Below are 72,089 nucleotides of genomic sequence, written 5' to 3'. Positions count from 1 at the left end.
GACACAGTATCAGTTTTACCACATTCTATTGAAGCAAAGTGTTAGGGCTATCCCAAATTCAAGGGCCTACTAAAGGGCATGAACACCTAGAGGTGTTGTTCAACTGGAGAGCTATATTTGTAGACCAGTTACCATATGAGGCACTGTTCATCACTGAATTCAGAATAGTGGTTCCCTTTGGAGAAGGTAGTGGGAAATGGATAGAGGGGGAAATATAATTGCAGAAAAATTTTCTGATTATTATGTATTTTGTAGTATATGGCTATATGTAACTTTTTTTTATACTTTTGGTGCTTTTTAAAACATTTTTAAAACTGTTTTATTTATTTTTGAGAGAAAGGGAGAGAGACAGAGTACAAGTGGGGGAGAGGTAGAGAGAGGGACACACAGAATCTGAAGCAGGCTCCAGGCTCTGAGCTGTCTGCACAGAGCCCGGCATGGCGCTTGAACCCCCGAACCTTGATATCATGACCTGAGCCGAAGTCGGATGCGTAACCCAACTGAGTCACCCAAGTGCCCCCATATACTTTTGGTACTTTAAAAATATTTCATAATAAAATCATATACTTTTTTAAAAAAGATTCCATAGTATCATAGTTTTGAAGAAGATCTCATAACTAGAAAATGTTCATCAACAATAAATGTGCACTCAACCTTAACAAACACAGTCTCTTGGCTAATCTGATTTCATTTATACCCCACCCATTTATTTTGAAGCAAATTGAAGACACCATAATATTTCAGCTCTACATATTTCACTTGTATCTCTGAGAGATAATAATTAAAAAAAAAAAACAAAAAAACAACTAATCCCAACCTAATCATAGTGTCTAAATCTTAAATAATACCTAAAACTTCTATCATATCTAAAACTTCGATAGTAATTCCTTAAATATTATCAGATAATCAGGAAGTTTATATTTCTAATTATCTATTAAATATCATAATTTTTGTTTGTTTGTTTTTTTAAAGATCCACACATTGTAATTGGTTGACCTGTCTGTTGAATCTCTTTAAAAAAAAATTTGTTTTTAATGTTTTCATTTATTTATTTTGGGGGTGGGAAGGGGCAGAGCAGAGAGCTAGGGAGAGAGAGAATCCCAAGCAGGCTCTGCACTGTCAGCACAGAGCCCAGTGTGGAGCTCAATCCCATGAACTGTGAGATCATGACCTCAGCTGAAATCAAGAGTTGGATGGTCAACCAACGGAGCCAGGTGCTTGGAATCTCTTTTGATCTGTTGGTTTCTCCTTCTCTGTTTTTTTAAATTTTTTTTCTTTTTCAATTTATTTGCTAAAGAAACTAGGTCTTTGTTTGCTGACTACATCCCCCTGGTTACAATGCATTTAGTAGTATCATTGAGTATGTTCCTTTATTCCCTGTAAATTGGCAGTGAAATTTAAAAGCTCTATCAGATTTAGATTTTCTTTTGGATAGAACTTCATAGGTTGTGTGGTATGTTCTTCCATGTGGATGCAGAATAATGAATGCTTGTTTGTTTATTGAGGAGAAATACATGATCCACTAATTTTAGGAAGTACAAAATGGTGATATTTTGATTATAGAATTCATTCTCCTTTCATAAATTTATGGTTTTATTTTATTGGTGGTATTTGCACCAATACTGCTATGAAGAGAAAAGTCCTTAAATCCTTTATTTGCTCATCTTTTGGTACAGTTCACATAGGAGGTTTTCAAAATAATGAGTTAGTCCATTTGTCTCTGTCTTATGTCTGTCTCTCTTTTTTTTTGCTCACCAAGATTCCATTTTCTAGGCCCCCAGGAGTGATAGGACTAGAATATCAAATAGTTACTTTTTTTCATTTATTCCACAATAAGCACTGAGTCTCAAAATAATATCAATACTGTGACCAACAATGTGATTACTGTCAAGTATGTTTTCTTCTCCAATTCTTTTTGTCTTTGTGTATATTTCATGTGGGATATACAAACTACATTTTAAAAAAAAAATTTTTTTTTTAACGTTTATTTATTTTTGAGACAGAGAGACAGAGCATGAACGGGGGAGGGTCAGAGAGAGAGAGGGAGACACACAATCTGAAACAGGCTCCAGGCTCTGAGCTATCAGCACAGAGCCCGACGCGGGGCTCGAACTCATGGACCGTGAGATCATGACCTGAGCCGAAGTCGGCCGCTTAACCGACTGAGCCACCCAGGTGCCCCCAAACTACATGTTTTAAATCATTTGGTGTAGTCTCTGTCTGTTTAGTTAGGCCTCCAACTGGCCACACATTTATTTTAGGAATTTGTTTTTAGGAATTCCTGCATTAGAATTTAATTTTATAATTATGGGAATTATTTATCTTCTTTCTCTACCATATACTTTCTCTTCCCCCTTTAATAATTTTTAAGTTTATGGTTTAAATTTTTCATTGGTTTTCACATTATAGGCCATTTGGGGTATATATTTATAAATATATTTCCAACCCCATTTATCAGATAAATGATAGCATACTATACACATTTTCCCTATCTTGCTTTTTTTTTACTTAAGATATTCTTGCGATTTCTTCAGAGCGGCAGGGAACTCCATTATGCGAATGTACCATAATTTTATTCAGTTTGCTACTTCTTGATGAATATTTGGATTGTTCACAGTTTTTTTGCTGTTATAGTCCGGCCATGCATTGCCTTGTCTTCTTATGGCCTTTTGGTTTTGTTTTGTTTTGTTTTTTTAACCAATGTATGTCTTTTCATGTTTTTCTTAGTGTATCCCTGATGATTACAGCTTTGTAAAAAAGCTTGAAGTCCAGGATTGTGATTCCTCCTGTTTTAGTTTTCTTTTTCAAGATTGCTTTGGCTATTCGGGGTCTTTTCTGGTTCCATACAAATTTTAGGGTTGTTTGTTCTAGCTCTGTGAAGAATGCTGGTGATAGGGCCTAGTGTATCCTTGAAATAAATATCTAAAGGCAGGTTGATGGGTCAAAGGGCAAATGAATATGTAATTTTGTGAAATGTTGCCAAATTCCTTTTCATAGAGGCTGCTGTATTTTGCATTTTCATCAACATATGAGAATGACGATTTTCACCTATAGAATATGACATCAAACATATATTTTTTTTTACCAGTATAATGAGTAAAAACATGACATGTCTACATGGTTTTAATTTCATTTTTCTTATGAAGACTATTGTGGTTTTTTTTTTTACATGATTAAGAGCCATCTTCACTTATTTTTCTGTCAGCTGTTTAGCTCTGTAGTCCATTCCTCTATATCATCATTGGTTCTTTCTCTATTTTTTAGAAATTCTTTACATGTAACTGATATCCCCCTCATTTGTGTTAAAAATTGTAAATATTTTGTCATTTTACTTGTGATTTTTTTTTTTGCCATTTGGGTTTTTTTCTTTTTGTTTTAGTAATCAAATTTATCTTTTTGTTTCATTGCTTATAGTGTTTGGTCATAATTAGAAAAGTTTTCTCTTGGCTACAGAGGAAGTTACTTAGGTTTTCTTCTGCTGTTTATATGATTTCACATTTTTACATTTAAATTTCTGATCCATTTGGAATTTATCTTAGTGTATGGTATGAGCAATGGATCTAATTTTGTATTTTTTTAATCCAGTTATTAAAATGCCTCCCAAGTAAGAGTGTCTTTATGAAATATTACTTTTGCATTTGTAATTAGAAGTAATAATGGATTTTATTTTGCATTATTTATTTGCATTACTCATATGTCAATACTAACAATTTTTTTTTTTTTTGAGAGGGAGGGGCAGAGAGAGAGTGGGAGAGAGAATCTTAAGCAGACTCCATGCCTGGTACAGATCTTGATGCAGGACTCAATCCCACAAACTGTGAAATCATGACCTGAGCTGATACCAAGAGTCAGACACTTAACCTACTGAGCCACTCAAAGTGTCCCACAATTCATGTTTTTGGTTTTGTTTTTAAAATTTTTAAGTTTATCCATCTATTTTTGAGGGGGATGCACACAAGTGGGGAAGGGGCAGAGAGAGAGAGGGAGACACCGAATCCAAAGCAGGCTCCAGGCTCTGAACTGTCAGCACAGAGCCTGACGTAGGCTCGAACCCACTTTGGCTTGACCTGAGCCAAAGCTGACACTTAACCAACGATCCACCCAGATACCCCAGCAATTCATGTTTTGATATTAGCAACTTTATAATGTATTACACTAGTCACCCACTGCATGTTGTTTTGCAGAATTTTCCTGGTTTTGTTGTATGTTTGTTCTTTCAGATGAAATTCAGAATTGACTTGTCTAATTCCAAGAAAAAACCAAAATGACATTTTTATGTAGATTGTTTTCAGTTAATAAGTTAACTTAGAACTGACATCTCTGTGATGTTGAATCTTCTACAAAGGCATGTTTTTTCATTTCTAGTTCAAGTTTGCTTTCATGACTTTCAAGTGTGTTTTGTATTATTTTCTCATTTAAGTTTAGTATGTTTTAAATTATGCAAAAACTTTAAGTCATAACATACCTCAAAAAACAGAAAAATTGAGGATTATTGCTGTAGTGACCTGCATTTTCACTGTACTGGAATTATTAATGTCATTGATACTCCCCATAGTAGATCTTTTATATCTGTATTTAGTTTCTTTACTTCAAGTCATTAAAAAACATTTTTTTAAACGTTTATTTATTATTGAAAGAGAGAGAATGTGAGCAGGGGAGGGGCAGACACAGAGTCTGAAGTAGGCTCTAGGCTCTGAGCTGTCAGCACACAGCCCAACACGGGGCTCGAACTCACAAACTGCAAGATCATAACCTGAGCCAAAGTTGGACACTTAACCGACTGAGCCACCCAGGCACCCCATACTTCAAGTCATTTTTAATGCACCTGTCTTTAGGAAGCAGAAAACTCTATCCCTTGGTCCAAAGAAGAAGAAAAACAAAAAGAAAAAAAACAAAGGCTGCCTGGGAAAGGCAGTGGGGATGGGAAAGAGCTGTACAAAAACCTAGGCTGTAGAAGTTCAATATTTATATAAACTCTTAAGCCTGTAGTCTGTTTTTTCTCCAAAAGAATTTTGAAAAACTATTTGCCTCTGCACATTTTTTAGTTGACATCTAACATTTTTACCATAAATTTAAACCGTTGCAAATAATGTGATTTCCTGTTTATGATAAACAGTGTCACTTAAAAATGATACCATTACATCATTCTTTTAAATGTAGCCAATGAAATTGGAATAACAGCATTTTTAAGACCTCTGGTCATGCATTAAAGAAATATAAGCAAGATCTTTAGCAGCTCAATTTGACATTATATTTCTCCTTAAATGTGTATTTCCTTCCCCTTCCTGCAGAGAATTACATTGTATTGAAACATATTTTTGTGCCAATTTGTTGTCGTTGACCACTGTATCATACTTCTTGACAATAAAAATGCATATAAATTTAAAATAATTATTTAAAAATTTTCCATGACCATAAGGCTTTAAGTGCTAAGACATTTTTTACTGAATTGTTACCATTGCAGTATAAAATTTATCCAAATAGCTCAATGTATTAAAATATTTGAGAATCATTGCATTTTTTTAAAAGTAAAATTTTATTGGAAATGCTATTTCTTAGATGGATGAGACTTATTTTAGTTCTTGTGTTTTAAAAAAAAAATTTTTTTAATGTTTATTTTGGAGACAGTGTGAGTGGGGGAGGGGCAGAGAGAAAGCAGGACAGAGGATTGGAAGTGGGCTCTGTGCTGGCAGTAGAGAGCCCGATGTAGGGTTTGAACTCAATGAATCGTGAGATCATGACCTGAACTGAAGTCAGATGCCCAACTGACTGAGCCACCCAGGTGCCCCTAGCTCTTCTTATTTGAATAATAGATATTAGTAGGATAAAACAGGGTTCAGTAACAATTCCATTTCTACTGTTGTTTTTATAGCTCTAATCTTGAGAAACCTGGTTCACATGAATAATAAATGATAATAAAAAGAAGTTTTATTATAACAGGTCAGGGGCACCTGCGTGGTAGTCGGTTAGGTATCCAGCTCTTGGTTCCAGCACAGGTCATGATCTCACAGTTTAGGAGTTTGAGACCCACACTGGGCTTCTGCTGACAGTACGGAGCCTGCTTGGGATTCTTTCTCTGCCCCTCCTCTTTTCTCTCTGTCTCTCCAAATAAATAAATAAACTTAGAAAATACTTTATTATAACAGGTCATTCAGTTCTTTGATTGGCTTCCATGTCACATGCCAAACACATGTAGCAAATTATTACCAAAATTGCTTTTAAGGAGCAGCTGATAACTGGATTATACCCTTCTTTGGTTTTGTTCAAAGTAAAGCATCAGAAATCACTTCAATTGCCAAAGAATTTGTTAATCAAACAATAAGGTCATTTAGTTTCTCAAACTGACAGCAGTAAAATTTGAACTGTGCATATACTTGGCACCCCAGTGATTATTATACTCTGATAGCATGTGCCCTAGAAAGATGCAGTATGAAAGTGGTTTGCCTTTTTTTTTTTTTTTTTTTTTTAAATTTGGAGGGGAGAGATGTTTATAAGGAAGGAGGAGGAGGAGCAGATCAGCTTTAGCAGATCAGCTTTAGGAAAAGTAGAAGTGTAAATTGAGAATCTGCAAATTGATATATAAAAGTATCCATGCTCCACTTTGTTATCCTGAACCTTGTGGAATACATATGGCCCCAGTGTGAAGAACCCCAATCCCACCCCCCCATCCCCCAAATTCTAGGCAGCCCAGGACAGAAGGGACAGTACCTGGGGCTCATCTAACAAAAAGAAACACAACAGCTGGAGGGCAGCAGAAGTGGTGCTACTATGCTCACGATAACTTAACACATACAGGGACAGCGCCTAGTGTAATGATATTGTCTTCACAAGATGTTTTCTGTGTGGTCAGTCAAAACAGAACAAAACAAAACAAAAATATTTGACATTAATAGACACCTCACCAAAGAAGATACACAGATGGCAAGTAAGCATGTGAAAAGATGCCCCACTTCGTATGTCATCAGGGAAATGCAAATTAAAACAATAATGCAAAGCAACAGCGAGATACCATTATATACCTATCGGAATGGTCAAAATCCAGAACACTGGCAACACCATGTGCTGATAAGGATGTGGAGCAGGGGAACTTTCATATAGTGCTAGTGAGAGTGCAGATGGTTACAGCCACTTTGGAAGGCAGTTTGGTGGTTTCCTATAAGACCAATACTTAAACACATAATCCATCAGTTGTGCTCTGTGGTATTTACCTAAAGGAGTTGAAAACCTACACAAAAACCTGCACAAGGTTGCCCAAACTTGGAAGCAACCCAGATGTTCTTCAGTAGGTGAATAGATAAGTAAACTGTAGGACATCCAGACAGCAAAATATTATTCTGTGCTAAGAAGAAATGAACTTTCAAGCTGTCAAAAGGCATGGAGGAAGCCTAGATGCCTATCACTAAGTAAAATAAGCCAATCGGGAAAGGCTACATACTCTAGGTTTCCTACTATTTGGCATTAAGGAAGAGGTAAGACAATGGAGACAGTAAAAAGATCAGTGGCTGCCAGGAGTTGGGGGTGGGGAGCGGGTAACGGATGAAAAGGCAGAGCACAGAGGATTTTTAGGGCAGTGAAGACACACTGTATGATACTATAATGATGGATGCATGTCACCACGCAACTGTTCAAACCCACAAAATTGGTGGGAACTGAGAGGGAACCGCTAATGTAAACTATGAACTTTAGGTGATTATGATGTGTCAATGTAGGTTCATCAGTTATAACAAATGTTGGGAGATATTAAGAAGGTGGGAAATTATGCGTGTGTGTGTGGGGGGACAGGAAGCAATGGGAAATCTCTGTCCTTTCTTCAATTTGTTCTGACACTAAAGCTGAAACTGCTCAAAAAATTAAAATCTTTTTTTAAAATTAATTTATTTTTTAATTTACATCCAAGTTAGTTAGCATATAGTGCAACAATGATTTCAGGGGTAGATTCCTTAATGCCCCTTACCCATTTAGCCCATCCCCCCTCCCACAACCCCTCCAGTAACCCTCTGTTTGTTCTCCACATTTAAGAGTCTCTTATGTTTTGTCTCCCTCCCTGTTTTTATAATCTTTTTGCTTCCCTTTCCTTATGTTTATTGGTTTAGTATCTTAAGTTCTTAGAGTGAAGTAATCTTAAGAGTGAAGTAATATGATATTTGTCTTTGTCTGGCTGATTAATTTTGCTTAGCATAATGCCCTCCAGTTCCATGCATATAGTTGCAAATGGCACAAAAAAATTAAAGTCTTGTGGGGCGCCTGGGTGGCTCAGTCAGTTAAGTGTCTGACTTTGGCCTAGGTCATTATCTCGCAATTTGTGAGTTTGGGCCCTGCATCGGGCTCTGTGCTGACAGCTTGGAGCCTGGAGCCTGCTTTGGATTCTGTGTCTCCTCTCCATCTGTCCCTCCCCTGCTCATGCTCTGTCTCTCTATGTCTCTCAAAAATAAATAAGTGTTAAAAAAATTAAAAAAAAATAAAGTCTTGAAACAATACACTGATTTTAAATTCTGTTGAGTAATGTCTGTGTGGATCTTAAATAAAGAAGTTCCTATAACTTTGGTCAATCTGCTTGAAGACTACTTGAATTTAGCTAATGGTGAAGGATAGAAGGTTCATTGGCCTGTTTTTTAGAGCTGCCATCTATTCCTAATAAAGGATTGAGCTCTTTTCCTGGTGGAATGAGTTTGTGGTGCAGGTGTGTGAGTATAGGCCTGTGTATGTTTTAGCAGAAGATACTTCAGAACCACTGCCTTAAATTATTCATTCTTAAATATTTCAAAAATCTCAGCTGGGCTCTTGAGAGAAAGAAGATAGCAAATGAAAGTCTAGGGTTAGGGACTGGAATATGATACTATATTTGCCATTATGTTAGCAAAGCCGTCTAGATTAGACTTGCAAGAGACATCATCATTGATGTTGTATATTGAAAAGTCAGGGAGCCTGACCCACATTTTGGCCATGCAGAATGGTCATCTCACTTCACCTTAAAAAAATTACTATTTATATTTATATATATTTTTTCTCTAGATATATATATATATCTCGTATTTTTTTTTTTTTTTTTTTTCCTTGAAGAGAGAGAGGGCGCATGCGGAGGAGGGACAGTGGGAGAGACAGAGAATCTTAAGCAGGCTCCATGCCCAGCCCGATGTGGGGCTCCATCTCATGACTGTGAGATCATGATGAGCCGAAATCAAGAGTCGGAGCTTAACCACCTGAGCCACCCAGGTGCCCTTCACTTCACCTTTTGAGAACATCTTTCACTACACCCCTATGTAGGGAAAAATGTTCCTTTAGAATTTTGCTGGTAATTTAAACAAATAAAAAGTGGCATGTTCCCTGTGTACATAAAGTTCTAAATACATTGGTCCTTTATTTATTTATTTTTTAATTTGATTTATTTTGAGAGATACAGAGATAGCATGAGTAGGGGAGAGGCAAAGGGGGAGAGGGAGAGAGAGAGCGAGAGAGTGAGAGAGCGAGGGAGAGAGAGAAAATCCCAAGCAGGCTCTGTACTGTCAGCGCAGAGCTCGACGTGAGGCTCAAACTCAGGAAACTGTGAGATCATGATTGGTCCTTTCATTTAAAGCTTCTAACTCTATAGAGTTCATACTGGTTTTATTTTCTCTATTTTACAGGTGGGGTAGCTGAAGCATGGTGTGATTGAGTAATTTGCCCAAAGTCACATGCTAATGAGTGATAGAGCAAGGACTCAACACAGACTGTTCAACTCTGAGTCTCTGCTCTTAACCATTGTATCATGCTGTTTTAAGGTATTTGAATAAGAGCTCCCAGAGCAAAGCTTCCAAATACGTGTGTCACAAAATGGTGAGTGGGGTTCATGTGTATTGAGACTCTCAGTCTCAGAGTTGGCAGGAACTCCAAGGCCAATTTGCCCAACTTGGTGAACAGCATTTCCTTCTTATTCAGAGTGCTAGTTTAAATACTGCTTGTTTATATGTCAAGAAGTAGAAAAGATTGGGAGGCTCTGTCCTAGAGTTTAGGAGAGTTGACTTTGATCGAAAGGGTCTGTGGGCAGATGCCACAAAATAACTACATACACACCAAAAAGAACTAAAAACACACAAATCAACCTGTTGAATGAAGTTGTCAATGTAGTTTGTTTGAATGGTGAAGCAAATTTGTGTGGATTTATTGAATCCAGGAATTATTAAAATACTTGCTTGTGGGCAGATTTAGGCTGGAAATCTCTATCAACAGCCTTATGTTTTGACCCAGCCGAATATTTAAACAAGAATAGAATTTGTGTCCTTTTCATGGGTTGGAAATACTCTTACTCATGGTCCCTACTGCTACTATGTACCTAGAAGCTTCCTACTTTTACATGCCTGGTTTCCAAAGACATTTGGATATACAACTAGCTCTTGGTGAAATTACTCAAAGGAGGTGGTAGGTCATATATGGTTGGTAGGCTGCATTAATTGTCTTTTGGTTATTTTCACTAGGGGTTTGGTGGGGGTGGGGTGACAGCACTGGGTTTATCCAATAGGCAGAATAAAAACATGCTTCAGCACCAGCTGGTTAGCCCCCATATGACAACAACATCCTCATTCCTTCTTTGTCTGAAAAGTTATTTGGAAAAAATTTATTTCATGTATCATAAAAAGTATGAGAGTTGTCTTAGAAAACTATATTGCCTGTCATACAAGTCAGTTCTGAATAAGTTGTATTATTTTCTGTAATTATTACTGGTACAATCAGAACTACTTTGGATTTCCTTATACTGATATCTTGGTGTTATTTTTAATTTGAATTGTATATTTTGAGAGGAGGAGTATTATAAATCTTGCACTGGAGAAAGTGTCTCCTTTGGGGATGTGGTTTCTAGAAAAGAATACTCAATCTATAAAATTACTCCATAATTCTGGTCTGTATAGTTACCTACCTTAATTATTATGATGAGTTGTGAATATTTAGTATATCACACTAACTCATTTTCCTTAAAAACATTTTTTAAAGATATGAAATTATGGTGCATATTATGATGATTACCTGTGAATCCACCAATCTGCTTTATGAAGTCTTATGTTTTTTTTGTTTTTTTGTCACGTTTGCTTTTGGTATTTTTTTAAAAAATAAATTGTACAAATACTGTTTATCTCTTTTCTGTCCCTTTCTATCTCTTCTAATATGATTTTTTTCTCATTGCATGCCCAGTTAACTGTTTCTTGAAGTTGATATTTCCTATATTCAAGCATGTTTTTATAGTTTAGTATTGTTTCAAATTTCATTAAAATGGTTTCATGCTCTACCTATAGTTCTGCACTTTTTTTTTGTCTCAACATCATGGTTTTGAGATCTATTTATATATATGGCTATAGTTCATTTTTAACTGCTGTGATTTCATTATAAAATACAGTTTTATATAGGAATCCATTCTCTATTGATAAACACTATTTGTTTCCCTTTTTCTGCCTGTCACTTCAGAAGCTGACAGCATGGTGTAGGGGCTAAAAGTAGGGATGCTGGAAGTTTCTTCTGGTTCTTGTCATATTAACATAATTAACAAACCAACTAACAGATGAAAGTAAGCCGTGCATGGATACATGAAGAGATGCTATCCTGAACAAAGGTACTGACTAATCCAATGTTGTAGAATGAGTTTCAAAAATGAAATAAAAAGTAAACAGGTGATTGTAATAGTACCTAACTCGTGAAGTTGTAATGAGGATTAAATGGGTTAATATTTGTAAACAAACAAATAAGCAAACAACAAACTTTGAATAGTGCCTTGCACACAGTAAGTACTACATAGATATTTGTCATAGAAAAATATACATTATATACAACAATAAAAGTTCTTGAAAAATCTCTCCTTGGGTACTTGAGATTGAGTTTTTTCTAGGATATGTAACTGAGAGTAAGTAGAATTGCTGAGACTAAGGGAATACAGTTCTTTTTTTTTTTTTTTTTTTTAAAGCTCTTGAGGTTTTGTTTTTCTTTATTTCCCCAGTTTTATTGAGGTAGAGTTGACAAACAAAAATTGTATGTATTTAAGGTGCACAATGTGATAGTTTGATGGTACGTACGCATGTCTTCCAATGTTAGCAGATACTGCCAGATCGCTCTCCAAGGTATTGGTGCTAATTACGTTTACAGGCCCCATAACCCAAATGTGTACAAGAGATGACATTTTTCCAAATTCTTTCAGAATCCACATTGGGAGGTTTTTAAGTTTTTGTCAGTTTTTGATATGAAATGACTCTCACTGGGGTTTTAATTTGCCACATTTCCCTGATTTCAAATGAAGTTGAACTACTTTTGTATGTTTAATGGCCATTTAAGTTTGTTTTTTTATAAGTTGCCAAATTAAATTCTTGACTCATTTGACCTGCCCATAAGCATTTTCAGTCTGTGGTATTTAGGTAAATATTTTTTATAGTGTCTTTGGATGAGTAGAATTTTAACATTTAATATGGTTGATTTAATTTTTTCTTTATGTTTTATGCTTACTTTAAAATCTAGCTTAGGAAATCCTTTCTTTAAAAAAATTTTTTTCAAATTTTTATTTATTTTCAAGAGAGAGAGAGAGAGACAGCATGAGGGGGGAGGGGTAGAGAGAGAGAGGGAAACACAGAATCCGAAGCAGGCTCCAGGCTCTGAGCTGTCAGCACAGAGCCTGATGCGAAGCTGGAAATCACGAACTGTGAGATCATGACCTGAGCCAAAGTTGGATGCTTAACCAACTGAACCACCCAGGCACCCCAGGAAATCCTTTCTTAATTGAAGGTCACAAATATATTCTTTTATTCCTTCTAAAGGTATTAAAGTTTTTCTTTTGACATTTTAGTCTTTAATCCACCAGGAATTGTTTTATTTATGGAGCAGAGTTAGGATTCAATTATATATATATTTCTGTCAGGTATACATGCTTGTCCTTGTTTATTTTACTTCTGCTTTGGTCACATATCAAGTTCTGTGTGTGGGTATTTGGATCTGTTTCCGGGCTTTATGTCTGCTTCCTAGCACCTTTTTAATATTAAATACTATGACTTTTTATAAATCCTCTTGAGACCCAGGGCAAACCTTCCCTTAAAATTATCTTAGCTGTTCCTGTTCCTCTCTAGAATTTGATATCAGCTTGTCAGTTTTCATGAAAATTTTATTTTCATTTTGATGGGAATTATTTTGAATTTATAGACTAATTTTGGGGAAAAGTAACAATGTGATTAGGTTTGCCCACCCCTGAGAAAATTTTTACTTAGGTCATTTTTTTGTTTTGGCTGTATTTATATTATCATTTTCTTTGTTCTGACTTTTACTTTTTTTTCAGTTTATTATTTATTTTGAGAGAGAGAGCATGCACCCAAGAGAGGCAGAGAGAGAGAGAGAGAGAGAGAGAGAGAGAGAGAGAGAGAGATCCAAGAAGCTCTGTGCTATGAGTACAGAGCCTGACACAGGGCTTGATCTCATGACCAGGATATCCTGACCTGAGCCCAAATCAAGAGCTGGATGCTTAACTGACTGTGCCACCCTGGCTCCCCTTTTCTGTCTTTTAAAATTTCTGTTTATATATTACTTTCCATGTTTGTATGTTTGGAGCAGCTGTGGTTAATTGGTGGGTTTATGTTTTCACTTGGAGGCCTCTCCTTTCTTTGCATTTTCTACCTCACAGATCTCTGTAGCTGTCAGAGTTCTAGCCCCCACCTCTCTGTTAGGGGAACTTGAGTCTCTCTTCATAGCTTCTGCAGTCCTGCTCTAGGCCGTCATTCTAGGCACGCCTTTGTTCCCATTTTCTATTACAAATAACATTGTCCATTCTAAAATGTATTGCCAGCGCTTTTTAGATTCGCTGAAGTTTTGCCAGGCTTCTCTTCATTGGGGTGGGTCATTTTTATATAATAAACGTGTAGTAGATGTTTAGCAAATGCTAATAACTTAAGATTGTACTTTAAAAGCTCTTAGACTAACGTTGGTACAGTTACAAGGTCTTTTATCAAGGGAAATGAAAGCAATTGAACATCAAATGTTGCTTGTCCTGTCTTTACATTGGTTTTAGAAAGGGTGTTTGGCTATAATGTATCACAGACATATTAGACTTTCAGACCCATCTCAGAAATACAATACACTTAAGGCTATGATTTGTGTGTCCACCCCTCAAGATGATAGGACATTTTTTTGTCCTCTTTTTAAGGCACCTGTGGCCTATCTATGTGGATGGAGTAGCTGCATTTCTCCATAAGGACTCTGAGCAATCTTGACAAGAAAAATCTAAATGATTTAAAACATACTTTCAGTCTGGAACATTAGTAAACATTTTCTAATACTTGAAGGAGGGGCACGAGAGGCCATATCATGTCTTTTAACATCTGGAACCTTTTGTTCTGACGATGCTGCTGTGTCCAGGAGAATGCCAGTACAGTAATGAGGAGGAGTATTAACCGACATTAAGGTTTTCACATTTGTCAAGCCGCTTCCTCTACCTTTCCAAGAGAGGATTGTTAGTTCTCTCTTTACTTAGTGTGTTAATACTTTTCTTGCTACACCCAGGACTGCAGATTTGTTTTAACCCCACATATTGAGTTGATGTATAGTTCTACTAGTCAGCATTGACTGAACACACAAAGTTCCTGATGACGCATAACTTAAAAATATTCCTAGAGAATTAGAGTATTTCCATGAATTTTAAAGAGTAAGTTTATATGAAGTAAGAATATCTTTTTTTTTTTTTTTGAAATTCAGAATTACATAATGTGACTGCAGTGTGCAGGAAGGCCCGTGGATCTGCGAACTAACGTGCGATGTGTAATTCTGTCCTAGCCACTTTTATTATCCGAGCCTCAGTAGGTTAATTTGGAAAATGGGGCTGCTGCTTATAGGAACTAAATGAATGAGTGCAAAGGAATTTAGAAAGCATAAGAAGAGAGGATTATGGTGGATTTTGCCCTTTATAAATTCAAAGCAGACTTTTCATAGCTTTCTGGCTTTTAAGGTGAAATTGGGAAAAGGCAAACTTGGTGTTTCTAAAAGGAAACCCCACTTGTGAAATATCTTCAGAGTGAAGTTCAGGAATATGTTTCCAGTTCGTCTTCCCTTCTGGAGATAAGGATAGGGCATCGCATACGTCAGATGATCAGATGGTGAGGGTTATAGTCTGTAATTAGCCCCCCTCTGATTAGCAAGTTTGATGCTGTTGGGTTGGCTCTTCTCATTCCTCTAACTCTGCCAGAAAGGACCGTGCTTGGTCAAAGTTAACAACTGTCCCAGATGTTGTTGGATACTTTCAGTATTTTTGAGCACTTTCTGAAGGCCAAAAATCCTCATTTGTCACTTTTTCCAATGTTAATGATGACCTTCATAAGTAGATATTATGCTCACCATGTAACTGGTTTTAAAGAAAAAGGCCAGCACAGGAGTTGTTCACGGTAAACCAACATGTATTAAATGGCAGAATCAGGGTTAGATGAAGGATATCTAATATAGAGTTTTGTGTGCTTTCCACTGAAAGGCATTGGCCTTAATAATATGGTTTCTAGGATCGGGCCCCATGACCATGGCCTTGGGCAAGTTATTAACCTTTCTGAGTCTCTATTTTCTCATCAAGAACATGGAGAAGACAATCCTTTTCTTTAAGAGCAGTTTCTAGATCCTTGTCCTCTTCTTTCTTTCTTTCCCTCTATCTGCCCTCATCCTTACTGAGGTCTTAATATGTGCTGTGCTGCTGTGCTGCTGGTGTGCACCAGGTGACACATTACTGAAGAAGACAGCCCTTTTCCCTGCCTTCGTGGAATTTACAGTTTACCGGCTATTCTTATACTGTGGAGGCACAGGTGCAGTAAGCGTGTAGGATATTATTGGAAGGCATAGAAGGGCACATGAGACTGCTGGGCTGGATGGGTGGGGAAGGCTTCCTGCACTGCTGAGATGGAGAGATGATTAGCATTCAGCCAGATGAAGAGGAGGGAGAAGAATGTTCTAGGAAGAGAAAACAATATTTGCAAAAAGTAGGTGTGAGAGATCATGGTGTTTTCCAGAAACTGAAAGAAATTCTACCTGTGTCCACGTAGAAAGTGGTGGGAATGGTAGCAAAGGCACCTCATGAAAGGCCTTTCCAGTCACATGGAGGGTTTTGGTCTTGGTTCTGAGGAACCAAAGGAACTTAAGGACATTGCCAAATGATAAGATGTGTACTCTCTGTATTGTCTGAAAAATAGATATAAGGAGGTCAGGAATGGAGGCCAGTTTGGAGAAAAGAGATGATGGTGGTGGTGGGGGGGGGGGGAGGGGTTCCAAACTAGAACAGAGGTAGTAGAAATAAGACGTAAATATCTTTAGCAGATACCCAGATTGTAGGATGGCAGCTGGGATACAGCAGTTACAGGAGAGGGAGAAGTTGAGCACATTGTCCAGATATGTGACTTGGACACTGGCTGAGTAAGTGGTGCCTTTCCCTTAGATAGAGAATGTCAGGAGAGTAGGAATAGTGTTGCTACTTACTCCCAGATAAAACATGTCCTGTGTGCCAGGCAATGTTGTAAATGCTTCCCATGTACTACACAGTTGAATTCTCACAGAGGCTCTTGAGCTGGAGCTAGTATGGATTCCCATTTTATAGATGAGGACACAAAGGCATGGAGAGACTAACAATCTGCCCTGGAATGCATGGCCACAAAATGGTGGAGCCAGAATTTAAACCAAGCACCTTGGGGCCAGCATCCACCCTGTTGTGTCTTATCAGTGAGGAACAGGAGTTCTGTTTTGGTCGTGCTGAGTTTGAGGCTCCATCAAGACGTCTACATAGAGAAACCCAGTGGTTTTGAGTTTAGGAAAAAAATTTAGGGGGCGCCTGGGTGGCTCAGATGGTTGAGTGTCTGACTTCGGCTCAGGTCATGATCTTATGATTTGTGAGTTTGAGCCCCACATCAGGCTTGCTGCTGTCAGACCAGAGCTCACTTTAGATCTTCTGTCGCCCCCCCCCCACCCTCCCCGCCGCTCACTGCCCCTTCCGCACGATCTCTATCAAAACTAAATAAAACGTTAAAAAAACAAAACAAACTTTAGCTTGCACTCATGGATTTGGGCAATATATGCTGGTGCATGATAACTCTGAAAGAAAGGAGAGGTAGTGGCGTGAAAGAGGAAGGGAAGGTCTCTTGGGAGCACCAGTAATCTAGAGTCATTCCCAGAAGACTGAGAGTACGCAAGACTGCAGAGTTAGAAGAAAACCAGAAGAGAGTTACTCAGTGACAGCTTCATGGGCTACCTGGCTTTAAAGGACTCCAGTGTCCCCCTCTCCCCTCCCTCAATGATCAGGAGTCACTTGGACCAGTGGGCATTTATTGCCTCCTTCCTGGCCCTGAGGGCACCCCCATCTACTCCTGTGGTGTGTGTCTAATACATATCACTGCATTATTTCATCTCTCAGGCCAAGTTCTTTGCCCTGCGGTTATTTTAGCATCCATACAGTGCATGGTGCTTACTCGGTTAATTGCCTTCCTTGGTCCTACCTTGAACACTCTCCTCACCAGCCATCTCTCCCATTCTCCTAAACCCTTTGCTCTATGAGCTCTGTTCTTGCTTTTCAGTTCAGCCTGTTTTCTGTGATCAGCCACCCAACAGCCCTCTAACTAAAACCCAATCTTAGGCTCCTCTTATTAACCCATTTCCATGGCCAAGTCCCAATGTTGGATTAGGCCTGTGCTTGGCCTGCCCCTTTATTTTCTCCTTCTAGGGCTTCAGAATGTTATGGGAGGAAAAATCACAGAACTGCATTGATTCAACTTCCAAAAAAAATCTTATATTTTTGAAACTTTGAAATCCTAATAATATCTTTAATTTTCTTAATATTCAATAATCTATAACAATAATTTATATAAATATTTCATAAAACAGATAAAGTGATAATTATTTGTAAGTAGCCTGATAGCATTATCCATGATAGCTTTTATAGATTTTATTTGGGAATGATATTGGATATATATTTAGTAAATAGGCATTTTATAAATTACCTATTTTAAAAATACATAGTTTTGATTCCAAGGAAAAGAAATTCATATTTAGTGTTTAAGCTAGATAATAAGTCTTATGCTTTGCCTAAATATATACTCTTATGCGTTGAGATTTTAAGGCTATTCTTGACTTTTTTTAATCTTCTGACCCAGTGTCTTGAAATTTTGCCCACTAAATTGTTTCTTTAGTAGTCATTTGTTTTCATTTGTTTCCTCCATGTTAAAGCCAATAAACTGTCATCATGAGCTGTTTTCCTAAGCTGGTGATGTAATTCTCACAAAAACCTTATCAATTTATTTTCTTGTTGGATTCTGCAACCTTAATATACTTTACCATACAATTTCTTCAGGATTTTTGAAATATTAAAACCTAACTCTTAGAGCTCTTTTTGTTGCCTTTGTGTTCATAGAGAGTAAGAAAATTATTCTAAACTGACATTGCCTTTTTCTCAGCCTGTGTCTTGCATCATTCATTCTCCATCAATGAGGACAAAACCACCAGCTCACAGCGGATTCATTTCCATTTCTTACCTAACAGTGTGGCAAAGTACTGTCCGTAAGTAGGACAGTCCGAGTGGATTTGGATAGCAGGGATAGCATTTAGCCCCTGTGACAAAGGGCCAGTAGACGTCTAACAGAGTCTGGCTTTTGGAAGGAGTATTGTGCTTCATCATGTAAGGAAAAGTGAGTAGTGTTTGATGTCTTTTTTTTTTTTTTTTTTTTTTGGTAGCTGGGAAAGGATTAGTTTGGGATTCAGTCTCTAGGTGAGGTTGTGAGAAACAGTGTGGAATTTGAGAGTCTCTGGAGACCAAACTTAGTGCTTGGTTGCAAAGGCTGGGGCTTTTATCCTTCATAAATAATTTTCAATCCTCCATAACCATTTCCAAATCTAAGGCATTCGGTTATTCCAAATACACTTCTTTCTTTGAAAGCTGGAGTGGTAAGGCTGCAACTTTGTAAGCTGCTTATTTGAGTAGGAAAAGTAAGTGAAATATTTAAAATCCATTTTAAGAAATTATATCACCTCAGCCTCCAACCCAAGATTTTCTTTCTTTGATAAATTTTAAACATCTAAATAACACAATGTATAATAATGACTTTGAACAGTAACATGTACTGATTTCAAGCTGAAAAAAGTGATACATTGTAACCCCCATAAAACTACAAATACATTCAGACCCTCTTGTCTTCTCCTCTTACTTTCTCTTCCACTTGAATGCCTCCCTGCTGGTGTGTCTCATTATATTGCATCAGTTTTTTGAAAGAACAAATTAGTTAGAATGTTGCTGCTTCTTCCATCTGATTTGTTGAGCAGCATTGCTAATCTCTTTTCCCTGGACTAGAATTTTACCATTATAGGCAGGACACCTGGTCTCAGCCAGTCTCTGCACTGGGCATCCACCTCAGCCATGAGCAAGCATTACTAGTGACACCACTTAACCCTCTGATACTTTTGAATAAAGAAGGAATCACTGTGCTTTTAGTTTTTCATTATAATTAGGTCTCTTTAGTTCTTAAAAAATATATTTTTTAAATTGAGTATAGTTAACACACAACATTACCTTAGTTTCAGGTGTACAACATAGTGATTCAGCATCTCTGCATTATGCTGTGCTCACCACAGGTGTCTCTGCCATCTGGGTCCATACAATGATATTACAATATCATTGACTATATTCTCTATGCTGTGCCTTTGATTCCCAAGACTTACTCATTCCATAACTGGAAGGCTGTATCTTCCAATCCCCTTTACCCATTTTGCCCAACCCCCCATCTCCCTTCCTTTTGGCAACCAACCATGGGTTTATTCTCTCTATTTATAGGTCTCATTCTGCTTTTTGTTTATTCTTTTACTCGTTTTAGATTCCACATATGAGTGAAATCATATGCGTTTGTCTTTCTTAGTCTGACTTATTTCACTTAGCATAATACCCTCTAGGTTCATCCATGTTGTCACAAAATGCAAGATCTCATCCTTTTCTATGGCTGTGTCATTCCATGGTACATATATGCCACATCTTTTCGTATTTATCTATTGATGGACACTTAGGTTGCCTGCATAGTGTGACTGTTTAGTTCTTAACACTTTGTACCTTCTCTAGTTTACTTTTTCATCATGACACTGAAGGACTCATGATCATTAGTGATCCTTAATGATTCTGTAAGTGTATTGTAGCTGAGATTTAGAACTTATTGTTAGTATTTTACAATTAATGGATACTATTTTTATTATAGAAATGCAAAAATGGATTCTTGGGGTGCCTGGGTGGCTCAGTCGATTGAGTGTCCAACTCTTGATTTTGGCTCAGGTCATGATCCCAGGGTCATGGGATCAAGCCCCACTTTGGGCTCTGTGCTGATCATGGAGCCTGCTTGAGATTCTCTCTCCCTTCCTCACACTCTTTCTCTCTCCCTCATAAAACAACAACAAAAACAACAAACAAACAAAAACAGAGATGGATTCTTTAACAAATGTAATGACTTGCTGCTATGTGTCATGAAAACAGGTTACTGAAAATGTGTATAATAGAAGTTAACATGATTCTATTAGCATATTCCATATAAAATTGTATTAGTAGTGATTTAAAGAAAATGTGGAATAAACTTATAAGTAAAAGTGATGATCTAGTAAGCATATGAACACATTATTTAATTTTATTATTAATTATTAATTATAATTATTAATAATTAATTTTATTAGTATTTCAATGTTAATATTGATTAAATGTTTCAAATTACAAGAATTGTTGTTAGTTTAGTAGACAATTTAATTTTTTTCATTTTAAATTGCAACATTGGGGCGCCTGAGTGGCTCAGTCGGTTAAGCATCCAACTTTTGATTTTGGCTCAGGTCATGATTTCATGGTTTGTGAGGTTAAGCCCTGCATCAGGCTCTGTGCTGACAGTGTAGAGCCTGTTGGGATTGTCTTTCTGTCCCTCTCTTTGTCCCTCCCCTGATCACAATCAATCTGTCTCTCTCTCTCTCAAAATGAATGAATGAATGAATAAACAAATAAATAAAATGGCAACATCAAGTATTTTGCTTCATTGTAGCATTTTCACTGATTTTATTGACTATTTCATGATGGTTTTATGTCAAAATGAAATAAGCCTTACCTTTTGAGGTAGTCGTGTTTTTATAATTTCCAGTGTACGGATGAGATAGAAAAAAGTGGAATATTCTTATTTTTGAGTTGAACTTATGTTTAGATATATAAATGGTGCAATTTAACTTTTAGATTACTATATGAAATGTAAATTCTGTTGTTATTTTTTCTTCCCAATTATCTCAGTATTTCAACTTCTTTGTTGGCTGTGTTCATAGCTAACAAAGGTGGTGGCCCCAGATGTGTGGAGGAATGTGATACCTAGCTGACCTTTGAATTTCCCTGTGATTTCTTACCATCTTTTAGGACTAAAGTTCTATTTGAGATCAGAGGAAAGAAAGCCATGGACCCTCTCTGGAGAAAAAACACAAAACACAAAATTTATTAGGACACAAAATATACTATAACACAACATTTAGAGGCACAAAGTTTATTATACATTTCAAGGCATTTTGTGAATTCCAGTTTAAGAAGCCATGTCCTGTACCTGGGTGCTATTTCTGTTTAATTTCAGAGATTAAGTACCCCAATTTAGTATGTTATTTTCACATTTCTACAGAACTATTCTGCACCCACCCAAAAAGTATTTATTATATCAGTTTTGCGCATGTTACAGAATTGAGGTATTGACAAGAAGCCAGTACTCTGGCCATTATGTCATAGGTTCATTTGATTTCAGCCTGCCCATGCTACCAGAACCCAAATGTATCATTTATGCTTTTGTTCTTTTTTTTTTAATCAGCTCATAATTTGATATATTACTACCTGATATCAGTTTGATTGTGAACATAAATTCGCACAGTATTTAGTTATGAGACATCCAGATGATTCAGCAAGTATTTATATTAATTTAAAAAATATTATAATTGGCATGGTGATATTAATCAAAACAGAAGTTACCTCTAAGGGGGAGTGGGAGATTACTTGGAAAGGGGCACACAGAAATTTCTGGGGTGATAGAAACTTCTTATGTTCTGATTTAGGTATTCTTTTTATGGGTGCATGCCTTTATCAGAACTCATCAAATTATACACTTTAATTCATTATATGTAAACTTTATCTTAATAAAGAAAACATTTAATAGGAATAGAGACAATAGTTAAACGTTTTTTTGCAAGAGTTTTATATGCTCAGAAGAGGTCAGTGGACTTTAGTTTGGGACCCACAATCAAGGAGGACCCTCCAGGCCACTGAACAACATTTATGACCACACAGGGTTTTGGCCCAAACCCATGTGCTGCTTCCTACTCAGGTGAACTGAACTTGACCACGCGTGAGCAGGGAAGAGTCTGTGCTTAGAGCAGAGACAGCCGAGGCAGTATGACTCATGTCACCAAGTCCCTTGTGCCATCTTGACTCCAACTCAGCCTTTTCCTTCTCTGATACTCCTCTGAGTATTCCTCCTTCCCCCTGGTAGCCACATGGGAGCAGAGGGGAGGGGAACCTGAACTGTCCACAGAAAAAGGGATTGAAGAGAGCGGCAATCAAGAAGATGAGAGTTTTTTAGTTGCTTTTTCCTCAATCTGTATTTTTACAGTGAACACTTGTGGGAGAGGTCAAAATTGAAGCCATTTTCTGAGGAGGGGTCAAATTAAAGTTAGATCCTTGTTCTATGAGTTATTTCCTGTTGTAGTTTTTCAGGTTGTTGAGGATAAAGGATGAGATTCTACAGTCTTTTCTGAGTGCCTGTTTTTGCCTATTAAAGACTTTTTTTATTATTAAATTTTTTTTTAATGTTTATTTATTTTTGAGACAGAGAGAGACAGAGCATGAGCAGGGAAGGGGCAGAAAGAGAGGGAGACACAGAATGTGAAGCAGGCTTCAGGCTTTGAGCTGTCAGCAGAGAGCCTGACGTGGGGCTTGAACTCACGGACTGTGAGATCATGACCTGAGCCGAAGTCAGACGCTTAACCGACTGAGCCACCCAGGCGCCCCTAAAGACTTTTTTTAAAAGCAAAATATGCTTGCAGCATAATTTTTAAAAAATTCAACAATTACTTTATCATCCTATGACATGAACTCTTTCAAGTTTTCCACGTTTTAAATAGGTGGTCATTGTCCGCAGGCGAAATGATTGTTACCGAATTTAAATGATAGAAATGGATATTAGTTGTCTGTTGTTGAGTAACAGATCACACCAGAATTTAGCAGCTTAAAACAGTATTTATTATCTCATATACATTCTCGGGGTTAGGAATCCAGGAGCACCTTGGTGAGAGGATTCTGGTCTCACAGTCCCTCACGAGGTCCTGCCAGGATGGGTTAGGAATCCAGGAGCACCATGGCGAGAGGATTCTGGTCTCACGGTCCGTCACGAGGTCCTCTCAGGATGTCAGCTGGGATTGCAGTTGTCTGCAGCCATAACCAGGGGCAGCTCACTCATGTTCCTGGCAACTTAGTTCCCATTGTTGGCAGGAGGCTGCAGTTCCTCACCACGTGGGCTTCTCTTGAGAGTACTTGAGTGACCTCACAATGTGGATCTCTCCATTGGGCTGCTGTGTGTCCTCATAACATGGAGCTGACTTCGCCCACAGTGCGTGATCCAAGACAGGCTACAATGGAGACTGCAATGTCTTCTGACTTTGCTTTGTAAGGCACAGTCTTTCACTTTCACCCTCTCCTGGGCTGGACTCTCTGTTCTTACAGCTTATAGACCAGCCAGGGGGAGACATACACACACCTCTATGAGGTTAGTGACAAAAAAGGATATTGACAAAGGCAGAAAGTGCTGCTACTAAGACAAAGAGGGTACTGAGTTAGAGTGTAGCCGGTGGTGCCAGACAAGACCTCTGAGAGGAAGTGACCTTTAAGCTGAGACCAGATGGATGAGAAGGAGCCCATCACAGCAAGGATTAGGAGGGGAAAGAGAAGAGTCTGTGTGAGGCCCCAAGGAAGGAAAGCATTTGGCCTGTTGCAGAAATGGTGTGGCACAATTGAAGAGGTCGGCCGGTGCTGAATCATGCAAGTGGATCCCTACAAGTTGGATTTTAATTTCAATGCCATGGTATGTTTGCACTTAGGTTCACCTGTGTGTAACGGGCCCCCTACTGCACCTCCCCCAAGGAGACTGGTTTATACAAGATAACAGTTTATCCTTTTCTCTCTTAGGAAATGAGTCTTATGGTAGAAAATCCAGGGACCCAGGCTCCTGTTGACTCATTTATTCATTCGACTATTTTTGGCTCCACTATCCTATTGTGTGGCTTCCATCCCAAAGGTGGCATCATGGACTAATATGGCGGCTGTGGCTCTAGTCATTACATCCTCGCTGTAGACCAGGAGAAGAGCGAAAGGCAAAAAGGCAAAATGAAGACCCCCTCCCGGCTTCTCGGTTCCTTTAGATAGCCTTCCTAGGAGTCCCACATGACACTCCTACTTGCAGTCAGTCAGCCAGAACTTATTCACATGGCCTCTTTCAGTTGTAAGGGAGAGTGTAAACTTTTATTTTGGGCGAGAAATACCCAACTAAACTCTCATGTCCCTTCTACTTAGGGGGAAGAAAATTGGATGTTGGGGGTCAGCAACCAGCAGCCTGTGCCACAAATGGAAAGTCACTAAAAGGTTCAAAACCAGGAGCTACATGATGCTTAAATAAAAAAGCTCATGGTGGGAAATGGCTGACAAAGGGGAAGGAGTACGGTGGGGAGACCGGCGAGGAGCCTGTGCAGTGGTTCAGGGCTTAGGTAATAGGCTACATGAGGGGCAGTGGTACTAGAAGCAGGTGGATCTGGGCTGTATGTCAGAGTTCAGATCTACAGGTCTTGGTAACAAGGGAGGTGTGAGGGAAGAGGAGCCATCAATAATGAAATTCAGGTTTTCTGAGAGTGCTGCAATTACAGAGATGAGGAAGAGCATCCAGGAGACAAGCTTGGAGGGAAGATTAGGAAGTTGGTTATGATTCTTTAGGGTTGAGATATCTATGAGAGCTGTTGAGTAAGCACTTGACTATATATTTCAGGAGTTCAGAAAGGAAGTCAGACTGTACCCATTGTGTTTGTAGCCATCGAGATATTTAAAATCTCCCAAGGAAGGAGTATACAGAGGGAAGAGAAGGAGGAATGTGTCTTAGCTCCCACAGATGCTAACATGTAGATATTGGATAGAGAAGGCTCTGTTACCAGAAGAAAGTGAGAAGGAATGGCCAAGGAAAGCCAGGGGTGTGGTGTCTTGGAAACCTGGAAAGGCAGGGCTTCAAGATGGACTGTTTCACTGCTGAGTGGCTGAGTAAGGTATGGCCAGGAGGCATCCATCAGACCCAGGAAGCTGGAGGTCACTGGTGACCTTGAAAAGAACATTTCGGGAGAGTGGTGGGGATGGAGGCTAGCTGGGAGTGTGTTCAGGTGTGAGTGGGGACCCAGCAGTACCCGACTGCTGTGTATAGAGTGTAGGCTTCTGAAAATCTGTGAGTTCATCACAACAGGAAAATGAAAACTCTCAGACAATTGGAAGAGGCAGGATGGGCAGAAAGTGCCAGCTGCTGGAATGCAGGTCACTAATAGATTTAGAAACAGAAGAACAGTTTGTCAAGTTATTGAACACTCACTGGTGCTGTCAGTTGTCAGGAGTAGACATGGTTGTGAGGAAATTGTTCCCCAAAAGTGCCCTTCCCTACTGGTAGCCCACAAATACAATCCATTTCAACAAGGGCTAAAAGGAGAGGAAAACCTGTTTGACGTACTTGTGCCAGCAATACAAGTCTGATCATTGAGGCCCATTCTCAAAGCCAGGAGATGATAAGCAAAAAATTGCTGGCCCCAAAGCTACAGCAGCATCACATTTCTTGTGTTTGAAGACTTGTTTGAAAGAATCTTGGACAAGCTGAGCTAGCTAATGCGCACCTGCTAGAAATCATTTTTCTTTTTTTGCAGTCAAAGAGAAGGTCCCCAGTGTTCTGGCCACAGTTCCCCTTTCCAGCAGGAATGAGTAATATCCCTGTGATTAAGAAATTCCTGGCACCTGGCAGCAAGAAGAGCCCACCCCCTGGTGTCAATGATGTGAAAATGGTCCACCAGATCCTTATATCCTTATAAAGCGGGTATTTATATCTGTGCGTTGGTTGGTCTCTCTGGATTGCTGTGTCCCTTAAGTACTATAATCAATGCCACAGTGAAGTGGCCCCCAGTTCTATGAATAGTTACTTCCTCACTTGCATCTCAGGGCCACCTTCTCTACTCAGAATCTTAATTTTGTCATGAGTAATTGGGAGAGAAGACAGGCCAGACTTTAAGTTAGACCCTTAATCTGATGAGTTATTTCTGGCTCCTCTGGATGGTCCATCGTGCTGTAGAGAGAGTGAGAATTTATGTTCCCTGAGCTTCTGTCTTCATCCTCTTTTTAGGAAGCAACGAAGGATCAGCACACATTCCCTAGTGCAGTAGTCTTCAAAGTGTGGTCTCCAGACCAGCAGCATCAAAGCTGCCCAAGAACTCACTGGGAATGTATTCCCTCTCTCTAACCAAGGCCTATAGTATCCAAACTGAAAAGTGGTTCCCAGCAATCTGTTTTAACAAGCCCTCCAGGTGATTCCATTGCAAGGTAAAGACTGAGAAGGACTGCCCTAACCAAGGAGAGAGGTTCAGGGCCATCCCAGAACAGAGGAAATGGGTGCCAATGACTGGGAGAGAACTGGGCCTTGGGTTGACTGTGTTGTAGAGTCATACAAACCTACAGGCTCTGAGGCCACTCTCTGAGGCCCTGCCTATGTACCCACTGGAGAGGAAAGAAGGGGAAAGGGAGGGAGTCATAGGGGAGAGATGAATTGGAAAGAAATGCACACAGCTTGAGTAAGACACTTGGGCTAGAAGGAGAAACAAAAATGACAGGTTTGTAAAGGATAAAAAATGTAAATTAAAGACATTTCCAGAAGATGGTCCACGTTTCCGTATCTAAGACGTCAGTGTATCTTTAGAGATTGAGAACTTTAATTTTTATGAAATTCTTTATCATTTCGCTGCTTTGGTTTTCTTTTCTAAATACTCAAAAGATGGTAAGAGTCATTTTGTTCAGCAAAAAGTGCTTTGAACATGTTGGTGTTTTGTTTAATGCAACAACATCTGTAACACATTTTTGACTTTATTTGTATTTAAGAACATTCTTGTTTGTGAGGATTCTTCGGAGAGGCTTCCGGCATCCTGGTAATAGGGAAGGGGGCTCCTTTCTGTCTTGGCCATCTGGCTCATCCATGTGGGGTGGTTCTCCTCCCTGTACTCGTCCAAAATGGATGCTAACTCAGGTCTGTCCCAGTTCCATGGGCGTGACCAGATCTGAACCCCACACTCGTTATGTGGGGACATATAACAGCTGGTGCTGCAGCTTTGTTTTTGGCAGGGAGGAGGGGAAGGGATGGATTACCTAACAGCATTTTCAAAGTGCATAGGTGATGAAATTAGATCTTTAAAGATCTCAGTAACTTGTCAAAGAAGATATCTTTGGCAAAGCATGCATTGCTTTCATATGCATCATAGTTGATTTATTTTCAATCTTTTCTTTCCTAAAATTTTTATGCTGTGATAAAATTAGGAAGAAATTGGGGTAGGGTGCCTGGGTGGCTCAGTTGGTTAAGCTCCCGACTTTGGCTCTGGCCATGATCTCACGATTCATGCTTTCTGCTGTCAGTGAGGTGTGGCTGCTTCAGATCCTATCTCTTTCTCTCTCTGCCCCTCCCCTGCATGCTCTCTCTCAAAAATAAACATTAAAAAAAATTGGAGTAGATTTGCCAGTTTTAGCAAATAAAAATACAGGGTGCCTAGTTAAATTTCAATTCAGATACATATAGTGTTTTTTTAAAGTATGGGTATGTCCCATGCAAAATTGTTTATCTGAGATCTCAGTTTAACAGGGTGTCTTGTATTTTATCTGACAACCCTAAATTCATAGTAACTAAATTATAACGTCTGATCATTACTGTCATTCAAAATTTCCCCAGCTATAAGCTAAAAGTTTCTTGAAATAGTTACGGCCTTAGCTAAGATTGGTTGTGGGCTGTGTACAGTTTTAGGCAACCTAGAGGCAACCTCACTCCTCAAGTAATCACATTAGAAGGGAGTGACTATGAGTGATAGACCTCTAGGGATAATCTTGAGCATATTCCGTATCTTTTACAATGCAACTTTAGAACAGGTAATTAAAACAAAATTTAAATTAAAAAAAGTCATAATGAAATACGTATCACCTAAACTTGACTATGTTAACTATTTTAGGCATACACTTCAGTGGTATTAAGTACATTCCCATTAGTGGGCAACCATTACCACTACCCATCTTCGGGATGGAATTTCATCTTGCAAAACTGAAGTTCCACACCCATTACACAGTAACTCCCTGTCCTACCCTCAGTCTGCCCCTGGCATCCACCATTTTACTTTCTGTCTCTAATTGGCTACTCTAGGAGCTTGGGCTGCTTTGACCCTTTGGCAGTTGTGAATAATCCACATATCTGTCCCTTTGAGACCCTGCTTTCGGTTCTTTTGGGTGTATACCCAGAAGGAAAATTGCTGGATCGTACGGTAATTCTATGTTTACTTTTTTTGAGGAAGCACTGCTGTACAACTTTCCATAGCAGCTACAACATTTTACATTCTCACAGCAGTGCAGTAGGGTTCCAATTTCTCCATATTCTTAGCAACTTCATCCTTTTTTGGGTTGTTTCCATGGTAGCAATCATAATGGGTGTGAGGTGACACCCCTTATTTAAAGAATAGATCACTAAATAACTTAGTGCTTTATTATTGGTAATGAATTATTTGATCCAAGTTCACTGTGTGATGTTACCTGGTAGCTGAGAACTGCTGTCCTGTGTGGTTTACTGGTTGCAGGGAATTTATACTGGTATTAGGATGGAGAAGTTGGATGGCTTTTTCAGAATATTTCAAGACACTCCTTTTTTTAAAAAAAATGTTTATTAATTTTTGAGAGAGAGAGAGAGAGACAGTCAGTATGAGTGGTGGAGGGACAGAGACAGAGGGAGACACAGAATCCGAAGCAGGCTCTATGCTCTGAGTTGTCAGCACAGAACCCGATGCAGGGCTCAAACCCACAAACTGCGAGATCGTGACCTGAGGTGAGGTTGGACACTTCACTGCCTGAGCCACCCAGGGGCCCCAAGACACTCTTACGAGAATGGCTTCTTTATTTTGTTTTTCATAAATTCCCAGAACTTCAACTGTGTTTATTTTAAATACCAAGGATGCAATCCACACTTGAGTGCGAATGGGCACTTTATCTGAAATACTGTCCTTTCCATGGTGACGGTGTATTAGCCTCAGGAATGGGATTCATGTCTCAAAGAATTTGTTCAACCAATATTTAATGAGCAGCTGGTATACGCCAGGTGCCATGTTGGTATTGAGGACACATAGAAAGATCAGCACATTTTGATTCTGTTCAGGGTTCCTCAGGCATGATGGTGAGCACATTTTAGGTTCTCAGGGAATGCTTTATGAATAGAATTGCATTTTGGTATTTTTGTTGTTTTGTGGTGTTTCCAGTAGCTAAAAAAAAGAAACGATACTACCTTTATTTCTTTAAATAACAATAAACATACAAAATAAATTCTTACAGTGTTTTGTAGTGTCCAGCAGTCCTCAGAGTAGGAGTTTTCTCCTCATTTTATTGACGAGAAGACAGAGACTTGGTGCTGTTAGGTATGTTGCACAGAGAATTAATCTGAGCACCTGACTGGGAGTCATTCTAATTAGCATTCCTACTCTTCCCTTCTGGACGGGAAACACTTCCTGTGTTCCTTTTTTATAGCATGGTCCCATAAAAATAGTTGTTTTAAGGCTTGTTCTTTTTTAAGTGACTTGCATGTTGGATATAAAAGTAATTTAAATTCCTTGTATTTTACTCTTCTTACATATTTTTAATCAACATTTGCCTTCTGTGGACTTGAAAATATTTCAACTTAATTTCAAAATTATTACTTTGTGACCAAATTGAGCATTATCATTATGGCATGAAGTAAATATCTCTGCAATACCTTTTGAAAATATTTTGTAGGTACCTTATTCAACAGAGGTCATTGTTGGAATTTTGAGTTTTATGCCTTTAAATGGATCCTGAAGTCAATGATTATTTAGGTTTTAGGTCTGTCTGAATTCATGAGCATTTTGCTAACTATTTTGGCCTGCAGCGTTTTCTTTTAAGCTAATTTATTCTGTTTTCTCTCTGTGCTTTGAGACTTTAAATGGCTAACTTTGCATGAAACAAGCTTACACTAGGACCATCTGGTGTATCAAGGTGACCGATTCTCAACTCCTTTGGTCAAATGTTGCTTTCCTGAATGTTCTCTGCTATATATGTACATACCTAAATACCTTAATGTGGATATCTTGGATTGTATTTTAGATTTAAGACAATGTCATTGCTTCTTATTTTTTGGCTCCTTATTTCATCCAATGTGATGGCAACTGTCATTTCAGGCACAATTATAGAATCATGCCATAATAAAACCTCTTTTATACTTCGCCCTAACTTGCCAGCATTAGTACATGAAATTTGACATTAAACTCTTCTTGTTTATTAATCCCAAACATTAAAGTTAGAAGTTCTTAGAGGCGCTGGATTGGATTTTACGCTGAGCTAGTGTCAAGGTTTATGTGGCCTCCTGTGTCTGATTCCGCTTTCCTCCCTGACAGCCCGTGGGAGGCTGCGTGGGTGGGTAAGCGTTAGTCTGTACTTTCTTCCCAGTGCTGCTGTGTGGCCTTGTGAGCAGAGCAGAGCGGGCTGGGCAGTGGGGGGGTGCGGGGGGAAAGACCACTGCCTTTGGTTCTGAGTGAGCTCTTTAATCTCTCTTTATTTTCTTATTAGTAGCATCTATCCTGTTCTGACTACCTCACTGCTTACTGTTGCAAGGGTAAATAAGATTTGATTTGTGAAGGCTTTGTAAATTCAAACCCCAGCACAAAAATAATTTTTAGATACTAATTTGGAGAGATTAGTTACACATGTCACCTCGTTAAGATGGAAGAATTAAAATAATTTATGTTAAAAAGTATTTTTACAGTTTCAAAGTGTTTTTACATATAGGTCACATTTGAACATTTTTACACCATTCTGAAGTAGGAGGAGGTGCTGGTCTTATCAGCTTTATTTCAGTAATAATGGAACTGAGGGGTTTGGTACCCAGACATAAAGTCCAGACGTAAGTCCCTGGGCCAGGACATGGAGGGTTAAGACCCCAGGGCTTCCCTCTGGCCTGAGACCACTGTCCTAGCCCGCTTTCCCTTCATGGTACTGAACAGGTGTAAGAAAGTCATTGCTTGGTGTTTTCATGTCCCCTCCCTTCAGCCAGCCCTGTAACATAGGTAAAGGTAGAGCTGCTTGAGTTGAAGCAACAGACAAGGGGCCAAGGGATCAATACCTTCAAACCTGGGACCACTTCAGTGGAAGCTGTCTCTACCCTCTCCCTTTGACCTTTCTAGGAAAATCATAGCCCAGTGCTCTTTCCCTATATCATGCTTATAGTAACTTCTGGAATCACAATTTTAAACTTCCTGGTAGCCAAGAATATATGCATAGGAAGGGTTTAATGGCAGCCATCTGATGGTGGGGGAAGGGTTGTGTACTATTTGTATAGCAAACATTATTTTTACATGGACTGCTCATTTATTGGTGGGGGGGGCAGGGGGAGGGCTTGCTGAGGGGAGTTACTGAAGGAGGAGGGGACAGGAAGGAAGGCTTGGCATTACCATGAACTCTTACATTATTTGACTTGCCTTATCTCCCTAAGTAGATTGTTCTAAAGGACTTTTCAAGGGCCTTATGTAAGGCTTATTTGCATACCCCACAAGGTCTTACACAGATGTTCTGTAAATATCTGAGCGACTAAATGAATAAAACATTGAGGAAAGTCCTGGAATAGTTTAATAGTTTATCTTAAGGGCTAGTTTCATAGTGGATTGTACTCTAAACATGTTCATCCATTCAACAAATATTTGCTGAGCATGAGCTATTTTGCTAGACACCGTTCTAGAGACTCAGAATAATGTAGTGAACAAAACAGATTTCTATTCTCTTGGAACTCGCTTTTATGTTTTACTTTAGAAAACACGGATATAAACATTTGGAAGGAATTAATTGGCAAAGGCATTTATTCTAATTACAGCTTGCCTCAGGAAATTGTCAGTACATTTTCTACATTTACCTTAATGACGTGCAGTACGCATCATGAAGTGATGACAATAACGAATGTGCATGTAAATGTATATATGTAGTTACCAGTACATTTGATTGTTAGGATTTGGGTCTGGGGAGCATACGGCTTTTACTTTTTCAACTTTCTGCAGAATTTTGTGGCAGAAAGATTAATAAAGGATTCATTGTATTCTGTGATCTCCATGTTATCCATTTATCTTTTAGTGTATAACAAATATTTTCATGAAATGTGAATGAAGCACACTGTAATTTAACTTTATATCTCTATGTAAATCGGACAGTTGAAAACATTTTTTGTATTCCATCTCTTTGCAGGGCAATCCCATGATTAAAATTGTCTACTATGTCATCAATTTTCTTAATCTTTTATTTATTTTCTTTATTTTTCTCAAAATAAACTCAAAAGACCAATAAAAAAGGAGATGAAAAAAGTATGTTCACAATTTCCCCGATTTGTTTATAATTCATATTCTTTTAGGAGATGGCATAACTGATTTCATCAAAAAATTTCACTGAATTGATTTAAGGTAATCCGTTCAGCCTTTGTTCCTACTCTTTACAGCCTGTGGGGTATAGAAGTTTAGAGCTAAGACTGGGACCAGGTGATCTGGTTCAATTCCCAGTCTGACTTTGTTTGGGAGATAAAAGTGCACACTGGTGTTAGACTCAGCTCAAAGAACTGAAGAAATAATGATGCTTTTGTAACCCAGCTGTGCCAGATGGCAGGTGAGGGTGCCAAGGGGCTCCCCGCAGGTAGCAGGGCATCATTCCTGTAGATGTTGTTTGGGATGCCTTTTCTTGCCTCTACACCTGGAAGCTGCCATTTGTCTGGGAAATGACTATTTAGTTCTTTTAAGTTTGCAAAGTTGCATAAAGTGAGCAGGTCATTACTGTGCTAGGAGTTCAGAATCCAATGTTAAGAGACAACGGTAACAGATAAAATAAAAGTGGAATCTGCCTAGTATGAACTGGTATCCATAGCAAAGGGTGAGAATAGACAGGTTGAAAACAATGAAGTTTTTATAGGGTAAGGAAAAAGAAAGTAACTAGAAGAACAAATGATTAGGTCCTTACAAACTGTATCTTTGAACACAGTGCCTATCATAGACTGGAGGGGCTCCCTTAAGAGTGTTATTTTGGTAGAAGGAAGCAGGAGTGCTTAAAAATTATAGTACTTTTATTTTTGGCCCTTGTTCTTTCACTTTCTAAGAAACTCTTTAGTTTTATGATTAAGCTCTTAGAAGTTTAGTTGTACCATTTCAGTAATATTTTCTTCTATATTTATATGTTATTTTGACAGGCGAACATAAAACTGTAACCTAGACATTGAGTACAGGTCCCTTGTAACAATTGTCTTCCAGAAAGAAAACAACTTCCCTCTGTCTGCGCCACCCCTAGCCCCATGCATCCCCATTATTTCTCCCTTCATAGTCCATCCTTCACCTTGAGGCCAGTCATCCTTCTGATTATTTTACTTTCTTTTCCAGAAAGCTTTCTTGGTGGTTCCCTACTTTCTACAGAACTAAGCCTGACCTCCTCGGTATACTTGCCAAACTGGTTGGTTGCGGTGCGTGTGTGTGTGTGTGTGTGTGTGTGTGTGTGTGTGTGTAATGTTATAATACTCCCAAGTTTTTGCTCCTGTTCTCTAAATATTTTGAGGTAAGACCAGTTCCTGATTCCTGAAATAGTGCTTAGATGCTCACACTGTTCAGCTCATCCCATTTTCTTGGCCTCTAATGCTCTCTAGTTTTTTGTCTAGAAGAATCTCACTTCTGCTTTAAGGCCATCTTATATGTCATCTCTGCTGTGAAACCTCCCTGATTCTGGTCCAGGATTAGAATTAATAAAATGTTCCCTTCTTCATGGCATTTCTGCCATAATGTTCAGAGGAACACAGCAGAATCCAGAGTTGCTATAATTTGTTATCCCACTAGATATGTGAAGAAGCAAGAACATTTGACCTGTACTCAGGCAGAAGGGCAATGAGGGGGAAGATGCTGCTAGTTGATGCATCTTTGCATCCCAGAACAGTGCCATATACAGATTGGTTTTGTTGATATATTCTTATTTATTTATTTATTTATTTATTCGTTTGTTTTCTGTATATATATTTTAAATATTTATTTTTGAGAGAGAGAGAGAGAGAGCGCGAGCGAGAGCAGGGGAGGGACAGAGACACAAAATCCGAAGCAGACTCCAGGTTCTGAGCTGTCAGCACAGAGCTCAGATGCGGGGCTTGAACTCATGAGCCGGGAGATCATGACCTGAACTGAAGTTGGCTGCTCAACCGAACTGAGCCAGCCAGGTGCCCCATCATTTGATATACTCACACAGAGATATATGTATTCAAGAAATGTTTTAGTGCCTGCATGTGGTGGGAGCTTCAGTATATACGAGGGCAAATGAGAAGATCCCTTTACCTGAAGCAGCTCAAAGCCTAAAGCAAACAGCTAATTATCTAATCAGAAAAACAGATGCCCTGGAAGAGGCATAAACCAAGAGTTCAGGGAGTCCAGAAAGAGAAATATACCAACTTATATATCTACCTATATACCTACTTGTTTTTCTATCTATATAACAAAAGTAATCCTCAATATGGCTAAGGTTTAAGAACAGGCAGATTATTGATTAAATTAAAGTAGAGCAAATCCTACAAGTTTAGCAGAGAGAAGATTTGGGGGTATTTTCTCTGATTTGTTGCAAAGTCTCCTGGAAATTAAAGGGCCTATTATCAGATTTTTTTGTACTTTCTGCCCCTTTTGTTAGCTTTCTTTATAGCTCTTAATTTAACTTTGTATACAGTGCATCCAATTGTTTTTTCCTGTTTTTAATTTTCCCCCACTAATTTTATACTTATGACAATGTATCTGAAAGCAGTCACCATTCCCTTAAATGATTATCATATCCTTTTATGTTTATGATAAACTAAGGATATATTATTCTTGTTAAAGGTGTTTAAACCATTTTGTATGTACAGACATTATGGTGCCTCTTATAAGGGACAAATAGCCATTATGTATTTTTGAGTTTTAAACTTGTACAATATCAACAGCTTCTAATAGAGGAGTGATGTGGTCTCACAAACCCTTTCACAGATAACAATGGTAAGAACAGAGTGAAATGATAATTAAAAGTTAGAAACTGTAGTTATTTAAAGATTTTGGAAAGTATCACAGAATAGACAAAAACCAGAGGGAAATTTAATCTCAAAAAACTGATTAGAATTGTGACTTTGTAGCTTTCTGGCCCAATACCCCTTTTTCTTGCCATAACTTTCAACGGCACACTGTGGCCATACTGGCTACATACATACATACTGGAGCAGGGATCAGACATCAGGTGTGGAAAAGCATGTGGAAATTGAAAGAGGAAATCTTGGCAGCAGCAGAACCACAGAAAATGGATAGGTAACTGCACACGTCAGGGAGATATTAGGGAACCTGGCTAAATGGTCCCTCAGAAATAGGTGGAGATGAGAGAGAAAATTACCTATTGGTAAGGATATGGAAGATCAGAGCAGCACTCAGATATCTTAATCTTTTTTTTTTTAATTTTTAAAAAATTTTTTTTTTTACGTTATTTTTGAGAGAGAGTTCATGGGTGTGAGTGGGGTAGGGGCGGAGAGAGAGAGAGAATCCCAAGCAGGCTCTGCATTGACAGTGCAGATGTGGGGCTTGAACTCACAAATCATGAGATCATGACCTGATCCAAAGATGGATGCTTAACCAACTGAGCACCCAGGCACCCCACAGCCATCTTAATCTGATTGGTATTTATAGAACACAATGTACAAGTACAGAATACTCATTATTTTCAAATGCATATAGAATATTCTCCAAGATAGACTGCGTATTGGGCCATAAGACAAGTTTCAATAGATTTCAAAAGATTGAAACTTACAGAATATGTTTTCTGACTACAATGGAAATAAATTAACAATCAACAACCATAAAACATTTAGGAAGCCCAAAACACTTAGAAACTCAATGCTGCTAAATATTCATAAGTCAAGAAATCAAAAAGAAAATTAGAATAATTTTGAATTGAATGATAAAACACAGCATATCAAAATTAGAAAAAAAGTTATATAGGATATAGCTACAGTAGGAATATTTATAGCCTTATATGTTTATGATAGAAAAGAAATGAAAGTCTGAAATAATTGATCTAAGCTCATACCTTTGCACTTTAGTACACTATAAAATGAAGAAAAAAATTAAACCCAAAGTATCTGAAGGAAAGAAAATAATGATAATGTTGGAAATCAGTTAAAAAAAGACAACTAAAGGAAAATCAGTGAAACCAAAGACAGATTCTCTGAAAACGTAAGTAGTGTTGATAAACCTCCACCTAGACTGATTGAAAAAAAAAAAAAGAGAGAATCTGTAAAAAGCTACTAGAACTAAGAAATGAGGTTAGCAAAGTTGCAGGATACAAGAATAATGTACGAAATTAATAGTATATTTTTGGAAAATGAAATAAAAGTATAATTCTGTGTACAATATTATCCCAAACCATGAAATACTAAATTATGCACAAGACCTGTCAATGAAAAGTACAAAAACATTGCTGAAAGAAGTTAAAGAACATCTAAATAAATGTAGAAGTATATCATGTCCATGGATTGGAAGACTAAGTCTTATTATTAAATTGATCTATAGTGTCAGCATAGTCCCTGCTAAATTTCCATCTTATAGCCAAAGCAGTTTTTAAGTAGAAGAAAAATATTGGAGGAGTTATATTACCTGATTACTATAACACTATGTAATCAAGCCATAGTAGTACTAGAGAAAGGATAGACACATGAATCAGTGGACTAGTAACAAAATCCATAAAAATTTTATTACATGTATAGTTATCAATTTATATAGTATCAGTTTTCAACAAAAATGGTAAGGCAATTTAATGGGAAATGGATAAGTCTTTTCAAGAAATACTGCTGAATAAGTGGAAATCTACATGGAAAAAAGTTAACATTAGCTCTTACCTCATACTATACTCAAAAATTGACTAAAAATGAATTGTAGCCCTAAATATCAAAGCTAAAGCTGTAAAACTTTTGAAGAAGAATGGAAAAATCTTTGTGACCTTGGTGAAGGCAAAGATTTCTTAGGACACAAAAAATCATGATCATAAAAGAATATAATTTTAAAGATCAAAATCAAAACTTTGGCTATTTATTTATTTTTAAAGTTTAGTTATTTTGAGAGACACAGAGTGAGACTGAGAGAGAGGGAGAGACAGAATCCCAAGCAGGTTCCATGCTGCCAGCATAGAGCCTGATGCAGGGCTCAGGAACTCACATACTGCAAGATCATGACCTGAGCTAAGATCCAGTTGGAGGCTTCACTGACTGAGCCACCAGTCACTCCAAAACTTTTGCTCTTTAAAAGGGGTGCCTGGGTGGCTCAGTTGGTTGAGCATCTGACTTTGGCTCAGGTCATGATCTCACGATTTGTGAGTTCGAGCCCCACATCTTGCTGCTGTCAGTGCAGAGCCCCCTTCGGATTTTCTGTCCCCCTCTCTCTGTCTCTCCCCACTTGTGCTCTCTCTATCAAAAATTAAAAAATAAACATTAAAAAGTATCATTAAAAAGATAATTTATAGAAACAGAAAAATTTTGCAATATATATGTCTGACATATCTAGAATTTATAAAGAGCTCCTAGAAGTCAAATAACTAAGACAAATAACCTAACAAAAGTGGTTAAAAAAATTGGAATAGCACTTCACAAGTAAAAGTATATGAATGGTCAATAGGATATGAAAAGATGTTCAACATGAGTGATTTGGGAAAATGGAAGCATGTGAAGGTCTTCATTTGTAGAACTTGTCCAGGCTCTACCTCCTTTCTGTTCTCTGGAGCCCCACCCAATCTTTCTGTGCTATAGTTTTTGATCTCTTGGATTTTTGATCCTGTGCTTGCTTTGACTTCTGGATACTTCCTGGCTCAAAGCCCTGAGATTGGGACCAGACTGGTCCTATTTCTTTGAACAACTTAGATTTTTGTATATTTTTCCTGGAAGAGAATAGACCCCTTAGACAAAAATATGGAAACAAACCAGTGGCCTTCTTTTCATAAAGGTTTTCAGTGCTTGGCTAATATCCTTTTAACTGTTATGGTTTACACCATTATGCTCTCACTTATGCCTCTCTCTGTCTCTATTTTCTTTTCTCCCTTGATTTTTTATAGAATGAAGCCAAATCGGTCTGTCCTTTGTCTCAGTAAGACTTTCTTTTTTCAGTTTCTTTAATCACCTCTCTTTTTAATTCTGTTAGTGTGTTACTCTGTAAACTGCCTCAATACCAATTCTTCTAGAACATTTTTCATGTTTTTTAAAAAATGTTTTTAATGTTTATTTTTGAGAGAGAGAGAGAGCATGAGCAGGGGAGGGGCAGAGAGAGAGGGAGACCCAGAATCTGAAGCAGGATCCAGGCTCCAAGCTGTCAGTGCAGAGCCCAATGCGGAACTCGAACTCATGGAGCCTGAGATCATGACCTGAGCCGAAATCGAGTCGGACGCTCAACCGACTGAGCCATCCAGGTGCCCCCATTTTTCATTTTTTTATAGGTAGGAATTAAACAGATGTCAGTAAATTTAACATTTTTTTCTTAATGGGTACTATATTTTATAAGATTTAATCATCTGGTTTTTAGACTAGTGGCCTTTTAACTGAGTGTATTTTGAGTGTGTGTTTTCTTGTGTGTGAAAGGCCAGAATGCCTGTACCAGAAGGAACTGTTGGGGCATTTAATTAGCAAAGACTTATATGGTGCTTACTCTATGCCAGGCACCAACTTGGCACTATTACAAATAGAACTAATTTAGCCTTCACAAAATCCCTTCACTATCATGTCACCATTACCAGTGAGGAAACTGAGGCAGAGAGAAGTTGGGAAATGTACCAAGGTCAGGTAGCTAATAAACAGCAGAGCTGGCATTTGAAGCTGGAGTCTGGCTCCAAGTTCTACCTAAATTGCTAACCTGTGCTGTATTATATAGCAGTGCTGGCTGTGTTCATTCTCAGTGTGATGTTGAAATGGATTAGGATAAGAAGTTGCTTTGCATTTTACTCAACAATTAAATGTGTTACTTGTGCATGCCCTTAACTTGCCAAGTTAATTGTCTTTGTTACTCTCTTTAAAGTTTTGGACCTTGTATGATAAGCAATTTTTGTACTGACAGGCCCTCGCTGAAGTAGTTGGACTAGTGTCTCTCTGTAGAGTGCCGTGGCCTCCTGTACGTTGCAAGCAGAGCCACCACGGATCTTGATGGACTACTCTTTCACATGAGTAAAGCATCTGTTTTCAGGTTAAGAACATCTTCTAAGACTTTGTTACTTTTGCCATCAGCATGACTAGCTAATTTCATTTCAAGGCTAGTTTTATACAGATAAATATTTGCTTTTTTGACCATGCATGAGGTCAGAAACTCCCAAAGCTAAGGGGAGAAAAACAAAGTTGTGATGAGACAGGACTGATGAGCAATCTACTAAGTAGGGTCACTTCATAGGTCAGTTTCTCTCCAACAGCAGCTTCTCCATGCTATACCCAAGGTTCTGCCTCTACAAAACTCCATTTCTTTACAGTGTCCTTAACAGATGCCAGACAATAGTCATAACAATGAATATTAAGACTACAGATGCCACTGGTCTGTTGTGAACACATTTTGCCTTGTTTATTTTTGCAGACCTAGCACCTGCTATCAGAGAATAGATAGGTCTTTCTCATCTTTTCTTAGCTGTACTGGCTGGCATGGGGCTGTACAGCAGTGGTTGGCAAACTTTTTCTGTAAAGGACCAGATAGTAAATATTTTAGGCTTTGTGGTCCATATTAGTCTGTAGCTCTGCGTTTGTAGCTGGAAAGTCGCCATAGGTGACATGTGAATGAACAGGTGTGGCTGTGTTTCAACAGAATTTTTCTAACAAAAACAGGTAGCTGGCTAGATTGGGCTCCTGTGCAATTGTTTGCTGATCCCTGCCTTGGAGTAAAGGTTCAGTAAATTATTTAGCAGTTGTAACAGTCAGAAGCATAAGTTGCACTGTGGTAACAAAGAACCTTGATATCTCTGTGGCTTTATCCACCACAGTTTATTTTCTGCTCATACTTTCTGTCCAGCGGCAATTGGCAGAAGATTTCTGCTCATTCTAGATACTCAAGTTCTGAGGCTGATGGGGACTTCATCTAGACATGTGTTACCACGCAGCAAAGGAAGAGGAAGGTGTCAGATCATGAACTGTTCCTTAAAGCTTCCACCTGGAGGTAACACAGTGCATTGGCTGAAACAAGTCCTATGGCCATACCCAACTTCCAAGGAAATGGTGATACAATCCTATTATGAACCTAGAAGGAAGAGACATGGAGTATTCGTGAATAGCTCAAGAGATCTTTTGTGGAAGATAGCAGATAGAACACTAAACAGGGTGAAACCATATACATGAGAGTTACTCAGGCTGAAGCTGGAATGTGGTGGCCAGAGCTGTAAGGGACTCAGGGGTCTCTTCGAGCCCCACAGATGATGGTTGGGAAAGCCTCTGTTTTAATTTTTTTTTTTTTCAACATTTTTTATTTATTTTTGGGACAGAGAGAGACAGAGCATGAACGGGGGAGGGGCAGAGAGAGAGGGAGACACAGAATCGGAAACAGGCTCCAGGCTCCGAGCCATCAGCCCAGAGCCTGACGCGGGGCTCGAACTCACGGACCGCGAGATCGTGACCTGGCTGAAGTCGGACGCTTAACCGACTGCGCCACCCAGGTGCCCCAAAGCCTCTGTTTTAAAGACAGCTACCAGCCTACAACTGAGAGAAGTAATTCTGGGTTTCAAATGCACCAAAAATGTATTGAGCTGAATTGATTTCACATCAGATACTGTCATTTTTGGAGCAATTAATTGACTTTGTTGAACTTTTATATTAATTCTTACCCTTGGTACTTCATCTTAAGAGACTTACCTAGGATGTTATGGGAAATACTATTACTATAAAAGTACTATTACCTATGCTTTAATAGGTTAAATTATTATTAGGATAAACTAATTACACTGTTAACTATAGAGACCGTGCATTTTTAAAATTATTTTTTATTTTAACTTTTTGACAATGCACTTTACCCCAGCTTTATTAAGATATAATAGTTATATAAAATGCACATAATTAATTTATACAATTTGGTGAATTTGAGTATGTGTATACACTTATGTTAACTTCACCATAATCCATGTAATAAACATATCCATCACCTTCAAAAGTTTCCTTGTGTCCTTGGTTGGTTTTCTTGTCTTTTTCTTATTTTAAACACTGAATCTAGCCTACTAACAAATTTTTAAGTGCACAATACCTTATTGTTAACTATAAGCAGTATGCTGTACAGTAGGTCTTTGGAAGTAGCCTCTTGTATAACTGTAACTTTGTAGTTTTAATTTATTTATTAGGGGTTTGTGGCAATATGGGTGGTATTTTGATGGCAGGGCTCACCAGTGGCTTGCTCTATGCTCTTCCTTCCTGTGAATTTCTTGGGACAGCATAGGCCAGAAAAATGGCAATCTGAGAAGCGAAGTGTCCTCTCCTAATAAGTAGGAGACCCTGTTGGAGTAGCTTGAGTTTGTGTCTTGGGACCAACGGGATTAGGTGGTTCTGCAAAGAAAGCTAGGAGTGTCCAGTTCCTAAGAAGAACACTGAGTCCTATTTCATTCCCTGATGCATAGTACCAGGAAAAGAGACATGGTAACGTGGCTTTGTACCTTCTTCAGGTACACTAACCCTCCTGGTTATGATTGCCCTGGGCTCTTGCCAATCACACTAGCAAATTCTCCTTCGTTGGGGGAAACAGGAGCAGGCAGAGCTCAGGTGGATGAAGGGTAGATCTGGGTTGGGGAGGGGGGCAGGAATATCACCTCCCAAAAATTTTTTTAAAGAAACTCTTCCCCTAAAAAAAGAGAGAGAGGGAATCAAGCCATAAGAGACTCTTAAAGATAGAGAACAAACTGAGGGTTGATTGAGGGAGGTAGGTGGGAGATGGGCTAGGTGGATGATGGGCATTAAGGAAGGCACATGTTATGATGAGCACTGGGTGTTGTATGTAATTGATGGATTCTACTCCTGTAACCAATATTGCACTGTATGCTAACTAACTAGAATTTAAATAAAAATTTGAAAAGAAAAACAAGAAACTTTTCCCCAGAGACAAACTATTTGTTTTTTTTTTAAAAGAATTTTCAAGACTTGTTTCAGTTGAAAGGGGAAATGCTTTTCTTTATTATGTTATATATAATGAGCCTGACATAGTTTTATCCCATAGTTTGTTACTTTGTGCAACTGATCATTATTAGCAGTAGTAAAGATATGATTTTTCCTCCTTTTTTTAAGGAACCGTTGGTATTTTAATTTTTATTGAGGTATAATTGACATACATTATATTAGTTATAGATGTACAACAAGATGATTTAACATCTGTTTATTTTGCAAAATGATCACAATAAGTTCAGCCAACATCTGTCACCATAGTTAACAGAATTTTTTTCTTATAATGAGAACTTTTAAGATCTGTTCACTCAGCTACTCTCAAATATGCACTGCATTATTATTAACCATAGTCACCATGCTGTATGTTACATCCCCATGACTTATTTATTTTATAACCGGAAGTTTATACCCATTTCACCCACTCCCCCATGCCATGTCTGGCAACCACCAATCTGTTCTTTGTATCTATGAGCTGAGCTTTTTAAAAAAATTATTTTAAATTTTTAGTTTATTTTTTATTTTTTAATCCTAATATAGTTAACATACAGTGTTATAATAGCTTCCGTGTATGATATAGTGATTCAACAATTCTCTCCATTACTCAGTGCTCACCATAAGTGTACTCATAATCCCCTTCACCTATTTCACCCAGCACCCCACTCCTCTCCTCTTTGGTAACCACCAGTTTGTTCTCTATAGTTAAGAGTCTGTTTTTTGCGGGGCGCCTGGTGGCTCAGTTGGTTAAGCGACCAACTTCAGGTCATGATCTCGTGGTTTGTGAGTTTGAGCCCTGCGTTGGGCTCTGTGCTGACAGCTCAGAGCCTGGAGTCCATTTCAGATTCTGTGTCTCCCTCTCCCTCTCTCTCTCTCTGCCACCCCCTCTGCCCCCTCTCCCACCCCCCCTCCCCGCTCATGCTCTGTCTCTCTTTCCTTCAAAAATAAATAAACATTAAAAGAAAAAGTCTGTTTCTTGGTTTGTCTCTTTTTTTTTGTCCATTTGTTTTGTTTCTTCCTTTTTTGATTTTTTATTTTGATTACATTTCTTTTAATGTTTAACGTTTATTTATTTTAGGGAGAGAAAGAGAGAGAGAGAGAGAGTGAGCGGGGAAGGGACAGAGAGAGAGGGAGACCCAGAATCCGAAGCAGGATCCAGGCTCTGTGCTGACGTGGGGCTGGAACTCACAAAGCATGAGATCATGACCTGAGCCAAAGTAGGATGCTTAACCAACTAAGCCACCCAGGCACCCCCATTTGTTTTGCTTCTTAATTCGACATGAGTGGAATCATATGGTGTTTGTTTTTCTCTGATTAACTTGTTTCATTTTGCATTATATTCTCTAGTTCCATCTACGTCATTGCAAATGGCAAGATTTCATTCTTTTTAATGGCTGAAATATATCTATATGTATCTATTGTAAACAATGCTGCAAAGAATATGGGAGTGCAGATATCTTTTTGAGTTGGTGTTTTCTTTTACTTAGGATAAATACCCAGTAGTGGAATTGCTGGATCATATGAGGAACCATTAGCATTTTAAGTTCACACCACAGAAGATCATTATGGCCACGGTAAGCCGTTGGCCCTGTTTCCCATCCAAAGAGAATAATAGAAGCTATGAATTAGAAACTGCATTTGAGAAATTTTGAGATATAAATTTTGATTTAATTTTGAGGAATTTAAAGAGGCAATTTTATTAACTTCAAGTTTTCTTAGTGCTTTTAATTGAGTAATGTGAAATAGACTTTCCAAAAGGGAGATATTGTATGTAGCATCTCTGAAACTTTTAATTTATGAAATAATTGTGCAAAGGGCTAGTGATGCCCAAGTGGAAACATCATGAAAGATACACATGTCTGACTCTCTGAGAGAAGACATTATTATGTATGTTGAAATGATAGTGATTCTGAATCAACACTGACCCTCTGTATTTCCCCTCATATTCATTCACTCACCAAATTCTATTGACTTGTTTCATAATTTTGCTTGTGGTTTATCAAACCATTTGTGCCCTCTTGCCACCATCTTAATTCATGCCCTAATAATCTAATTGTTGAAAGTGTAGCTAGGTGACAGTGCTCTTTAGCAACATCACTGTTATAACCGACTCTTGACTTCTTTCTTTTGTAACTCTTTCCAAGCTGGGACCTTTAATTCTGATCTGAGTGCATTTTAGATTCTCGGATAGCTAGGGTGATTAATTTTTCCAATTTGCCTGGGACCATTGGATTTCCTGGTATGTGGGACTTCCTAAAACCCATAAAGTCCCTGGCAAATGGGGACCAGTTAATTTTTCCTCCCTTTTCAAAGTCCACATAGTACATGCTATAAAGCATAAGGCAGGGTTTTTTGTTTTTGTGTTTTGTTTTTTGTTTTTTGTTTTTGTTTTTCCCTTTTTCTGTTTTTAGACACTATGAATTTGGAGATTTATTGAAATTGAGCCCCCTTAATAACATATAAGTATCTGTATTATGTTTATTATATTTTTTGTATTATGTTTACATTTTGTTATATGGCATTTATCAGATATTTCACTGCCCCAATTAATATTCAATGGAGTTGTCCTGTGATAGGACTAAAACTGTCAAAGACAATTAACAAAACAGCCAGTAGATGGCAGTGTGACATTGTACTTAAAGCTCTGCAGAAGACCTTGCATTGCAGCTGCAATTTGGCATTATTAAGGCAAAATGACTTCCTATTTCATTTGGAAAACTACATTTTGATCAACAACCAAATAGCTTTTAAGTGAGTTCTGAGCAAGCAATTCCTTCCCTGCTTATAACCTGTCTTCTATCATTTTAGCTGTACCATATTAGTTTTGCCTACCAGATAGCAAGCATCCTGAGGTCAGGAATAACATGCTGTAAATTTTATCTCCTTTCCAGAATGCTCAACTCAGAGCTGGGCATATAATTGCTCAATTACTTGCTCACAAGTGTTTTAGCTCAAAAATGATTAAAATGTTTTACTGTTATTACGCATTCTATTCAAAATATAGTCCTGGAAAGTCTATATAGTCTGTGAAGACACATGCATACATGCAATGCACACAAATATACACTGGTGACCATGCTGCATAATTTTATATTGGAAACTTAAATATGTGAGTCTTCCATGCTCTGCTTCTTTTCCACCTCTCTTCTGCTTTCAGTGGAACTTAATAAAAGTGCTGTCTGCCTGCCCTTGTCTACACCTCTCGCCAACCATTGACTCTGCTGTCGATTTCAGTTTGGCTTTTGTTCTTATCCTGCCACCGCTCTTGCTCAGGTGACCAGAGATCTCCATGTTGCTGAAGCCAGGGGACACACTTCCTTGCTTTCAGCATCTTCCCACACTGGATGCCCTGGGCTTATAGTGTACTCGTCTACATTTCCCTTTTGGCCTTCCTTTCCAGCAGAAACTGCCTAGTATTCATTCAGTCCTCTTCTGTCTGAGCTAAATGTTGAAGTCCCTCAGGTCAAAATGATGTCTGATATCATTCTCTCCTGTCCCTCAGTGAAGCCCTCAACTTCTTTCCATCACTGTGGCTCCCACCCGGGGCCAAGCCATGTGACCTTTGCATCTGGATCACCCAGGCATCTCTTCAGGGTTTTCTTTTGTCCAGACACGTTGCCACCAACCCCTTCTCTACATTTCTCAGACAGGGCTTTCCAGAAGCCATCTCCATCTTTTAGTGAGAACACCCGCAAAGTTCTTCATTGCTCTTAAGGACAAAGTCTCAAACCCTTATTGCTGCACTGTATATTCTAGCTAGCCCCACCTCCAAGCCAGCTCTGTCTACATTTTTCAGCTTGATCTTGAGCCATTCTCCTTTGCTCAGTGCATTCCAGCCACAGCAGACTTTTTTTTTTTTTTTTTTTTTTTTAAGCATTTCTACCTGCCTGCAGGCATCTGTCCAACAGTGAGCAAGCTGTTCTGTCTTCCTGGTTCTCTCTTTCAGGGCCCTCAGCCCAGTGTCTTCCCCAAGAGCTCCTTCCCTGTCCCCATAGACTATGTTAGGTCTGCCTTCTGTGAGAAGTTCTTTTAGTGTTGCATTATTTTGGAGCCTTTATGACAACTCTTTCAATGAAATTTTGTATACTCCTGTATTCCTTCCTAGACTCTAAGCTGTTATTGCCTGGTTCTTGGTTGTATCCTGATTTATAACAAAATTCCCAGATGCAGGCCAGGCTGGTATACACATGATAGACAGCATTTAATAAATGTGCCAGGAACTTCAGAAATGTTCCATCCTCAATTTCTAAAGCTTAGCTTTTCACTGTCATAGATTATGTATCAATTTATTAGACCAGTAACTTCAGTAGGAATATTGTTACTAGAAATTTGTTGAAAATTACTCAGGTTAAACTGAACTTTTTAGAATACCAAGTGTATTTTTAAGAAGTTTGTCCTTATTTTGTATTAGATATACCTCTCTCTTTTAATAGAATACATACCACATTTTTATCTTGTGTTGTCTCTGTGTGTGTTTGTGTGTTTGTGTTTTGTAATCATCTATAACTATGGACAGTATAAATTGGGTGATAAAATTTCAAATTCTGGGCATCAAAAAAACCTTATTAGAAAAAGCTTATTTTTGTTTTGTTTTATTTAAGATATATAAGATTTATATATATCCTAACCCACACTTCCAGATATATTCTAAAATTAAATAAAAAAGGTATTTATTTTTATAAAAGCCCCATTATTTTTAAAGTAAATAAAATTTTAGTCCTAATCAACCTTGTGGACCATAATTACTTCTAAAAATGTAACCTGAGTCTTATGTCTAAATTTGAACACCAAGGAAGAGTAGCAGTGACTCATCATCATTATTATTTTTTTTAAACTAAAACCAGCAGTAATTCAGGTCTCAATCTCAGAGCTTTTTTTTTTTTTTTTTTTGGTCTAAATTAACTTCCTTGGATAGCTTTTCTTACTGATTTGAAAATTGTCCAAGTAGTATTGAATACCTCCCTGCTACATGGCTCACAATTACACATTTTTGTAAGATCATATGATCTATTCTGTAATCTAATCTAGGAGAGGAGGGAGAGAATGGGTAAAGAGGACCAGTATGTGGCTGGGGGAGAATTATTTACCAAGGTGTGTGTAAACCAATCCTGTAAACTAAGCTGCAATGCTTCAGAACCCTGTTCTGATGATTTGACTCATGAATCAATCTGCTATATTATTTTTCCCGTAGAGAAATGTGGTACTTTTAAAGATAATTATTCCTTCATTTGGTTCAGAGCAATTTCAAACCTTCTGGTTTTTATTTAGTGGCATATTTATTTACTTAGAAATCTGTTTAACATAGGGGAAAAATCTTTGTGGCTCCATAATAGAAATTAAAAAAAAATCTGTTTCATGCTATGTGAAAGCATTTTAACAAATGAGTAGAAATATATTTTAAAGACTGACATAACCTTTAGAAGAATCTACCTTGTATATTTATTGGTCTTGCTAGATACCATGTTCCCACGTACCTCCTAGAGGTGGTTTATTTTCTCTGACAGCTTCTTTTGAGAATGACCGTCCAGTGCTAGCTTGATGGGCATGGACAAGACCAAGAAAAGAAAAGTCATCTTATAATTCATTACTCTCTTCTCAAGAGAAAAATATAGATAAGCAAACCAGGGATTAGTTGAAGTAACTCTTTTACATCATTTTGTATTAGGGTTCTTTTGGGTTTCCTCTGATAGAAACTACACTCAAAATAGCTTAGGTAAAAAATGGAAAATTGCTCTATAACTGAAAGGTCCAGGAGGGCCTGTTTTAAGGCATAGCTACATACAGAGGCTCCAATAGTATTGTCACAGCTGTTTCTGCCTCTTTGATACTTATACAACTTTCTTCTTGATAGGCTTTTGTCCTGGGAAGGCATTCTCCTTAAAAAGCAATGATGCTTATGTTGGTCTAGGCTTACCAGGCCCTGAAATAGGGAAAAAGATCTTCCAGGATATATATACATTTTATTTTTTAAATTTTTAATGTTTTGCTTATTTTTGAGAGAGAGAGAGAGAGAGAGAGAGAGAGAGAGAGAGAGAATGAGAATCCCTAGCAGGCTCTGGCTCTGAGCTGCCAGCACAGAGCCTGATTATGCAGTTGAATTTTCTGTGTTTCTGTTGAGTTCTGTCAGGTTGTGCCATCATGTATCTGGCAGCTCTTAGATGCATACTTATTGTGGACCACTGTGTCTCCTTGAGGAACTGACTCCTTTTTATAAAGTGTCTGTCTTTATCCATGATAATATTCCTTGCTCTGAAGTCTACTTTACCGTTATGAATATAGTGCCTCAAGCTTCCCCCCCGCCTGCCTCGGTTAGTGTTTCTATGATAGGTCTTTTTTCATTGTTTTACTTTTAACTTGTGTCTGTAAACTTCAAGTGGATTTCTCACAGACTGCATATACTTGAGTTTTCTATTTTTATCAAACTTGACAATCTCTGCTTTTCAATTGGAATGTTAAAGGATTTATGTTAAACATATTGATATGATTTGGTTTACATCTACTATTTTGCTGTTTACTATTTGACTCCTATATTCTTGTTCTTTTTTTCTTTTTCTTTCCTTTTCTGGAAAAATAATGGAGTATTTTTTAAGATTCAATTTTATATGATTTTATTAGAAATACCTCTTTATTTGGTATATCTTTTTTTTTTTAAATTAATGAAGTTGTTCTTGAGAGAGAGAGCATGAGCAGGAGAGGGGCAGAGAGAGGAGAGAGAGAGAATTCCAAGCAGGCTCTACAGGTCAGCATGGAGCCAGACACAAGGTTCAAACTGTGAGATCATGAACTGAGCCAAAATCAAGAGTTGGCCACCCAGGCACCTCTTGTTTTGGCTTATTTTATTGATCTATTTTAGTGACTATAATCTGGGATTATGATAAATATATTTAACATATCATAGTAAATAAGCACTGCCTATTTTCCAGTATCTGTGTAAGAAACCCACAACAGTACAGTTCTGTTTACTTCTTTCATTTTTTGGTGCTATTGTCATATACTTTAGTTCTACATATGTTATAAATTCCATATTTTTGTGTTAGATGGTCACTTTTATTTTAAACAGTCACAGGTTAAACTATTTTAGAAACAATCTCTTATATCCCCTTCTCCCTCATATTTACCATTGTAGGGGTGCTTCATTGCTTTGTATGATCCACATTTTCATGTTTTAGAGAAAATCTAGTGTGATAAATTCTCTCAGCCTTTCTTTTTTTCTCCTCCTTCTCCTTCTGTCTAAAAACATCTTTATTTGGCAAGGGAATTAAAAGCAAAAGTGAATTACTGGGACCTTATGAAGATAAAAAGCTTCTGCACAGCAAAGGAAACAACCAACAAAACTAAAAGGCAACCAACGGAATGGGAAAAGATATTTGCAAATGACACATCGGACAAAGGGCTAGTATCCAAAATCTATAAAGAGCTCATCAAACTCCACACCCGAAAAACAAATAACCCAGTGAAGAAATGGGCAGAAAACATGAATAGACACTTCTCTAAAGAAGACATCCGGATGGCCAACAGGCACATGAAAAGATGCTCAACGTCGCTCCTTATCAGGGAAATACAAATCAAAACCACACTCAGATACCACCTCACGCCAGTCAGAGTGGCCAAAATGAAGAAATCAGGAGACTATAGATGCTGGAGAGGATGTGGAGAAACAGGAACCCTCTTGCACTGTTGGTGGGAATGCAAATTGGTGCAGCCGCTCTGGAAAGCAGTGTGGAGGTTCCTCAGAAAATTAAACATAGACCTACCCTATGACCCAGCAATAGCACTGCTAGGAATTTATCCAAGGGATACAGGAGTACTGATGCATAGGGGCACCTGTACCCCAATGTTTATAGCGGCACTCTCAACAATAGCCAAATGATGGAAAGAGCCTAAATGTCCATCAACTGATGAATGGATAAAGAAATTGTGGTTTATATACACAATGGAATACTATGTGGCAATGAGAAAAAATGAAATATGGCCTTTTGTAGCAACATGGATGGAACTGGAGAGTGTGATGCTAAGTGAAATAAGCCATACAGAGAAAGACAGATACCATATGTTTTCACTCTTATGTGGATCCTGAGAAACATAACAGAAACCCATGGGGGAGGGGAAGGAAAGAAAAAAAAAAAAAAAAAAGAGGTTAGAGTGGGAGAGAGCCAAAGCATAAGAGACTGTTAAAAACTGAGAACAAACTGAGGGTTGATGGGGGGTGGGAGGGAGGGCAGGGTGGGTGATGGGTATTGAGGAGGGCACCTTTTGGGATGAGCACTGGGTGTTGTATGGAAACCAATTTGACAGTAAATTTCATATATTAAAAAAAAATAAAAATAAAAAAAAATAATGAAATTAAAAAAAATAAAAATAAAAATAAAAAAATAACAATAAAAAAAAAATCCTCATATAACTTCTGGTTCCCTATTAACTTAACTACTAATAGCCTACTATTGACCAGAAGCCTTCCCAATAACGTATAGTTGATTAACACATATTTTGTATATTATATGCATTATATATTGTATTCTTTCAATAAAGTAATTTAGAGCAAAAAAAAAAATAAAAACATCTTTATTTCATCTTCATTTTTGAAAGATATTTTTTCTGTTTTTTCTGGGCATAGAAATTCTGTTGACAGTTTTCTTCTGTCCTAACTTTAAAGCCAGCATTCTACTGTCTTCTGTTTGTTTACTTTCTGACAAAAAATCTACTGCCATTTCTTCTTCTTGTGTCTCTGAACTCACTCAATATGTCTTTTTACCTCCAGGTGCTTTTAGAATTTTCTCTTTTTCACTTTATCACTCTTTATCAGCAATTTGATTATGATGTATCTTTGTTTGGTTTTCTTTATGTTTATTCTATTTGAGATACCTTGAGCTTCTGAAATCTATAGAGTTATTATTTCTTTAAATATTTTTGTACTTCTTCCCTTTTCCCTAAGACTCCAGTTACACATATGATAGACTACTTAATACATATGTACTTGTCACTGATGTTCTGTTCACTTTTTCAGTCTTTTTTCTCTGTGCTTTTTTGGACAGTTTCTATTTCTGTTTTCACATTCATTGATCTTTTCTTCTGCAATGTCTAATTTGCTGTTAATCTCATCGAGTATATTTTTGACTCAAGAAACCATCCAGCATATTTTCGTCTATATAAATTCCATCTGGCCTTTGTATATTTTTACATTTCTCTCTTTGCTATGGTTATATTTTTCCTTATGTCCTTGAGCATATTAATAATTGTATAATAGCTTTGTTAACATTGTAAATAACATTTGTTAACATGCCTGCTAATTCCCTCCTATCTGTCATTCTGGCTCTGTTTCTATTGATTGGATTTATTTTTTTTCCTAGTATTGGGTCATATTTTTTCTGCCTCTTTGCATGCCTGGCAATTTTTGACTAGATACTGGGCATCAAGATTTTCTCATTGTTGAGTGCTGGATTTTCTTGTATTCTTTTAATTTTTGTTCTGTCATGTAGTTAAGTAACTCACAGATCAGTTTAACCTTTTGAGGCTGCTGTTCAGCTTTGTTAGGGTGGGTCCACAGTAACCTTTATTCTTGGGCTAAGCCCTACCTACCAAGGTGTAATTCCTCAGGGGACCTTACCCAGTGTTCCATGGATTACAGGGTATTTCCAGTTTGGCTGGTAAGAGCATAGACTATTCCCAGTCCTGCTTAAGCACTTGGAATTTTGTAGCCCATTGGTTCATTCCTTCACCTCGTGGCTTTCCACCCTGTGCACGTAAGGTCTGTACTTGTTAATGATTCAGTGAACCTTGTTGCTACAGGACCTTCTGTGTAGCAACTTTCTCTCCTTTTTTTTTTTTTTTTTTTTTTTTTTTTTTTTTTTTAAATTTTAGAGAGAGAGAGAACATGATCAGGGGAGAGGGGCAGAAGGAGAGAGAGAGAGAGAGAGGGAGAGAGAATCTCAAGTAGGCTCCACACTCAGCATGGAGCCTGACTTGGGGCTCAATCCCATGACTCTGAGGCAAAATCAAGAGTTAGACGCTCAACCACCTGAGCCACCCAGGCCCCCCATCTCCTTCCTGTCTTGTATTCAGCCTTACAAATTCTAGCTCTGTATTTCCTCCACTTAGTAAGTCTGCTGTGCTGTGTTTGCATTCTCTCTTCCTGTTCTGTGGCCTAAAACTACTCCCAGGGAGTGTGATGGGGCTATTATAGGGCTGAACTCACTTTTCTTCCTTCCCTCAGGGATCACATTTCAGCACTGCTTATTTTTCAATATCTGAAAAACATTGCTTCGTGTATTTTGTACACTTTATAGCAGAAAGGAAACTTCTATAGCAGTTAATCCTTTAAGAGTGGAAGTAGAAAAAATGTTATATAAGTGGCTTCATTTTATAAATGCATTATTTCATTTAATATTATATCATAAAAATTTCCCACATGTGATTATAATGTCCCGTTAGTCCATCCTGAGGATTATCTATAATTTATTTAACTCTTCCCTTCTTTTAGGATATGACCCTTGTTTCCAGTTTTCCACTATTTGAAAGTGGCTATCTTAAACATCCCTGGCTACATCTTTGGCTACATCCTTGGATATGAGTCCTTGTTTTTTTACATTCAATTATGTCTTCATGATGTATTTCTTAAAGTGTAATACTTGGGTTGAAGGATTTGCGAGTATTAATACCCCACAAATGTGTCACTAAGTATTTTCTGGAAAGATTATACCAATTTCCCCCTGGCATTATATGAGAGTACTCATTTTGCTACCCCCTTATAGCACTACCTTTTTTATTCTTTGTGTGAACACACTGAATGCATTACAGTGTGAAGTCTGTTGCTGGGGAGAATCAAGCACAGACTCTTTCCCCAGAGTGCTCATAGGTGAGTGAGAAAAACAGTAAACCAATCACCAACACATGATACATTTTGGAAGGAGTGATCCAAGTCCACCTAGGAAAACCCCACAAACGTGAAGTTTTCATCAAATATTTGAGGATAAGCAGTTTGTAATAAGGTCACACAGAGAAAAAGCAAACAAACATTAGAAAGGTTAATGCGACATTTAAGGTGACTAAAGTGTGGGTTTGGGGTGAGAAAGTAGGAGGAAATAAAGAGGGATTTGAAGGCAGAAAGCAGATAGTGAAGGGCTTTGTTTGGTTTTGAGTAAGTGCAACACACACCCAATCTTCTACATTCCATGGGTGTACTGAATCTTTATGTGTAGTAAAATTCAATTTCTTACCATTGGCTTTGTTTTTCCTACAAAGATTTTCTTACAAAGGTTTCTAAAGTGTTTTCATAACGACAGGTCCTATTTCAATTGAGGATAATACCCGGCATCTAAATACTGCAGCAACCTTTTCTGTTGTTTGTTTCTTAAGTGAACAGGTTGAGGCCTTGTCTGCTCTTGTATATTCAATGGGCTTGATTCTTTCTTGTCTTTTAAATAGCGTACGTTGCTGTCTGTGCAGGCATAGCTGTGCCTGGAGCAGTTTTCCTTGCGCTGAACATATGATCTGGTCTTTATCCTGGGTGAGTATTCTTTATGGGGCTGGCTTTTCTCCCTCAGGGTGAAGGTCTCATCTTCACTTTCTGCCTCATTAGAACAAAGGCAAACCACGGGTATGCGGTATTATAAAACCGATGCACTTTTTTTTTTTTTAATTTTTTTTCAACGTTTTTTATTTATTTTTGGGACAGAGAGAGACAGAGCATGAACGGGGGAGGGGCAGAAAGAGAGGGAGACACAGAATCGGAAACAGGCTCCAGGCTCCGAGCCGTCAGCCCAGAGCCTGACGCGGGGCTCGAACTCACGGACCACGAGATCGTGACCTGGCTGAAGTCGGACGCTTAGCCGACTGCGCCACCCAGGCGCCCCATAAAACCAATGCACTTTAAGCAAAATTTAGCCATCTCACCAAAAGGAAAAAGCTTAAAAATGTCAAGAACAGAGATGATCTAAGACTTTGGAGACAGACCTACCTTCCAGTCTGCTGAGTGACTAATAAGTTGAATGATCTTGGTCAAGTCACTTAGCTCTTTGGTTTCTGCTCTTGATTGATGACATGAATCTTACATTCTCTATTAGTTCTAAACTTTGAATGTATAAACAAGGATTAAAAAAAAGTTTAAAAGGATAAACTCATTGTGGATATAGAAATTAAATTTGTGTTTTATATTAAAAGCAACATTTAGCCATATTCTGTAATGATCTATGTTTCCAGATTACCAAAGACCTTTAACAAATACAATTCTAATTTTTTAACAAGTTATATTCTAACCATGATGTGTCAGCTTAATATCTGAGCAAAATATATTGGATTGCTTTTCATTTATCTTTGATGCATCGCAGATATTTACACTTGAGATGTTTCACTAGGACTATAGTTAAAATAAAGTGCTTAAATGAGTATTCAGTTCTTTTTTAAGAGACCTCAAATTACCAGAGTTAAACTCAGAATAGCTGTCCTGGTTGTGGGCATCTGTGGCTTCTTTCCATATCCATTTCTGCTGTAATTCTAAGGCTTTGTGAGATGAGAGAGGAGGCTTTCGAAGGCTGTGTATTATAATTTTTGTTTAAAGTACTATTAATCTGATACTTTAGTTATTTTTGTCTTAAATAGGGGTTTTGTGTGCTATTTTGGGCACAAACTGTACCACTTTTTAAAAAATGACTATAAACACTTTTTCAGTCCTAAATAACAGACTTGTGCTTGAGCTTTGGGCAAACTCTCCTTCTTAATTCAGAGACTGCTCATATAGAGAACACATCTGAATGTCCTACTAATGCTTTGGAGCCACTGATATGAAATCTGTTATAAACTGATACTTTTGATGCTCAGAAACTGTTGCTGCAGGTGGGTCTATCCATCCTTGAAAGAAGTGGCCCTAGATTGCTGTACTTCTAGCTATTTTATCTAATGGTACACATTTTTCATCAGTATGTTGCTCTCACATTTTTATTGACTGCTTCTGATGTAATTTGTGCTCAGAGTCCAGTTACTGGAGTTTCTTTAAATTACAGAGAAATCAGAGGTAGAAAGGCCACCCTATACAGATAGGCCAATAGAGTTTAGGTGTAAACCGCCATTTTGCATAATGAGAGGTATTTCCACCAAGACTATTTCTGGAGGTATGGAGTAGAGTGGATTGTTGGGGAAACTAAAATATGACTGCTGCAAGACCACCCCTGGGTTACTAAGGTTTTAGAAATGCCCGAGCTGCCAAAATGATAAGAAAACTGTTTAAATCATATATTAAAGTTGGTTTGTGGGAGAATTTTGGAACACTTGACAATCTTAAGACTGTTTCCCTCTTCTTGTTGAATTATCATGTGCCTTCAGAAATTTCCATCCAGCCAAACAAAACCCAAACAGAAATGGCAGGCAAAAAAACACTTCAAAAGTAATTTCAAAGATTCTACATTATTCTGTAGCAGTAAAGCTTATTATAGGTTATTATACAGAATAAGTGAATAAATTGCAGCCAAACACTCCCCATTTAAGTGGTTATAATTGAACTTGATGCAGATTATATTATAATTGAGATAGATATTTCTTATTTAGATGGAAGCTACTAGAGTTTGTTCAAGTTTTATGAGACTCGTGTCCAATTTCTTTGTTCATGTTATGTTAAATTATATTCTCCTTTGTATTTGACCCTAAGGCAGGAAACATTTGCAAAATTTGTTAGGCAAAAACAACAGCCAACATTTAGTAGAAAGTGTGGGCATTTTAATTCAAGAGTAAATGAGCATTTGAAAATTAGAAAAGGGTAGATAGAATCAGAGCTGGATGCTTCAAGTGGTGTAGACTTTTAGGACATTGGTCTGCCATGATGCTTTTTACCATGTTGTAATTTGTAAATATCACCTAACGTTACCCAGAAAATTGAAGAGCTGGAACATCATTGCCTATCCCTACCCCAGCTCAATTCCTCTCTTTGTTTCATTGGATTGGCCAGGCAAAATTTAAAGCAACAGTCATGAGCTGTTGTATCTGAACCTTTACATTTGTTTAAATTTGCTTAAATGTTTTTGTCTATTGCAGAAGTTTATGTGCTTTCAAATTCTTTATTCACTAGTATTTTCTTTATTAATAAGTGTTTTTATTTTTAACCTACTATATAGTGATTCATTGTGTTTACTTTTTTTTAAACTTTTTTTTTTAATGTTTATTTATTTTTGAGACAGAGAGACAGAGCATGAACGGGGGAGGGGCAGACAGAGAGGGAGACACAGAATCCGAAACAGGCTCCAGGCTCTGAGCCATCAGCCCAGAGCCTGACACGGGGCTCGAACTCATGGTCCGCGAGTCGTGACCTGAGCTGAAGTCGGACGCTCAACCGACTGAGCCACCCAGGTGCCCCAAATTGTGTTTACTTTTTAAAAGAAACAAACAAACAGCAAAAACAACAACTCCAGCAATTTTTTGTTAGAAGTAAATTATTCCTAGCCACAGGATAGCACTTAAAAATAACCTTGAAGGAGTCTTTGTGATTTAATGTTTTTCAGTCTGGGGAATATATTCTCAGCTTGTGCTTAATGTACAGTTATTAGATGAAATAAAATATCTAAAGCTTTGCTGTCTTTTGTTCTTTCACTAGTCATGCTAATGATTTTTTTTTTTAAGGGTATTGTGATGACTGTATTATTTTGCATACTTGCTAAAAGTGGATTTAACCTAGGTAGAAATTCCATTTGATTTTTCATTGTTATTAAACCCTAGGTGAATAGTATTAAACTTGTAAACATGATTTTATCTAAGTTTATTCTATCTGGGTTTAGTGTAGAATCTATATACACTATTCTGTCTGGAAATAATAGAGATGATAACCCCAAAATAAACTATTAAAAATTCCCAGTGCTTTAATTTTATAAAATAACGATTGGCTATCAAAGCAACATTAGACAAGTCTTAAACTAAAATACTGACCATCTTAAACATCATGCTTTTGGGGCGCCTGGGTGGCTCAGTCGGTTAAGCGGCTGACTTCGGCTCAGGTCATGATCTCGCGGTCCGTGAGTTCGAGCCCCGCGTCGGGCTCTGTGCTGACAGCTCAGAGCCTGGAGCCTGTTTCGGATTCTGTGTCTCCCTCTCTCTCTGACCCTCCCCCGTTCATGCTCTGTCTCTCTCTGTCTCCAAAATAAATAAACGTTAAAAAAAAAAATTTTTAAACATCATGCTTTTCTAAACATTTTAGTTTCTTTTACTTTTGTTAACAGTCAAGGGTTTTAAAAAGCAATTATTTTGAACTCTGTTGAATTGTGATATAGAATTTTAAATATTATATGTAAGTGTTATCTTATAAATAAGAAGAGATTAAAAACAATTGAAAAGTCAGTGTCTTGCTGGATGTAGGAATAATTTGGCTTTCATGTAAATGAATATGCAGTGTATGAATTACAAAGCAATGTAAAACTAAATGGTGGTTGAAAAAAGAAAGCTTGCCTTATGTTAGCTGAACGTCTCATTTGGTAGATACAGTGTTTGAAGGTGGCAGGTGGTGGTGGGGAACTGGTTGTGGGGAAGACAGACATCACAAGAGGTTGGCTCTACCCTCCCCAAGGATGTTTTCCATTCTTATGTCTGGAATTAGATTAATGGGCAAGACTAGACTCTGAAATGTTTAATAATAACTAGGCATGAAGGTGTTATCCCTTACTTCATTTAAACCATTTTGATTTTTTTTAATGTTTATTTATTTTTGAGAGAGAGAGAGAGACACAGAGCACATGGGGGGCGGAGGGCGGGAAGGGCAGAGAGAGAGAGGGAGACACAGAATCCAAAACAGGCTTTAGGCTCTGAGCTGTTAGCACAGAGCCCAACGTGGGGCTTGAACCTGTGAATCATGAGATCATGACCTGAGCCAAAGTCAGATGCTTAACTGACTGAGCCACCCAGGTGCCCCAACAGTTTTGAAATGTGAATTTTAGATTTCTTCAGCTTTACCAAAACTAACTAAACACACAAAGGTAAACTAATTAGATTTATAGTCACAAAAATGTTAATCAGAGTTATCTCTGGATGATAGCATTAGAGGTAATTGTTATTTTCCCTAAACTTTTCCATATTTTACAAAATTTCTGCAATGAATCTATATTAGTTTTATCATAGAAAAGATAGTTACTTCAAAATGTATTTTTTTATTTATACAAATACTTTTATTTTGTTTTTAGATGTATATATAACAGTATACATTTGAGTAAGGTGGCTGCTCAAATCTAGTAGGGGAAAGGTTACAAAAGATACATAAAAATATTCATATCAAAAGCATGAGGATCCTTACATCCTTCTTATAGAACAAGCACATTCTATACAAATGGAAGGGTTGTGACAAAGAATTTTAAAGGTCAAGAGCCTCTAAATATATTTATGTAGATATATATTCTTCCTTATATATTCTTCTTTCATTATCACACAGCTATTATTAGTCTAATCTAAAACTTAGTCTAAATTTATATTTTTGATAAATGTGATTTTATAGTTTTTATGTATAACTTTGATGCACATTTTGGAAGAAGAGTCTCTGGATTTTTATAAGTTTTGTAATAATGGACACCAATTAGTCAAATATTAATTTTTTAAAGATTTTGTTTTTAAGTAATCTCTACACCCAACTTGGGGCTTGAACCCACAACCCTGAGATCAAGCGTCATATTATGCTCCACTGACTGAGCCAGCCAGCTGCCCCATATAATTAAGTATTTTTAAGGAAATTTATGACTATGGCCTGGGAGAACATTTAATAGGCAAATCAGTACAAAACACCTGATTCCTGTCCACCCCTTCTGACAAGGTTCCTTTCTCCCCTTTGTAGTCCCTATACTAGATGACTGTACCATCAGCCAGTTGTTTGTGTCAGAAACTCGGGAGTCAAAAATTGATTCCCTCCCAGCCTGTCTTCTGTACCTACTCCATTAGCAAATCTGAAATATATCTTATAGATGTCTGTTTCTTTTTTTTTTTTTTTAATTTTTTTTTTTAACGTTTATTTATTTTTGAGACAGAGAGAGACAGAGCATGAACGGGGGAGGGTCAGAGAGAGGGAGACACAGAATCCGAAACAGGCTCCAGGCTCTGAGCTGTCAGCACAGAGCCCGACGCGGGGCTCGAACTCACGGACCGCGAGATCATGACCTGAGCCGAGGTCGGCCGCTTAACCGACTGAGCCACCCAGGCGCCCCTAGATGTCTGTTTCTTGCTGTCACCATTGTTACTGCCATACTACGAGTCACACCATTATCTCTAAACTGGACAGTGTTGCAGTCTCCAATCTGGTCTCCCTGCCTAATCCATTCTCTACACAGTCATAAAAACATGTGTTTCTGTTGGTAAAGTCTTTGTACTTGTAACCACATTTATATTCTTTCCAGGGCCTTACTGTGGTCCTGCCTCCCTTTTGGTTTTCATATCATTCATTCTGTCCCTGTTCTCTCCTCTTCAGCCCCATTGACATCTGCCTGTTTTGTCAACATATTAAAGGCTTTGCTACTTAAAGGTTTTTTTTTGTTTTTTGTTTGTTTCTTTGTTTTAAGTAAACCCTACCCGCAACGTGGGGCTCAAACTCATGACCCTGAGATCAAGAGTCACATGCTGTACCCACTGAGCCCAGCCAGATGCCCCTGTTGAAGCTCTTATGATGGCTGTTCCTCTACCTGGCTGTCCCTGTTTCCCCATGGCTGGAGCCTTGGAAGTCTCCCTTCTCAGTCCCTTCCCCTTCCTTCAGGAGGACTAACTGCAACCTGAGTTAAATTAGCCCGTCTCTTCTCACAAGTCGTTTCTATTCACTTCAGTCTGATGATTTCCTCTGGGCTTCTTTTCTTTTTTTTTTTCTTTTTTTTTTTTTAGTCATCTTTGTTTACTTATTTTCTGACGTTATCTGCTAGAACTGTGCTGGAACATTAACTGTCTTGTTTGTTCTCATACCCATAACTGGCAGCATATTACATGCTCAATAAATAATTGTACATTGAGATAGTTCATAATAAGCATGGATTTTACATGGATCTTTATAATTAACCCCAATGTTTTAAAATGAAAATATAAAGGAATATTTTAATTCTTTTTTTTTCTTTAGCTAAGACAATAAATTTAATTTATTCCCAGAGTGCTCATGTATATCTAGCATATTTTGCAGCCAACTGGTAATGAGGGGGAGGCAGATATCATGCCCCTTGACAGATAAGATGCTGACACGCAGATTAGATGACGTGTTCACATTCACTTTCTGGTAAATGGTAGAATAGGAATCACAGAGGCTTTATTTAGTGTCCTTTAAATATAACATCCTTTTGTGAAAAGAGAACCTAAAGCTTTTAGAGGTTAAGTGATCAAGGTTACACAGCTGGAACTCTTGAAAAGAATAGGAACCAGGAAAAGATCTAAACAGAGTGCCCCTGAGTTGCTTCTCAGGTTCACTTACATTGTAGCATGTAATACTTCTGCAACTGGGAAAAAATATATCCCTTTATGTAAAAAATTATGGTTCTGTATTTTAAAATATGACTAACATTTTTTCACATTTAATAGTATAGTGATGTGAATTCTTTAAGTCCTGTAGGCATTAGTGCTATTTTTTTTCCAGAAAATGCTTCAAATTAGCCTTTTGATTTTTCTAACTAATGTCTTTGAACTCTGATATTGTTTGTTAAACATACAAAAGCATCCATAACATTTGTCATAGATGTTACGTGAGCTTTTTGGTTTCCAGACATCACCTCTTTAACTCTCGGTTGCTATGGGTTTTCATTAGTATTCCATGGAGCCTGGGTTGCCATAGAAAATGTGTAGTTGTAGAGGAGTTACCATGGTAACAGTCCGCCATTATGTGTTTTTCAGTATCAGCTAGCTGGAGATGATAGTGAATCTGAATATTTGCTTAGGAGTCCAATATTGAAAAATAAAATAGAATATTTTAATGTCCTAGTTATGTCCAACAGATACTTTAAATATGATGCTTGCTACCCTTTATTCAAATAAATTAAATAGAAATGAAAGCCGCTTTGAAAGCTAGTTTTTAGCAGCCATTTAGCTTCATCTCTAGAGATACTAAAAATTTAAATTGCCTTAAATGTTTGACACGCACATAAACTCCCGTGGAGTAAAGCTGCTTGTCAAATAAACATAAGTTTTTGTTTTAACCGGCTTGCCTTCTTCCTGACCTTGAATAATAGCAGCTCAGGTACATGTAAGAAGACCGAGAGGAGAAGAGTGTTTTTGTCTTTGAAATGTAAGTCAGAAATAAAGAAAGGAAATCACCTAGTGACTCATGGCTCTAAGTAGCTTTCCAAAAGAAAGAAAAAAAATCAGAGAAACTATTTTCAGTAAAATGGCAACTCCCTTGGTTGAACAGCAGTTTTAAAGATACTATTCAAAAACATTTTGATATATCCAACCCTTTAGCAATCATTTTGAAATTTCTAACCTATTAGAAATGTTAGGCATATTATGTCAGTTCCCTACAAATAACCTTTGTTATTTTTATCTTGATAGAGTGACGCACCATTATTTTGTCACAGGGTGTGTAGAAAAAAAGTTATAACAGTTCGGCAAATTAGATCTGTGTATATTCGAGATTTTAAAAAGATGAGTGAACTTCAAGTTTTACAATTTAATTTTGTGATCTGGCTTAAATTTTTTGTTTGTTTGTTTTTAATTGCTGCTGTTGCCTGAACACTTGTGTTCCCTCTAAAGTGATATGTTGTAACCGAATGCCTAATGTGATGGCGTTAGAAGGTGGGATCTTTGGGAGGTGATTAGGTCTCTTATGAAAGAATGGGATTAGGGTCATTAAAAAGAGACCCTGGAGAGCTCTCCTGTGCCTCCTACCATGTAAGGACACAGTGAAAAGGCAGCTGTCTTTGAATCAGGCTTTGGGTCTTCACCAGACACCTAATTTGCCAGCGCCATGATCATGACTTCCCAGCCTCCAGAGCTGCAAGAGATAAATGTTTGTTGTTTATAAGCCACCCAGTCTATGGTATTCTGTTATAGCAGTTTGAATGAGCTGAGACAATTGCCAAGCCTTTCTCTGAAGTTGTGGGAAGACGTGATGTTGGGACCCCTTGTTTTTGTTTTCTTGAAGCCACTTAGTGTTGGAGACCTTTAACAGTCTTCTCTTGAAGCTTTTTCTCCTGGGACATAGGAAGATAGCCTTTTCTCCAGTAGAGCAGAGGCTCAGCAAAGAATCATGGGGTCATAACTGAGCACTTCAGAGAATCAGTGAGCGCATGAACTGCTTCTGGGTAACCACAGGGTATTTGAGAGAAAAATGTAAAACCAAACAGTGTTTTATTAGGCACAGCTTGCACAGAGGAAGTATGTAGAGTTTAATAGAAAATATTTAAAAACATTTTTTATGTTTTTTTAATGTTTATTTTTGAGAGAGAGAGAGAGAGAGAGAGAGAGAGTATGTGAGAGTGGGGGAGGGGCAGAGAGAGAGTGGGACACAGAAGCAGGCTCCAGGCTCTGAGCTGTCAGTACAGAGCCTGATGTGGGGCTCAAACCCATGAACCATGAGATCATGACCTGAGCTGAAGTCAGACTCCTAACCAACTGAGCCAATCAGGTGCCCCTTGATAGAAAATATTTAAAAAGCTGCTCTTTAATCCATGATGTTACTGTAGGAAGTAATCCTCTTGCAAGGAGTGGCTTCAAGTGGACTTGAGAGTAAAATACTCTGAATTGCCAAACTATAGAGTTCTCAAACAGTGATGTTCATCTATAAATGCCATTTAACATAGTCCTAGTTTTACAGATAAGGGAATTAGTAACTTAATGGGTATTATCAATCTAGGATGAGAGTATTGAGTTTAGGAAAATAATAAAATTAAATACTTGGCATTTGGTGAAGTAAGGGTTTATTGTTGAGAATGCATTCAAAATGTTTCTGTGTACATTCATTTACAAGCCCCCACGGTATCTCAGAGCAGTGGGTAACAGAATGCTGTAGTTAAAAGCACAGACTTTGGAGTCAGGCTGCCTGAGTATGATTCCTAGTTTGATCAGCTATGAGGCTCTGTGATGTTGGAAAATATCCAATTGGATATGGGCCTCAGTTTCCTCATTCGCATTATGGGGATAACAGCCGTTAACTATGTTATAGGTTGTTATGAGATATGATGGAAAGGATTTATGTTTGTAAAGTGCTTGGAGTACGACCTGGTACACAAAAAGTGCTGTTTGGGTGTATGTTAATTAAGGTGGAAAACAGTAGGAAGGTTGGGGTTGAGAGTTACCCAGCTGATGACATTTGACCTCCAGAGTGAGTCAAAGAATAATTAATTTGAAGAAGTCAGATAGGCAATACCATAAATAGTACACCTGTTTCACTCTTTTCAGATTTAAATTACATGTAAGACATTGGCATAACATTGGTAGCCTCTTACACTGTATACCAAGGTTCCATTTGCTAGTAAGTCCATTCAAATGCAGTAAGGATTTATTAACCTTGATTTTTATGATCCTCAGTCCCTATATAGAGGTTTTTGGCAGCAGAAGGTACCTTTTCATTAATGGCAGAAGATAATGAGGTCAGATAGCATTTATCATGATATATTACCTTCTCTTACCTGCCTTTTCTTTTCCCTTGATGGATTTTGAGTCAGTACTTAACAGAAAGATTAAATAGAAGATAGAGTTTTTTCCAGAAGTTGCAGTTTGATTTGGGGCGCCTGGGTGGCTCAGTCGGTTGAGCGTCTGACTTCGGCTCAGGTCATGATCTAGCAGTCTGTGAGTTCGAGCCCTGCTTCGGGCTCTGTGCTGACAGCAGAGAGCCTGGAGCCTGCTTCGGATTCTGTGTCTTCCTCTCTCTCTGCCCCTTCCCCGCTCATGCTGTGTGTGTGTCTCTCTCTGTCAAAAATAAATAAACATTATAAAAATTTTTTTAAAAAGTTGCAGTTTGATAAATAATTTCTTGGCTATAGTTAAATTCCTTTTATTGTAATGGATCAAGTTGTCTATTTAAATCAGATATCAGAGCTAATCCACAGCCCTGATTCAAACTCTCTTGTTTTTCACCTGGTGGCCCTGGACTGAAAGAAATATTTACTATCTCTCATTCATTGCTCTCATGCTTTTCTGTCTTCAGTCCTTTGCCTTTCCCCTCAAATTTGATAAATCTCAAGTCAAGGCTCTGATCTCCTCTGTTCTGTCTTTTCCACGTTTGTAATCCGCCTCCCCCCCCCATCCAATCTCGTGGCCACACTTTTACTTCTATGTGGCTATTTTGGAAAATTATCTTGCCGTCATCTCGATCTCTTTCTAGCTGGTCCTTAGTTGACTGTATGCCAGTGTTTGCAGGGAGTACCTTGCTATAACTTCACCGAGGCATGCAACCCCCCAAACCTTTGTACCTCTTGACCATGCATGCCTCTACCACGTAATCCCATTCCTGCTATCTTTTAAAACCAGTGGGAGATTCTGTCAGGGTTCTAGCCTCTCCCAGGCACCAAGGCTCAGTGTTTTGGAAGTTCTGTGAATTCAGTATACTTAACGAGAGGCACGCTTGGTGCTTTACTGCAGGCAGGGGATTGTAACTAACTGACTGGGAGTAGAATTTACAAATCCCTTGAACTTGGGTGGGAAAAAATTACTTCGTTTCAGTAAAATTTAGCGTTTCGTTTAATTATGAATTTAGCACAGATATCAAAGTAATGTTACTAATACCTATGACTGTCATCAGTAATAATTATGAATATTTTCATATTATAGCTGTTGAGGATATCTAGAAATACCATTCATACTCTTAATTACTTGAAAATTAGTTATTAGACCTGCTACTAGATTGTACAGTGTAATGTATAAAGAAGCATTTATATTATTTTGTTATAAATTTGTTTTAAAAATATTTTAATATTTTTATCAAATAAAAGGTGGATGGGTGAAATATGTGAACAGAATTAAGAGTCTATTTACTTGTGAGGAGCACAGAGTAGTGTATAGGACTGTTGAGTCACTATACTGTACACCTGAAACTAATATAACATTGCGTGTTAACTATATTGGAAATTAAAAAAGGTGTTACTGAAAATAATGTAAGTTCTGTCAGGAGAGGTAGTATATCTATCTTGATTGCTGTTGTACCTTAGCATCAGGTTCAGTATAGAAGCAGCTCAATAAAAATTTGTTAAAAGACATTTTTTTTGATTACTGTGTTTTGCTATGTTTGATTTCCTTTGCAATTCTATTTCATGTTTTAAAAGCACTGTCTTGAGAAGGGCTCCAGAGGCTTCATCATTCTGCCAAAGGGGTCTATGGCCCAAAAGATTAATCATCTGTATTCAGAACGCATGTTTTCATATTTGTATGATATCAAATACCATATAAAATTTGATAGTTTTGGTACTGCTCATTTCTTTATTTTTTATTTAAAAATTTTTTTAGAGCGAGAACGAGTTGTGGAGAGGGGAGAGGGAGAGAGAATCTTTTTTTTTTTTTAATGTTTATTTGCTTTTTGAGAGAGAGAGAGAGTGAGTGCAGGAGAGGGGCAGAGAGATACAGAATCTGAAGCAGACTCCAGGCTCTGAGCTGTCAGTACAGAGCCCGATGTAGGGCTGGAAATCACAAAAGGCAAGATCGTGACCTGAGCTAAAGTCAGATGCTTACCTGACTGAGCCACCCAAGCGCACTGAGAGGGAGAGAATCTTAAGCCTGCTCCATGCTCTGCAGGGAGCCTGACTCAGGGCTCCATATAATGCCCCTGAGATCATGACCTGAACCAAAATCAAGAGTCAGATGCGTAACTGAGTGAGCCACGCAGGTGCTCTTTATTTATTTTAAAGTGTGAAAACACAGCTTTTATTTAAGAATTTTTAATACTCAACTGAAATGACAGTGGTTATACCTTGCTTGGGTCACTTGGGAGTGGAATGCCAGGCTGGAGCCCCCCAGCCTCAGTTTCCTCCAGCATTTAAAAATATTTATTTATGCCTCAGACATTATTTTAGCCAATACTTTATCTCAGTGTTTAGAACCAAAATGCCATGATTTTACAAGTACCATGGATTCTTTTCAACTATTTTAATATAGCAAAATAAAGATTAAGAAAAAGATTAATTTGTGAACATTTGTATTGCTTTGTACTTTGATTGCAGATAGCACAGAACTATGCAAGCTTGCCAGCGGTTTGTAACCGGGATTAGATTGAAGATACTAATAAGCTGGAAAAGTGTAGATAGGAGGTGAGGGGGAGGATGCACCAGGTGCAATCAGACCTGATTGAGTGCGTGCTCTTTAGTGCCTCCTTACAAGGAAATTAGGTACTTCGGAAAGTAACTGGTTTTGATAATCTATAGCCACATAGCAAAATGTTCTCAAGCTCTTTGGGTCATTTAGGGATTTTAATTTGTTATACCTTTTATTTTTGTCCTCTGTTATCTTGGAGGATCATATATTTTCTAAATAAATAAGCTAGGGAAAATGATTTTGTTATATTTACTGTCTTAAATTCAGTTATCTTATTATGTCGTGACAAACCACCCCAAAGCCTAGGGGCTTAAATGGCACTGTGTTTTTATCCCTCATGGGACTGAGGGGCTCTCGTCCAGGGTCTCCTGTGTGGTCACAGTCCTCCATAGGCCCCACTGCTCTGCATGTTCAAGGTGCCTTGCCTTCTCACCCATCTGATACCTCTGTGCTTCTCTTTCCCACCCCTCCCTCAGCAGACTTGCCCAGACCTTTTATATGGTGGCTCAGGTGACAAGACACGGGAAGCACGGCCTGCTGTCTTCTTAAAGGCCAGAGCCACAGTGCGCACAGCATCATTTATGCTGTGTTCTAGTGGCAAGGAAAGATTCCAAGGGGTAAAGAAACAGACCCCCGGGCGATGAGGGCAGTGGCATGTGTGCAGGGAAGGAAGGAGCTGAAGGTACCCAAAGCCCTCATTTCCCGTTTCATCTTGCTTTCCTCCTCAAGCTCATTCTTCCTTCTCTTTTCTCGATTTTTACTTCTTCTTTCTTTATTTTTTTTTTTAGAGAGAGAGAGAGTGAGAGAGATGGGGAGAGAGAGAGAACTTGAACCTGTGAGCAGGGGAGGGGCAGAGAGAGGAAGAGAAGAGAGAATCCCAAGCAGGCTCTGCACTAACAGTGGGGCCCAAACTCATAAGTGGTGAGATCATGTCCTGAGCCAAAACCGAGAGTTGGATGCTTAATCAACTGAGCCACCAACATACCCCTCAATTTTACTTCTTTTCTTTCTAAAAAAAAAAATCTGTATTTATTTATTTTGAGAGAGAGAAAGAGAGGGGCAGAGAGAGAGAGGGGAGACAGAGGAATCAAAGTGGGCTCCATGCTGACTGCAGAGAGCATGATGTGGGGCTCAAACTCACGAACCGTGAGATCATGACCTGAGCCAAAGTTGGATGCTTAACTGACTGAGCCACCCAGGTGCTCTTCAATTTTTATTTCTTAATAATTTAGTTAATTCCTTTCTCCCAGGGTAACTCTTAAAAAAATTTTTTTTAAATTTTTTTTTTAACTTTTTTTATTCTTATTTTTGAGACAGAGAGAGACAGAGTGTGAACGGGGGAGGGTCAGAGAGAGAGGGAGACACAGAATCCGAAACAGGCTCCAGGCTCTGAGCTGTCAGCACAGAGCCCGACGTGGGGCTCGAACTCACAGACCGTGAGATCATGACCTGAGCCGAAGTCGGCTGCCTAACCGACTGAGCCACCCAGGTGCCCCTAAAAAATTTTTTTTTTAACGTTTATTTATTATTGAGAGACAGAGAGACACAGAGCATGAGCAGGGGAGGGGTACAGAGAGGGGGAGACATAGAATCTGGAGTAGGCTTCAGGCTCTGAGCTGTCAGCACAGCCTGACACGGGGCTCAAACTCACAAACTGTGAGATCTTGACCTCAGCCGAGGTCGGTCGCTTAACCAACTGAGCCACCCAGGAGCCCCTCCCAGGGTAACTCTTTTTAGGTTCTTAATATGTAACCATGTCTCTATCCACTTTTCTTTGTTTTTTTTTTTTTTTTCCCTCTGTAGAGCCATAACATCAATGCCTTTTCAATTCCACCACTGTTTTTACAGGCTTTCGTAACTGCCCCCCTGCACTGTTACAGAGGGTTTTCTTATTGGTTATTTTAAATTTGGACGTCCCAAGATCACCTTTGCTTCTGAGTCCAACTGCACATTTAAGTTCCCAAGATCACCCTTAGGTTCCCAAGATCACTAGAAAGACCCCTAGAACTCTGCAAGTTGTTGTGCGCATGCTTGTGGTTTGTTACTGGGAGGGATGCAGGCTCAGATCAGCCCAGGGAAGACACGCATCCTTCCAGGCCTGGGAGAGTTCCATGTGCTGAGCTCCATCGTCCTCCCCCAGTGCAGTTATGTGGCCACTCTTATTTCCCCCAGTAACCGTGTTTGAGAACACACATGCAGCATTGCCAGCCAGGGAATTCACTGAGCCTTTGTGGCCAGAGTTTTCACTGAGGCTCAGTCATAGTCTTGGTTGGCCACATGGATATTGTTGACTGCTTGTGTGATTTACCTTAGTCCCCAGTCCTTCCTGAAGTCGAGCGGATAGCACGTGGCCACAGGTACCCGCGATAAAATCGCATCATTAGTATAGCATGTGTGGAGGGACCCAAAGCCCCAAGGTAAACAGAGACATTTATCAGGCCGAATATTCCAAGGGTCAAGGCCACTTCCTGGGAGCAAGGGCAGAGGCTAGACCACTTTTCAGGAAAGGTTAATCCTTTATTACAGAGCTACTTTATCTCTTTGCTTCTCCATTCCATCTAACGTGTGCCTGCCAGATCAGTCCATCTAACGAATAGTCTTGGCCATGTTACTTTTTGCTCAACAACCTATGTGTCTTCTTATTATACTTTTGTCCCTATGTTCCAGAGTTTACATGTGGTTTTGATAATAAATATTCTTTTTTTTTGACCCCATAAACCAGTAAAATATCAAAGTGGTCCCAAATTATATAATCACCCTGTGTTTTCCCAGCTGGTCTTTACCCCTGCTGTCTTTTCAACCTGCAATGCCCTTGCCCATTCAAAATCTTTGTGGTCTCATTCATGTACCTCACTATCATAAAGCCTTAATTGCTTAAAATAGATTTATTTGATTTCTCTTTGGATCTCTTTCCTTGTACATCTCCATGATACTTGCTGTGATCTGCCTTGCATTGAAGTTATTTTTATACCTGTCTTATTCTCTTTATTAGACAGGAAGCTCCTTCAGAGTAAGGATTGTGCTTTATTCCTCTTCATGTTTTTTTGTGGAGGCCACAATAATGCCTGGAAACCTGAAAGGGATAGAATATGTACAGAATTTCATTCCTGTCTTTTGGAGAAGATCCAACAAATTTAATGTCACAAGAATAAAGTCTCTAAAACAGTGGCTTCTCTGCTGTAGTTAAGTGCCAGATGAATGTTATAGATAATAGGCCCTCCTAAGGTCTGGAGTGGGCTAGTGTGGTTAGGGAGATTCTTGTGAGGATTTAGCTGGTTTTAAAGAACTAAATTTGCATGAGTACATAAAGGTTAGTATTGTGTTCCTGGGTCAGTCTGCAGCATTTAGCACTATGGATAGGTCAGTGATTTGGGGAATCTAACCTAAGGGATCTGGGGGCATCTGGGTGGCTCAGTCAGTTGAGTGTCTGACTCTTTTCTTTTTAATTTTCTTTTAATGTTTATTTATTTTTGAGAGAGAGACAGTGTGAACTAGGGAGGGGGAGGGAGAGAGAGAGAGAGACAGAGACAGAGACAGAGACAGAGACAGACACAGAATCTGAAACAGGCTCCAGGCTCTGAGCTGTCAGCACAGAGCCTGATGCTCAAACCCATGAACCATGAGATCATGACCTGAGCCACAGTCAGATGTTTAACCGACTGAGCCACCCAGGTGCCCCGAGTGTCTGACTCTTGATTTCAGCTCGGGTCATGATCTCACGGTTAGTGCGATCAAGTCCCACGTCTGGCTCCGCAATGACATCTAGGAGCCTGCTTGAGATTTCTCTCTCTCTCTCTCTCTCTCTCTGTCCCCCTCCCCAACTCACATTCTCTGTCTCTGTCTCTGTCTCTCTCTCAATAAATAAATAAATAAACTTAAAGGATCTGATTGGATCTTGTTGGTCCCAGTGTGGAAAATAACTGTAAAGACTTCATTTAACTTCTCTCTTCCATATTTAACCCTCTCTCCCTTCCCCAGTCACAAATCCAGTGTGCCTTCATGAAAAGATGCTCAACGTCACTCCTCATCAGGGAAATACAAATCAAAACCACACTCAGATAGCACCTCACGCCAGTCAGAGTGGCCAAAATGAACAAATCAGGAGACTATAGATGCTGGAGAGGATGTGGAGAAACAGGAACCCTCTTGCATTGTTGGTGGGAATGCAAATTGGTGCAGCCGCTCTGGAAAACAGTGTGGAGGTTCCTCAAAAAATTAAACATAGACCTACCCTATGACCCAGCAGTAGCACTGCTAGGAATTTACCCAAGGGATACAGGAGTACTGATGCATAGGGGCACTTGTACCCCAATGTTTATAGCAGCACTCTCAACAATAGCCAAATGATGGAAAGAGCCTAAATGTCCATCAACTGATGAATGGATAAAGAAATGGTGGTTTATATACACAATGGAGTACTACGTGGCAATGAGAAAGAATGAAATATGGCCCTTTGTAGCAACATGGATGGAACTGGAGAGTGTGATGCTAAGTGAAATAAGCCATACAGAGAAAGATACCATATGTTTTCACTCTTATGTGGATCCCGAGAAACTTAACAAAAACCCATGGGGGAGGGGAAGGGAAAAAAAAGAGGTTAGAGTGGAAAAGAGCCAAAGCATAAGAGACTCTTAAAAACTGAGAACAAACTGGGCACCTGGGTGGCTCAGTCGGTTGGGCAGCCGGCTTTGGCTCAGGTCATGATCTCGCGGTCCGTGAGTTTGAGCCCCGCGTCGGGCTCTGTGCTGACAGCTCAGAGCCTGGAGCCTGTTTCGGATTCTGTGTCTCCCTCTCTCTGACCCTCCCCCATTCATGCTCTGTCTCTCTCTGTCTCCAAAATAAATAAACGTTAAAAAAAAAAACAAAAAAAAAAACTGAGAACAAACTGAGGGCTGATGGGGGATGTGAGGGAGGGGAGGGTGGGTGATGGATATTGAGGAGGGCACCTTTTGGGATGAGCACTGGGTGTTGTATGGAAACCAATTTGACAATAAATTTCAAAAAAAAAAAAAACCCAAAAAAGGAACAAATCCAGTGTGCCTTATGCTGAGACAACTCTTAATATATTCATTCATAAAATGAATATATATATATATATATATAATTATTCAGCATATATTTAATGAACATGTATCTATTAGATACTGTGTCACGTGTTGTATATTTGCTCAATATTTGCTTTTTTGGTGAACAAGAAAGAAATAGCTCTTGTCCTCATTTTCTCCCTTAAAAGAGATGTAAAACACTAAAGCTCCTTTTCTGTTAGTTCAGGTTACTTTCATCTTATTAATTTCCCTAACAGGTCTGTGAAACAGGAGAGCTAAATGGATCAGATCTGCAGTAGCTAATATTAACTGAGCACTTAACTATGTGCTAAGCACTCTATATATTTATTACCTTGATCCTTACAACCCTTTGGGTAGCAACCTAATTCTCGTTACGTTATAAATGAAGAAACTGAGGCTGTGTTTCAGCTTTGCCTAC

Source organism: Panthera uncia, chromosome D2, assembly GCF_023721935.1.
Source record: "Panthera uncia isolate 11264 chromosome D2, Puncia_PCG_1.0, whole genome shotgun sequence".
NCBI classification, from domain to species: domain Eukaryota; kingdom Metazoa; phylum Chordata; class Mammalia; order Carnivora; family Felidae; genus Panthera; species Panthera uncia.
Note: the sequence above shows the minus strand (reverse complement) of the source record.